The sequence below is a fragment of the Dromiciops gliroides genome, chromosome 3, assembly GCF_019393635.1.
Source record: "Dromiciops gliroides isolate mDroGli1 chromosome 3, mDroGli1.pri, whole genome shotgun sequence".
NCBI lineage: Eukaryota > Metazoa > Chordata > Mammalia > Microbiotheria > Microbiotheriidae > Dromiciops > Dromiciops gliroides.
In genome coordinates, this window is record NC_057863.1 from 340,810,327 (window position 1) to 340,878,050 (window position 67,724).

General features: G+C 41.9%; 1 protein-coding gene across 1 annotated transcript; it reads right to left on the bottom strand.

The window, feature by feature from the left end:
• Positions 1 to 41,622: 41,622 nt before the first annotated feature.
• LOC122747574 (serotransferrin-like) lies at positions 41,623 to 59,897 on the bottom strand. Its single transcript, XM_043993517.1, is given in 17 exon segments — positions 41,623 to 41,900; positions 42,999 to 43,182; positions 44,162 to 44,346; positions 46,103 to 46,170; positions 46,901 to 47,048; positions 47,518 to 47,670; positions 48,585 to 48,638; positions 49,175 to 49,265; positions 50,782 to 50,945; positions 53,014 to 53,182; positions 53,775 to 53,953; positions 54,708 to 54,763; positions 56,536 to 56,680; positions 57,376 to 57,564; positions 58,557 to 58,665; positions 59,624 to 59,787; positions 59,834 to 59,897. Coding segments are annotated over 17 exon segments (2,157 nt in total). The 3' UTR covers positions 41,623 to 41,865.
• Between the last annotated feature and the right edge of the window lie 7,827 nt (positions 59,898 to 67,724).

Here is a 67,724-nt window from a genome sequence, read left to right on the forward strand (position 1 = left end):
GATACTGAAGTGGTTTGCCATTTCCTTCTCCAACTCATTTTACAGATGAGGAAACTGAGGCAAACAGGGTGAAATTATTTATTGGCCTAGGGTTATATGGGTAGTAAATGTGTGAGACCAAATTTGAATTCAGGAAGATGAGTCTTCCTGACTCTAGGTCCTGGTACTCTATCCACTCAGCTGCTGGCTCCTGCAAAGAGGAGGAAAAATTTCACTGGGCTGTTCCCTTAGTTCCAAATGGAAATGCAAGGTTGGTAATAATGCAATGCTTTGCCAAGAAAAGAAACCACCGGTGTCCCTGGATCAGCTTTTTCTTTTGTAACTAGTACATATCTCAAAGCTCCAAGAAAGAGCCTCTAGAATTCCTTTGAGCCACCCATGGCATTGATACAAATGTTCTCTCTCTAATAATAAAGGCAGAGACTGGCTAAAAACTCAGTTATTTGGGGCTTACTAAGAAATATTGAGTCTTCTGTTGAAAGAGCCTATAGAAAAATAGGAGAGGGAGAAAAACAATAATGCAGTGTCTAAGGTAACATCAAGGAAGTACTACTTGTATTCAGTGTACAAAAAATTAAAAACCATTATCCACCCTCAGACACTTGACACTTAGTAGCTGTGTGACCCTGGGCAAGTCACTTAACCCTCATCGCCCTGCCAAAACAAAAACAAAAACAAACCAAAAAACCCCACTATCACTCTCTGCTAAATGCTAGGTGGCACAATGGATAGAGCATTGGCCCTGGAGTCAAGAGGACCTGAGTTCAAATCTGGCCTCAGACACCTACTAGCTGTGTGACCATGGGCAAGTTACTTAACCCTGTTTGCCTCAGTTTCCTCAATTGTAAAGTGAGTTGGAGAAGGAAATGTCAAACCACACCAGTATCTTTGCCAAGAAAACCCCAAATGGGGTCATGAAGTGTCAGGCATGACTGAAACAACTGAACAATAATAACAACAAATTACTCTCTGAGTACCCCCTATCAACTCAGACTGTTCCCCTAGAGATGGGTGGGGTAGCTCTGACTACAAGTGGACAAAGGACAGCTGGTGCTTTGTGATGTTCAGGGCCACCTCAGCACCTCTCCCTCCCTAGGTTAAATCCTCAAAGGCTCAGTCCTATTAGAGCAAATATCTGAGGAAGCATATACAGTTTTCTCAGCATCTTAGGATCCAGTCTTTACAGGAGAGAGTATGACACTATTTTTCTGAAAATATTGGTTTTACTTTGAGGTTGTTTTACCGGGGACCCCCAAACTCTTTATCCTCCCCTTATTGGCGGGGCGGGGGGACACTTGAACCTACCAAGAAGCAAAAGCAGGAAAGGGCCAACTAAGACATCAGACTCTTTGGAATATCTGATCCTCCTCTTCATAAAGTTCTTAACTGGTGAGAAACCTGGCGAGCTCTCACCAGAGATTTTTACATCCCTCTGATAACCTCGTTTTCTCAAAGAAATCCTTGAAAATTGGAAAGAAAAAATGGAGAAAAAACCCAGAATACTTCCCAAAGGTGAGAATGTAGATTTTTTTGCAATCATCTTAAATGAGCCCTCCTCCCATTTCTTCAACCTTTTTTTTTTTTTTTTTGGTGGTGCTAATCCATCTGACCTCAATCCTGTTATAACTCTCAGAATGAACTTGGTGTAGTGGAAAGAATATTTATAGATATCCCTTCCACATCTCAACTTTCCCCATCGTGGTCTCCATATATAACAGGTTGGTGTAGGAAATTAAATAGGAATTTGGGGGGAGTTTTGGGGAAGCCACAGATGATGATGACGCACAAAGGCCAGCAGATGACACAGAAAAAGTTTAGAAACTAAAAAATTGCATAAAATACATACTTATTATTGTATAATATGAACATATTTTATCTTTTGATGTCATAAACAAAATTTCTTTTTTAAAATTAAAATAAGTAAAAAGTTGAAGTTTGCTAAAGAACACAAAAGCCAGCAGACAGCTCACAAAGGCTAGTATTTTTACTTAACATTGACCTACGTATAACCTACAACTCAATTACTTAACCCACATTTTACAATAAGATACTATAAATATACCATTAAAAAAAATTCAGACTTTTTCTCTGGTATCAAAGGAGGGCCAAAAAAATTTACATGGATTTTCCAGATTGCAGGAGTAGTATGCCCCTAAACCCCACGATATGGAAGGGATAAGTCTAATCTTCAAGTCAGAAGACCTGAGTTCTAATTCTGTTCTGACATTTAAATAACTCTATGGCCCTGGTCAAGCTGCTCGAGTTTCCTGAATGTTTAGTTTCCTAGTTTTGAACCTTTGACCATTTTATCAACCGTGTAACTTAAAGCAAGTCACTTAATATCTCTCTCTACCTCAGTTTTCCTCATTTACGAAATGGCAATAAAACTACTTGCATACCTTGCCTCTGAGAGTTGCTGGCAGGAATGCAAGTGCTTTGGAAAGATTAAAGCAAGCATTATTATGGAAGTATGATTTCTTCCTGGCATCTACATCCTGCCAGTGAGGTGATGGACTTAAAATACAGAATGAGACACACAGTTTTGAACATGACTAATTGGGAATTTGCTTTTCTGGAATATGCATATTTTTCTGAGGGTTTTCTTTTTCTTTTTTACTGTCCAATTGGATGAAGGGGACAGTGGGAGAAAGAGATAATAAATGTTTTTAGAAGCAGATGAATGGGAGCAGCTAGGTGGTGCAGTGGATCTATCCTGGCCCTGGTGTCAGAAGGACATGAGTTCAATTCCAACTTCAGACACTTACTTATGTATGACCTTGGGCAAGTCACTTAATCCTGAGTGCCTCCCCCCCCCTGCCCCCCACCAAAATAGAGAAATAATGATAATACCCCAAAAAATTAATTCTGAAAAAATGGAGACTCAGGAAAAAAAAAATATATATATATATATATCTTTTTAAAATGTGATTTCTTTCCTCACCTGTCAAATGAGGAGAATGATATTTGCTGAAAGTACTATAAATGGGTTTCCTGCATGGATCCAATAAGTATTGATATACATGTGAAAGTGCTTTGAAAACTCAAATTTTTATAATAAATGTTATCTCTTTTGCTGCTTACCAATCCACAAATGCCTTTCACATATATGATATATACAGATACTGTCTTTGGTTACACTTACTCACTAAATGTCTTCTTCATCAGCAGAATTGGTCCAGTGCCCTCGAAAAGGCCTCTATCAATGGACCTCATCAGTAGTGTTACCTCGTTCCCCACACCGGATTTCACCAAAATGGAAACAAGGCCAAAGGTCCATAGAGCAGATGCCCCACTTTAGCCACCAAGCTAGAACCACCCAATCATCACTTCATCCTTCCAAGTGGATTGAACCAAAACCTGAACCGTGGGTCAAACATCTGGTCAGAGCTGCACAGCATCCCCATACTGACCACAGGGCAGTGCCCGTACCATTACCCTATCTTCAACAACAGGCCAATGCCAAATCCACACTCTACCTTAAAAAGAGTGCAGGCACCTCAGTCATGTTCTTACCTAGGCCCAAAATCAGGACCAAGAAAACCGAGGTATCATTAACAGCCACCAAACACAGTCTTAGGCTTCCACTCAGCCCCAAACATCAACCAGAGTCACCGTTGAACCCTGACTCACTGAACCCAGTGGATTCCTTAGGTCCTGACCACCTTCCTAAGATTTTTCCAGACTCTGACCATCCAATGGAGGATCCTATACACCTCCATCAGAAGCCTCCATCTCCATTAAGCCCCAATCTCCGGACTGAAATTATACCAAGTGAGGGCCACAGGCCCAAGGCTGATGCTGAATCCAAAACATGTCCTGACTCCCAGGCTGCAGCCACATCCGTGCCAGTGAGCCCCCGTCAACAAGCTAAAGCTTCACCAAGGTCCAGATGCCAAGTCAGGGTGACAAGTTCCCTAGCAAGAATATACAACCAGGAGCCCAAGGCCACAGCTGCACCATCATCATCTTTTCCTGATGACTATCAGCCCAGGACTTTGAAGTCACCAGGCCCCCTGGGCAAAGCCTCAAAGGAATCCAGACCCAACTTCAGATCCACAGTAGTGATGTCCTTCCTTAGATTCCCTGACCGCCATTCCCGGGCCACAGCTGCATCTTCATCCCATCTAAATCAGAGAACAAGAGCCAGAACTGCAAGTCAAGCTGAGAAGAGGTGGAGATCCATTTCCCAAGTCTCATTTCGAGCAGAAAAAACACACAGGGAAATAATGTCAGTAGTAAAAGACTACCACACCGCAATTCTGTTAGACTCAGAAGCTGCTATGTCTCCCATGGACTTAGACTCCAAGGACATGATTCTACCTGGCTCTGACAGCTCAGCCCTGACTCCATTCGTCCCTAACCTGAACCAAACTAAAACAAAGCATATTCCAAATCCGAACATCCAGACACTTCCAGGAGGAGGAAACCATGGGGGGAAAATGACACATACAACCAATAACCAGGCCATTACTTTAGCTGGCCAGGATTATGGGTCAACACTTCCACTGAGATTAGACAAGCGGGGAAAAACTCCAAGTGGCCTGTATTGTGGGTCTGCATCACCACCTGGATCTGACCAGAAAGCTGAGTATACACAAGACCTTATACAGCAAGAGCCCTGGGAAGCAAAGTCACCAAAAATAGACCACCAGACCATAATTTTAACAGACCAGGACCCTGAGGCAAGATCTTTTCTAGGCTTAGACCAGGAGGACAAAACTCAAACTGGCTCTGAGCTCCTGGCCACATTTCCACTCAGAACAGACCATGAGGCTGAGGAAATACCACCAGGCTCTACCACCCATTTCTCAATTCAAACAGACCAAGAAAAATTGGAAACAATGCCACCCAAACCAGACAGCTTAGACATAATTTTGACAATCTGGGATGATGAGGCGATGTCTACAGAGGGCTTAGACAAGCGAGACAACATTGCCTCTACCTCTAAAAACCAGTGCCCAACTCCGATAAGTCCTGGCCACCAGGATAAAAATGTGCTAGATCACAGTGCCCATGTTCCATTTCCAGTAGGTCTAAACCACTGGGAAACAATATCAAAGGGAATAGACCAGCAGCTTATGGAGCCAATCGATTGGGATTTCTGGGAATCACCTCTTTCCCTGAGCATGGGCAACCAAGAGACAACTCTAACTGACCCTGACCACTGGGACACACCTCCACCCCACCTTGATCACCAGGCGGTAAATAGACCACATTCTAATAATACTCTAACCTCTCCTAAAACAGAAAAAGACTGTTGGGAAACAATACCACAGGGAAGTGACCAGCAGGCTGCAACTTTGTCAGACCAGGATCATGGGGCAGCCACGTGTTCACTGACCTCAGGCCCACAAGATAAAACCCTACCTCCCCCTGACCACCAGACTAGACTCCAAATCAGCCTGGAACACTGGGCTAAGAATATATCAGACCCTATTGGCCACATGTCACTTCAAATGGAACATGAGCCTTGGAAAGTGAAACCACTCAGAATTGACCAGCAGGACACAACTCTGTCAAACCAAGGTTGTGCAAGGCCTCCAGTGGACTTAGACCAGAAGGTCCATACTTTATCTGGCCTCAACCCCAACAGCATATCTCCCACCAGACCTGATAAAGAGCTTGAGGACCCACCAGGTACTATTGCCCATGCTTTGCTTCAAACTAAACATCAGCATCCAGAAATGATGGCTACTCACCTGGGCGTAGCACCAACAGTCCAGAATCACCAATTAATACCCCCATTGTCTTTAGACCCCCAGTACTCAATCCTATTTGACCCTGTGCCTGAGAGCACACTTCCATGCAGCCCCAACAAGCAGAAGGAAGACACACAAGTCCTCATTACCCATCCTTTAATTCCATCTGAACCAGAGCATTGGGCAACAAGGAAACCAAGAACTCATCAGGATACAACTCCAACAGGCCAGAATAAAGGGGCAGCAATTCTGCTGAGTTCAGATCCCCATGACACAAATCCAGAAGTCCTCATACACCCTGACATATCTTTATCCAGTCTTGACAATAAATTGGAGAATGTTCCAGACTCCCAAACCCAAGCCACACCTCTTTCAGGCCAATACCACTTCCAAATGTTATCGGTGGATTTAGAACATAAAGTTACTCCTCTATCCACACCCAAGCACCAAGTCTTTCTTCCATGTAGCTCTGAAAAACAAACTGAAACCACATCCCATTCTACAAAGGTCCAGAATACATTTCCAAGAAGTCTGTTTCATACCCATAGGGCTTCACCAAGCCCCAGCTACAGGGTCACAACTCCACTGGGTGCTGGCCACCAGGTTGAGCCTTCAAAAGGCAGAAGCCATCAGAGTAAGGTCGAATTGAGCTCCAAGCACCAAGATCAGATTCAGACTAGGTTTCAACCCCAGACCCAGACTGTGAGAAACAGAAGAATTCCATGGTGCTTACATTACATCAAACCATACAACGTAGAGGGAGGATTTGTCCCTACCAGAACCATTCAAACTATCATCAATTCTATCCCTCAGCAGAAAATTAAAAATGACATCTGTAAGCAGATCCTCCTGCGGAGGATGAGAGTGTCTCCCATTTTTCGGAAAGGCCGACGACTTTTAACAGTTTATAAGGTCTGTTTAATCTGTACCTCCTGGATACCAAATGGCTGTTCACACACTCAGGAGATGAAACGCCCCTGTGAGGCACAACTTCTGGCCATCCCAACCCCCCTGCCTGGTCCCAAGGAGGAACTGGGTGTGAAATTTATCCTCCAAGTGCCCAAGGCCAAATTCTATATTTATAAACAACAAAACGCTCCTTGCAAATCCCATAGGCCCTTGTACTATCCATCAGGCTATCCACCACATTCTTCCTCACCATCTGTGCCACCCCTTTCACCAGGAAGGGAAAAATGGCTTCAGTATATGCTTAGTAAAGATCAACAACCAATGGGGAGAAACTCTTCTAGAGGCCAATCACCTTCCGTAGGGGAAACATCAGTGAGGAGGAATAACAGTAGAGGAGAGGGGCTGAGGACCCCTAGGACACTTTTCAAATCTCTTCTACAGATATTTCAAATGAAGTAGAAGGGACATTAAATTACCATCTTTTTCTCTTTGAAAGCAATCAACTGCCTGAGTATACTCGGAACCTGTGTCTTATTTCTTATCATGTTTTGTTTTGTTTTAATGTAACAGGACAGAGAGATAGTGTAAAGAATTGTTATTTGAGGTTTTTATGCCTCGGGCGAGCACTGGCCTGGGGCTCTGCAAACCGCACAGCGCTCCACCCACTGGTTGTAGCTGTTGCCAGGGCTCTGGCACTTCTTGTCATCACCACTCGCCAACGCCTACGTGGGCCTGGCAAAATTATAATGATTGGAAGCCTAGTGAGGGCAGTCATATGACTGTCAGAGCGGCCATCCCATTGGCTGGGACTGTGTGGGGTGTTTCTAGGTTTAGGGGAGGAGAATTGGGCATTCTAGGTGCAAGCTGGAAAGCGACAGGCGGTTTGCTGCGTATTTTCAGCTGATTCTTGGGCGGTGGTATTTTTCAGGTATTATAATTTCCCTTTCCCCATTTTTATTTCCTTTCCCTTGATCCTACTGATCCTATTTGTGTTTTTTTTTTTTAAGTTCGTTCTTGTTGAAATAAATCTTGTTCTGTTTTGAGGGAAGCTGCCGGTTTCCTTCCTTGCCCTAATATTGCGGCGAGCTGCTTAGCTAGCACTCCCCAATTAAAAATTGGTCCCCACAATAGGAAGCCTGTCTTTTGTTTTCAGTTCATGGCAAGGGCCAATGAAAGATACTGTTAGGTATGCCAAGAGAAAGGTCTCCATGCTCTCCCCTCCCTCTCATGCCCTTGGTTCTGCAATTCTATATTTTGAAAGGTCCACGATCTCATCAGTTACTAAGAGACAAAGGCTTCAAGGAGTAAATCATGGCCACCAGTGTAAGGTCCAACTGAGCCACATGCTGAGATCAGTCAGGTTCAAGGTAGGGTCCAACAACAGAGTCGGCCTGTGGGGGGGGTGGGGGTGAGGATGGGGAGACAGAAAAGTTCCATGGTGTTTAAATAACAAAACTTTATACCACTGAGGGGGAAATAAAGGTAAGCTTTATTGTTAGAGCCTAGATAGAACCTGATTAAAGCTCAGTTTGATCTTATTACTGATGATCAGAGCCTCCTGGAGCCTCAGTCTGACAGCCAGGACCATTTCTGTAAGTGGGACTTAGTGAAAACCTTTGGGGAACAAAATAGACTTTGGTCAGTCAACGGCATTTTTAAAGCATTCACTGTGCCAGGCACTGTGCTAAGTAAGCAATGAAATATGAACCACCTTCTGGGATCAGCACACACAGTTTTTAAAATTTGTAAAACCTTAATTAGCTGATCATCCTTACCTTCTATTAAGGTAAAAAAAAATCGGTTGTCTGATTTTTTTCCTTGTGGTGATGTCCCTCTAACCACTGATGAACATTAACTTACTTCTCTAAGTGTTTCCAGGTTAGTTTAATAGTTTATTCAGGTGTGTCTGATTCTTCATGACCCCATTTGGGTTTTCTTGGCAGAGATACTGGAGTACTTTGCTATTTCTTTCTCCAGCTCATTTTACAGATGAGGAAACTGAGGCAAACTGGCATAAGTGACTTGCCCAGGATCACACAGGAAGTGTCCAAGGCCAGATTTGAACTCATGAAGATGAGTCTTCCTAACTCTCAGCCTGGTGCTCTATCTACTGCACTACCTAGCTAGCTGCCCCTTCCAGTTTGATAGGACTTGCCAAATCTAGTGTAGCTTTCCAAAATCTATACTCAACTCCATGATGTGATATTGTAGAGGTTTTGTCATCTGGGAGACAGAAAATATGAAATCCTTATAGCTTCATGGGTTTAAATTAACATATTGAGAGTACCTACTATCCTCTCAGTCTTCGTGCCATAAGTATCATTTGTAGAAAAATCATCTGCTACAATGTGATTATGATTGTAAAAGTCAAGGAGAGGGGCAGCTAGGTGGCACAGTGGATAGAGAACCGGCCCTGGAGTCAGGAGGACCTGAGTTAAAATCTGGCCTCAGACACTTAACACTTAACTAGCTGTGTGATCCTGGGCAAGTCACTTAACCCCACTTGCCTTACAAAAAAAAAAAAAAGTCAAGGAGAATGAGTCCACAGCTCTTTGTGGACCCAATCTACCTTTTCAGTCTCGACTATCCCTTTTGTTTACTCTGTAGTCCAGCAAAACTGACTGCCTTACTGTCCCTCACACTTGGCATTCCGTCTGACTTCTCAGCACCTTTGCACAGGCTTGTATTACCCTTCCACCCCACCTCTGCCTCTCAAGCTCAAGCACAGCCTTCTCCATGAAGCCTCTCTCATCCATCCTCTCCCTCCACCCGAATTGGAGTGCCTTCCCCAACAAAATTTACCTTTTCTTTAGTCTGTATATACTTTGTGTTTATTTTTATATTGTTTCACCCAGTTTATGTAAGCTTTTGTTTTTGTATCCCTTAGCCCATAGCACAGTGTTCAGCATAAGGTAGGCACTACCGTGTGTGTGTGTGTGTGTGTGTATAATATTATATATTATTATAATATGTATACTTAATATTATTAGCCAGAAGTATATCAACATGCTCTATCTACCTATCATTTAACTGTCTAGCTATCTATCTACCTATCTATCATCTATCTACTTATATCTATTTATCTACCTATATCTATCATCTATCTCTATCATCTATCTATCTATCTCTGTCAGAAGTATATCAGCATTATTAGATAGATAGATAGTGCTAATATACTTCTAATTTTTTTTTTTTAGTGAGGCAATTGGGGTTAAGTGACTTGCCCAGGGTCACACAGCTAGTAAGTGTTAAGTGTCTGAGGCCGGATTTGAACCCAGGTACTCCTGAATCCAGGGCCAGCGCTTTATCCACTTCGCCACCTAGCTGCCCCCATCATAGACATTTCTAAGTCCCCCTGCCTGTAGCAACAACTGGTCTTCTGGACATCGGGTGGGGCAACTTGAATGAAGGAGGACAAGGGGGAAATTGGTGCTTTATGATGTCAGGGCCCCCTCAGATCCTCTATCTGGGATAAATGTACCAAAGTTCAGTCTTACTTTGGGTGTCTAAGGAAGCACACATCTAGTTTTCTCTGAATTCCATGACACAGTCCTCTTGGGAGAGAGTGCTTATCTTTCTGAAAAAAAAAAAAAAACAACCTAGATTTTGCTTTTAGTTCCTTGATATTTGTTGTGTATCCTGTGTCTGAAGCCTTTTTGGAAAAGTTTTCTTTTTTTTCTTTTTTACTGTGGGGAAGCTTGTAATCAACAAGAATCACAAGCAAGAATTGGGCTGGCAAAAATTGCTGAGTTAATTAGAACATTTGAAATACCCTGCTCATCTTTGAAGCTCTTACTGGTAAGATCTTGGTCCTATGGTACTTCCTCTGAGTATATGTAGTAAAGTGCTTTGCACATCTTTGCAGTATTATATAAATGCCAGCTATTATTATGACAAGCTTATATTGGAACTATTTAGACTAGGTGGTAGATTTCCTTCACTAAAATCTTGGTTCAGCTTAGAGAGAGAAATTTTTATTTTGAATCAGACCCTCAAGGTCTGACTTTTGTGTCACACTGAACCAAGGATATATTCTATTTCTAAACAGAAAGGGAAACAAGTATTTTAGTCATTTGTTCACATAAAATATAATCAAATACTTTAAGGCACTGAGTTAGTGTGGCAGGCAAAATAATGGAAAAAAAAACCCACCCTCTTGCCTGATCTCACAGAGCCTACTATAGTAGCTGTGATAACAAAAGGAACAGGATTATTCATACTATTTGTTCTTATTGAAAGAAAGATTAGGGGCAGCTAGGTGGCGCAGTGGATAGAACACCAGCCCTGGAGTCAGGAGGACCTGAGTTCAAATCCAGCCTCAGACACTTAACACTTACTAGCTGTGTGACCCTGGGCAAGTCACTTAACCCCAATTGCCTCACTGGAAAAAAAAAAGAAAGAAAGATTGGCTTTTAGTGAATGGACATTGCTGGGCAGCCAAAGACAAAACATTTTGATTTTTCCATGAATCTGGAAGGGCAAGCTCTTTGTGTTTTGTGTCCCTGGAGGAGCCGAATGGAAAGGTATCTTCAATCCCCCTGACCTGAGAATATCCATGTGGACAATAGAAACTTACTACCTCTTCTGTCATATCAGGACTTCAGCTCCTAAGAACAGTTGGGACCATACTACTCAATCCTCCTATAGGGACCCAAGAACATTGTACATCTAGTCTTCTCTGCCTCTTGGGATCCAACCTTCTCAGAAGGAAGGTTTGTTTGAAGAGCTTGTTTTTATTTTCTCCATTACTTGTGTTTTACATATTTGTTTTTAAGTCTCAATAAATTAGAGAAGCTTTGAATCCTCAAGGGTCCCTTGGAATTATAGGATTCTTGAGTCTATTGGTATTAGAGCATTTGAAATCTCCTGCTTCCTGTTCTCCTTGAAATTCTCTTGGTGAAGAATGCTGAGGTAGGGAGAGAAGCAACTTGTGGAGGGAGGAATGCAGTGTGGGATCACTGGGATGATTAAGAGAAGAGGGGTTTTAGGGTAGCTAGATGGCATAGTGGATAAAGCACCAGCCCTGGACTCAGGAGTACCTGAGTTCAAATCCGGCCTCAGACACTTGATACTTAACTAGCTGTGTGACCCTGGGCAAGTCACTTAACTTAAAGAGAAGAGAGGTTTTGAAGAGGATTAGTTAACCCAGTCCTGCCCATCTTAGTTGTACTTATTAAAAAAATAGTCAAAATAGTTTCTGATTTCTTGAGGGAAGCATCCCCAAATTCTTAAAACTTCAAAATAAAATGTATTAATCACTGTGGGAAATACAAATACTTACAAGAAAACTCCTTTAGGAGGGGTGACATGAGGGATTGCAGGAGTTCTTGGGGTATGAGCTTGAGCTAGAAACTTGGGCAATTTGTGATTTCCCCTAACTCTGGGGAACCTAATTTCTCTGAAGCTGGGAAAAGATTTAGTGAATTAAGAAAATGCCACCTGACATCACAGGGAGTTAAACAGGAAATCTCTGCCCTGAAACTTTGTCCTTTTAACCTGCTAAAAATGCACGCGTGCGTGTGCACACACACACACACACACACATATACACATACACATCACCCCTCCTCCCCTCCCCAAAAAGTGGTTGCTTACAAAAACAAACAAACAAACAAGGGGTAGCTCTCTTCTCTTTTCTTGGATCTTTTCCTTAGAGGAACTATTACTGGGAAGGGGCCAACCTTGGTTGAGGAGGGAGGGAATGGAGTGGGATGGGGTTTGACTCTTGGAGAAGGTTCAGAAAGCCTAGAAAGGAGAGAGAGAGACAGACAGACAGACAGACAGACAGACACAGAGAAACACAGAGACAGACAGAAAGAGACAGAGAGACAGAGAAAACTGCATAGCCAGTTTTCCCCTTTCTATTGCTGTTAGTGGTAAGATAAGTCTAGAACAATGCTATCCCAAAATAGGGACCACAATGATGCCAGGCAGACAGGGGTAGGGCTAAAGGCAAAGGTGAAGTGAGTGAGTCATCACTCCAGCCAACCTTTTAAGTGAATGATCTTTTGAAAAGTCCACTGGATTCAGAGCTCTTTACACTTTTCATTAACATATTGTTTTCTCAAGGAGAACCTTTGGAAGAAGAATGGAGAGAAGACCCAGAATTTTTCCCAAAGGTAAGAACTTCCCAACTGGATCCCTATCAAATCTCTCCTTCACTACTTTTTTATTTGTATTTTTAATTTTTTTTCACTACTTTTTTTTTTTTTTGAGGAAGAGGGATGCTTATCCATCTATCTGACCCTGATCCTATCAGAACGCTTAGAATAAAACTCTGGGAAGACCGCTGACCTAAAAAAACAGAAGACTTGAACATAATGCTCCAGCCTTGTTCTGACATATTAGCCATAATATGGCCTTGGGCCATATTATGTCACTTGAAATGCTCTGAATTTCTATTTCCCAAGTCTGAGTCCTGACTTCCTAGCATTTGTTGTCCATAGAAATTTGGGTGAGAGTAAGTTCTTATAAAATTGACAACAAAAATACCAGAACTTCCTGTGGGGAGATAGGGCAAGGAATGTATGGGGCAAAAGGGCTTTTAAGGCAGAATATGATATAATAAAGTATAGTCATATTATGTGACATAATAAAGCATTACTATAATAAAGTATAAAATAAAGCACTCAAATGCCTTTTCTTTCCTCATCTGTTATTTGAGAATAATAATTTATGCTTTCTCCCATGGTCTTTCTTTCCTAAATGGTTCAAAGAAAAGGAATACAGAGAGAGTGCTTTGAAAATGGAAAAGTATATTGAAAATCTTTCAGGTATTAAGATGGTTTTATAGATATAGATATATATGTTCGTATGTATGTATATATGTATATATACATATATATGTATATATACACACATATATATTTCAGTTAATTTCAACTTACTAAGTACTTCTTCTTCTTCTTTTTTGCTGGGAAATTGAGGTTAAGTGACGTGCCCTGGTTCACACAGCTAGTAAGTGTCAAATGTCTGAGACCGGATTTGAACTCAGGTCTTCCTGATTCCAAGGCTGGTGCTTTATCCACTGCACCACCTAGCTGCCCCTAAGTACTTCTTTAAAAAGCCTACTACTAGCTGGCTGTTTGGGTTATACAAAGACAAAAATGAAAACGATCCACACCTTCCATTGGGAGGAAACATACAGTTAAAGAAATAAAAAATATATGTAAGGGGAAAACAATGGAATTTCCAAAAGACTGGGTTGGGGTGAGGAGGGGAGGGGAGAGAAAGGAGAAACAATAACAAATGGGAGAATCTGGCCCATGTAGAAAGCAGTAGATGAGCTAAGCCTTGAATGGGCTCAGGGACTGCAATAGCTGGAGATCCAAAGGGAGGGCATTGCATTTGGAGGGTATTGCATTTGCAGGGCACAGACTGCCAAGAGGCACAAGAGTCCTGGGTGATGTGCACCAGGAACTGTGAGCTGATCTTCTTGGCTGGGAAGTAGACTATGATGAGGGTGGAGGACAGGGAGGAATAATAAGAAATCAGCCAGGTTATAAAGTACTTTTTTTTTTGGTGAGGCAATTGGGGTTAAGTGACTTGCCCAGAGTCACACAGCTAGTAAGTGTTACGTGTCTGAGACTGGATTTGAACTCAGGTCCTCCTGAATCCAGGACTGGTGCTCTATCCACTGCACCACCTAGCTGCTCCTATAAAGTACTTTAAATACAAAAGAAAAAAAAGCATTTGTATACTATCTTAGGACAGTAAGGAAGTTACTGGAGCTTCCGGAGCAGAGGAATTATTTTGGAGAAATTTGTACTTTATTTGGAAATAATTAATTTGGCAGCTACTTACTACTGGACACTTACCTGCTTTTCCCAAACAACATAGTGTGTTTAGAGGATTGCTCTCACAGCTGCTATTTTTTTTTTTTTTTGACTAACAGAACTGGTCCATTTCCCTCGGAAAGGCCTCCAAAACAAGATGCCGTCAGTGCTGTTACCATGCCCCCCCCACCGGATTTCCCCTCTGTGGGAACAAAGCTGTAAGTCCAGGGCTGAGCAGGTGCCCCACCTCAGCCACCAGGCCAGAGTCACTGAAATCTCATCAGCTTCCACCTTCTTCAGGAATACTGAGAAAGAATCCTCAACCCAAGTGCTCAGACGTCTGGCTATATCTTCTCACCTGTCCCATAATGATCACAAGACAATGACTGTCCTATTACCCTGTCTTCACCACCGAGGTCTCGCTAAACCATCCCCCCGCCATAAACACCGTGCGTTGGCCTCACTCATGCCTTTTCCTAGGTCTAACTTTAGGGCCAAGAAAACCGCTCTGAAGTTAACAGCTGATGAACAATGGCTGATGCCTCCAGCTGGCCACAAAAACCAGCCTAGTTGTCTACTGGACCTTGACCACCAGTCTTTGGATCACTCAGGTCCTGATCACCTTCCTAAAATTTTTCCAGGCTACAAAAATAGGGCTGAGGCTGTCACACACCTTGATGAAAAGGTTTCATCTCCACCAACTCCTGTCCAAAAGATTGAAGTTCCCTTATGTGAGGGTGACAAGACTAAGCCAGGACCCATATGCAGACCCAACCAAGACGCCCAGACAGGAGCCACCCCTGGACCACTGACCAGTAGTACACAACAGACTAAAGCTTCCCTGAGGCACAGACGAAACCAAGTTAGGACTGCGACTATGTTGTTAGGATTTACCAAGAAGGGAGATAGACCTACAACTTCAACCTCTTCCCATTGTCTTAAAGACTGGTCCAGGGCCAAAGCTTTGGAACCACCAGACCTGGCCAAAGTGTTGAAAAAATCACATTCTGACCTCTGCCCCAGGAATATGGTGTCACTGATAGGATGCGCTAACCCTGAGTCCAGATCCCTGACTCCATCTTCAACACATCATGATCAGAAGACCACGGTTACAACAGAAGCCAGTCCTGACCATCAGGCTGAGGATATACAAGCCTCCACTGCTCAAGTCACACCTCCAGTGGAGGTAGAGTCATGCAAAGAAGCAACACCACAAAGGAAAGATGACCAGGCCACAGCCGTAGCAGATCAATATCATGAAGCAACACCTCTACTGAATCAAGACAGCCCAGAACACTGGAGCACACCAGCATCTGTCTCTGAGGCTCAAGATTCACCAGACACAAATATCCATTCCACACTTCAAGCAGAACAGGACCACCAGGAAAAAATGACATATGAAATAGAACACCATGCATTAATCCCAGCAGACAAACATCAAGAGACAACACATCCACCCTTAGTACCACAAGATACTTCACCTGACCAGTGGGTCAAAGTTACACCAAGCCTTCCTTACCAGACTGAAGCTACGCAATGCTTCTATACCCATGTCTCAGTTCAAACAGACCAAAGCCCTATCACCCATGCCTCAGTTCAGACAGAACAAGAGATTTGGCAAACAGTGTCATCAACAGACCATCAGGTCACAACACTCATAGGCTCAGATCATGGAACAACACCTCCACTGGGCTTAAATCTCAAGCTGACTCTCTCTGGCCTCAACCACCATCCTACACCCACCCAGAGCCCAGACCATCAGATGACTGGAAATAGAGTAGACATTAATCCTCCTGTCACACCTCAAGCAGGGCAAGACCACGTGGGGGAAGTGGAACAAGAAATAGAACTAGACCAAGATACAATTTTCACAGGTCAGGATTATAGGCCATTGAATTTAGATTCTCAGGACAAAATTCCACCTGGCTCTGACTACCAGGCTGTAACACGCACTGGCCAGGATCCTGGGATAATACCTCCACTGGCTTTAGGTCCACAGAAAACAATACCATCCAAACCTGGCCAACCAGCTACATCTCTAATAAATCCTCACCACTTGGCCAAACAGACACAAAACCACCTTGCCTGTGTTTCAGTTCAAAAAGAACATGAGCCCCAGGAAATAATTACAAAATTAGATGAGCAGGCTATAGCTCTAATAGGCCAGGATCATGGATCAGAATCTTTGCTAGACTTAGACTCCAAGGGCACCCTTCAACCTGGTCTTGACCACTGGACTACATCTCCATCTAGCCCTGACCATCAGGCTGAGGATTTATCAGTACTAGATATTCAACTCATGTTTCAAGAGAATCAGACCCCTGGGAAAAAACGACATTGGAAACACACCACTGTACTACATTATTAACACACCAGGGTCTTGGGGCAGCAACTCCTCCTTTCAACTTAGACCTCAAGAATGAATTTTTACCTGCTTCTGAGCTCTGGGTGGCAAGTCCATCAGGTGAGGACCATGAGATAACACTTCCTCTAGCCTTAGGCCCACAGGACAAAACCTTGCCTGAGCCTGATCAATGGTCTGTGGTTTTAACAAGTCCTCCTCACCAGAACCAAGCTTTTCAAGACCAAATTCTTGAAATCTCAGTTCAAACAAATCAAGAATGCTGGCAAAAAAAGGCCACCAAGAACAGACCAGGAGGCCACAACTCCAACAGGCCAGGATCATGGGGGGAATGCCTCCATTGGTCTTAGACATCAAAGACCACACTTTCACCTGGTCCTGACCGCACAGGCCACATCTCCACCAGTTCTGATAGCCAAGTTGAGAATATACCAGGTCCAAATGTCCAGTTCACAGTTGAAGGAGGAACAGGAATCTAGGAAGAAATAACACGGCAAACACACCAGGAAACCGTAATGTTAGCAAACCAGAGTCCTCCATGGAACTTAGTCTTCCAGGACAAAACTTCATCTGCCTCTGACCCCCAGACCACAACTCTAAGAGGCCAGGATCATGAGACTACTCTTCCACTCACCTTCAGACCACAGAACAAAAGCCTGTTTGAGTTTGACCAACAGATCAAGAATACACAAAGTCATATTGCCAAAGTTGTCACTCTAACAGAACAAAAGCCTTGGGAAACAATGCCACCAAGAACAGACCACCAGGCTGTGGCACTTACAGACCAGGATCTTGGGGTAATACTTCCAATGCATTTAGACGCCCCAGAAAAATCCATCCCTGGCTCTGACCAACAGGCTTCAACTCTTACAGGTCAAAATTATGAAACAACACCTTCACTGGACTTAGGCCCACAGGATAAAATCCAAAATTGCATCAGACCTCTACCACACCCTTGCCATCTAGCTGGGGATACTCAAGGCCAGACTCCCCAGGCCTCATTGCAAACAGACCAAGAGCCACAAGAAACAATAACTGCAGGAACAAATAACCAGACCACAATATTAAAAGGCCAAGATTATGCGAATATACCATCCACGTGCTTTTGGGACCACAGAACAAAACCCTATGGGAGACTGATCAGCAACCGTCCACACCACCACCACCATTTTACCTCCAGGCCAAGGATGCACCAAACCACATTGATGAAATCTTAATTCAAACAGAACAAGAGAAAACACAGCAAAAAATAATGCCACCAAGAACAGACCACCAGGCCACAGCCTTGGTAGTCCAAGATTACGGAACAACAAGTCCCATGGTTTAGACCCCAAGGACATGAAACCTACAGGCTTTTACTGGGCCACATATCGACATAGCCCTAACAAGAGGATAAGATGTTCATAGACCACAATGCCCATGTCACACTTCACCAGATCTTAACCACATGGGGAAACAATATCACAGGAAAAGGACCTGAGTCTTATAAATCTAACAGTTGAAGATTTCTCAGATTCACCTCCCTCCTTGGGGCCTAGATAAATGAAGAGACAACTCAAGCTGGCCTTGATCATGGGACATATGTCCCACCCCAATCCTTCCTTCCAAGTGAGGATAGGCAATACCCTAAAGTAACGGTCTCACCTCAATCAGAAGACTACCACTGGAAGACAATACCACAAGGAATACCCAAGAACATAACTCTCACAGGCCAGGCAATACCTCTATTGGCCTTAGGCCTACAGGATCAAATTCTACCTCTCCCAGACCATCAGGCCATACCTCAAACCAACCCTCAACACTCAGCTGAGGATACCCCAGACTCTCTTATTTGTGTCTGTCCTCAAAAGGTGCAAGAGCCCTTGGATGCACCACCAACAGGAAAAGGCCAATGGGCTACAACTCCAACAGACCAGGCTCCTGGGTTAAACACTATCCACTGGGCTTAGAGAAGGACAAAATACAATCTGGTCTCTATCATCTCCCATGTTTACCTGGATCTGACTATCACTCTGAGGATACACCAGCATCTAATGTCCATGCCTCAACTCAAACAGAGCAAGACCATCGTCAAATGATACCCAAAAGAAAAGATCCCCAGGCCAAAGCACAGACAAACCCGGATCATCAAGAGGCAAGACCTCTTGTGGATTTAGACCAGAATGAATTTCTTACTGGCCCCAGGCTCCAGACCATATCTTCACCCAGCCCCTATGAGCAGGCAGAGCATATACAAAGCCCCGTTGCCCATATCTCATTTCCAACTGACCCAGAACCCTGGGAAACAATTCCACCTAAAATGGATAATCAGAACACAACTCTCAAAGCTCAGAATAATAGGCAATACTTACAGTAAGCTTAGATCCCAGAATGCAACTCTACCTGACTCCAATTACAAGACACAAATGTGATCACTCCTGACCAGCAGGCAGGGGATATACAAAGGCCCACTGCCCATGATGTCTTACTTGAAACTGAGCAAGAGTATTGGGAAACAATGCCACCGAGGATAGACTACCACCAAGATACAATTCTTGAAGGCCAAGATAATGGGAGAGCAATACCTTTACTAAGTTTAGACACCCAGGACAAAACTCTATTTGGCCCCAATCTCCAGGACATAAGCAAATTCATCCCAGACAAGCAAATGGAGTCTACGCAAAGCTCCAGTGCCCATGTCTCACCTCAAACTAAAGCAAAATTCAGGGAAACAATTCCACCAAGAATAGCCCATCAGGCCACAAGTGGCAAGGGTCAGGTTAATGGGTCAGCATCTCTACTGAGCTCAGTTCCCTGTGACTTGAATCAATCTGGCTCTGCTCACTACCAGGCTGTCATACCTCTGGCCAACCCTAACCACAAGCCAGAGGTTGCTGTAGACCTCCAAACCCGTGCCACAGTTCCCTCAAACAACCATGCCTTGCCAAAATTATCACTGGATTTAAATCATAAGGTCACGCCTAAATCCATTACCAACCTCAAGCCTAGGCAAAGTGAACAGAATCCATGGTGTTTCAAGTATATAGAACCATGCACTGTTAATGGAACAACTATCCCTACTGAAATTATGCAGACTATCATTAGTTCCATCCCTCAAGAAAGAATAAAAAGTGATATCTCAAAACAGATTCTTCTAAGGAGGATGAAGGTCTCTTCTGCTCTTCAGGGTGGTCATCAAATCTTCTCAGTTATCCAGTCTGTTTAATTTGTGGCCTCCTGGATCCCGGATAATTGTCCCCATGTTCAAAAATGAAATACCCTTGTGAGGCAACAACTGCTGGCCATACCAACCCCTCTGCCTAGTCATAAGGAGGATATGGCTGTGAAGTTTGTCCTTCAAGCACCCCCAGACCAAAACGCTTTACATTTATTCTCCCAGAAATGCGTTACATTTCACAAAGGCCCACACACCATTCAGCACACTCTTCACCATCTTCATATGCAGAATCTGTGAGGACCTCTTTGCTCCTGAAACGCCGAACCCAGGTGCCTTCCCCTGTCCCTGAAAGGATAAAAGGGCTCAGCTTTTATTTGACAGGTATCATCAGCCAGGGGGGAGAGCCACATTTAGAAGTCAACAGTCACCCACAGGCACAAAGTCCATGAAAAAGTACAACAGCAGAGAAGATGAGCTAAGGAAACATCCAATGTTTTTCAGGTCTCTGCTAGAGAGATTTCAGTTGAGGCAAAAAGTAAATTAAATGGCTAACTTTTCCTCTTTGAAAGATATTGACTCTCTGTATATTTGAAATATGTAGGGGCAGCTAGGTGGCGCAGTGGATAAAGCACCGGCCCTGGATTCAGGAGGACCTGAGTTCAAATCCAGCCTCAGACACTTGACACTTACTAGCTGCGTGATCCTGGGCAAGTCACTTAACCCTCATTGCCCTGCAAAAAGACAAAAAAAAGCCAAAAAAACCCCAAAACAAACAAACAAAAAGAAATATGTAGTTGGAGAAGTTGAGGATCAAAGGCTCCTTTTAATTCAGGAGGGAGCCAACTGAGGACTCTCTTAGGCAGACAGTGAGAAAAACTACATGTTCTTCTCTACCTCTCATGCTACTGTCTACTCTCTAGTCAAACAAACTGTACTCAAGATGAATGTATCTCAAAGAAGAAACCTGGTTTCATTAGCTGGCTCCCCATATTATCTGGGTGTGCTAGAAAATGTTTAACAACCAATTGTCAAAAAAAAGTATGCATGATATACTTTTAAGTTTAATTCATATTATAATTTTTCCATCATTTTTAAATGTCTAGACAATCAACAAAAACAATAAAGACTTGATTTGTAGCATTTGCCAATTTCTGAGGGGTAAATATTCACAAAGAAAGTTTTACAATCAGCTTGCAAGCCGATTTGAGCTGCCTCCAGCACACCTCTGCCTCCTCCCTATAAACATCTCCCCCCCCCCAAACCTTGATAAAATACCAAGTCTTAGGATGTGGTATTATTCATATGCAAATACTAAAATGGATCTATGATTTCATCAATTCAGGAATTCCCTTCCTTGATACAGAATATAACCCATTTATACCCATCCATCCTTTATCCCAGTACTTCCAAAAGTTCCCTGCAAGAAATTTGGAGGCCTTCATTTATTTCTTCCAACACTGAGAAAACACCAGCAGATGTCTATCTCTCCATCCCTTGCTCTTGCCATGTGACTTGCTTGCCAACTTTTCTTGCTGCCATGTAATTTCTTAATCATGTCCTTTACTCCTGTTCTTCACAGTTCCTCTAGGGTAGTATGTTGCAGCCCCCTCACATCCACCATGTGCTTCTCAATTTCCCCTCTATGTGATAATCATTTTTAGTTCTTTGGAGGAAGTGGTGATCTATATACCATTATCTAATAGTAATACTGGTAAAACTTTTCTTGTGAAGATTGGGGTCAGCAAAAGAGTTTTGCTATTTCCTAAAAGCAATCCAGTCTCTGCTTTTTCTCCTATCAAACTCTGGGCACAATTCATTGTCCATCTACACTGTTCCATATAGACATATTGTTGGATATGCTCTATAGGGAATCCATTCACATACAAGTTGAAATCTGAATAACAGGTATTATTCATCCACTTGGTCTTTCTTGAGTGGATAGATAGGCCAATCTCCTTTGAGTGATTATAAATCTCTTTCAAGAGGTTGTACAATATTCTATAGCTTGTTGAGATTAGTACAATGTCATCCACAAATGAGCATCTAGAGAACCCCATCCACACGGAATTCTTTGATCTGGTCTCTTTGATAAATCTCTTCCTTCACCGTGTTAGAATCAGCAGCAACCCAGAAGATCACACAGTTTTTTACTAACAGTGACTATACATTATTATCCACAAACCTCTTTTCTTTCCCCCTTTCATCATCTTAACCCAACCTCAAAAGAAATCATGCTCATAGTTTCACTCATCATTTTAAAACTTCAAAAGATCCACAACAGTCTCAATTCAAACACTTCACCAACCGACATCTATAAAAGGAATCTATGGAACCAGTAGAGCTTTTGTTAATTACCTTTTATTAAGGTGAAAAAATTCCATCTGCTTAGTGATGGTTACCCAACCATATGAGTCTCATCTATGGTATGACACATTTTTCTAGGTCAATAACTAACAAATTTGGCAAAACTTTCAAAAACTCCCACTCACTTATGTCCTGTGAAGTTGGCACCAGAGTAGGACTTCATGGAGAACAAGGGTCTATGGAACATAGAAAGCCACTAGGTGATACAGTGGCTAGAGCACTGGACCTGGAATCAGGAGGATCTAAATTCAAATCCAGCCTCAGATACTTACTAGCTGTAAGACCCTGAGCAAGTGACTTAATCCTGTTTGCCTCCCCCCAAAATCCAAAAAGCATTTATGTTATGTGCCAGACACTGGGCTAGGTGGTGGGAATAATAAAAAAAAGAATGCTGAAAATGCTAGACATAAGTTCAATAGTTCATTGAAAGATTCTTCCCCAGGAACCTTCTGGTTATATCTCCAATTATAAAAAGAGACTCAAACCCTTGATTATATCACCAGTGTTGAGAAGCCTAAATAACGATAGTGGTTGGGAGGAGAGAACTGTACTAGCTCCAAAATCTGGCTAATACTATTTTTTTTTTTTTTGGTGAGGCAATTGTGGTTAAGTGACTTGCCCAGGGTCACACAGCTAGTAAGTGTCAAGTGTCTGGTGCCAGATTTGAACTCAGGTCCTCGTGACTCCAGGGCTGGTGCTCTATCTACTGTACCACCTAGTTGCCCTACTATTTTCATTACTTCAATATTTGTGTATTTGTTTTAGTCTCAGTTTTTTTCCTGGAACATAGTGCCTGGCATATAACACGTACTTGTTGTTTGTTTATTTTGATTAACATAAGAAGCAACTGGAAATCTGGGCCTAAATTAACTTCGGAAATTACTGGTTTCCAGACAGTGTTGGGGCAAACAAACAAGGATAGGTGAATTACCAATAAAAATCTCCTCTTTTGAAATTCAGTCCATTCAGGTCCACAGAGAGGATGAAAACATAAGCGACATAGTGATCCTGACTGATGATTCTAGGTCCAGCTGAGATTGCCTGCTATGAGAATTAATGGAGCTATTCCTTCACTTGTGACTCTAGGTCCAAAAGTTTCACAAACGTACAGACAGTTGAGCTCAGGATGCAAGAGTAGAGTCCTCTGAATAGGTTGTTCCCCTTGCAGTGTTCTGGTGTTTTTGTCACTGGCTTATAAGCTTGGGGTGGGTTGGCTTCAGATACTGTCAAACTGGCGATTTTCTAGTGAGGCTGAGTCAGGCACAAGATGATGGATGCTATATGGTAGTGTTCAGGTGGTCCAGTTGGCAGAAACAGAGGGTGCTTCCATCCTTTGAAATCCTTATCTTCCTTCAAAATTCAACTCAAGAGCCAATTCTGACAATCCCAGTTGATGGTGCCAATTCTGAAATAACTCTGTAAGTAAACTTCCTACGTATTTTTCATTTAATAGTAAGAGTCCATGTCATTTCTTCCAATAGAATTTATTTATTTATTTATTTTTGTTTGTTTGTTTTTTAAGTGAGGCAATGGGGGTTAAGTGACTTGCCCAGGGTCACACAGCTAGTAAGTGTTAAGTGTCTGAGGCTGGATTTGAACTCAGGTACTCCTGACTCCAGGGACAGTGCTCTATCCACTGCGCCACCTAGCTGCCCCTCTTCCAATAGAATTTAATAAGGTCCTTGAGGGCAGACTGTTTCATTTTTGTCTCTGTCTCCCCAGAAGTTAGCACAGTCCCTGGTGTTTAGTTGGAACTATATAAATAGTTGTTGTTGTTCAGTTGTTTCAGTAGCGTCTGACTCTTTGTGATCCTATTTGGAGTTTTCTCTGCAAAGATACTGGAGTGGTTTGCCATTTCCTTCTCTAGCTCATTTTACACAAGAGGAAACTGAGGCAAACAGGGTTAAGTGACTTGCCCAGGGTCACACAACTAGTGAGTGTCTGAGGCTGGGTTTGAATTCAGGTCCTCCTGACTCCAGACCTGGCCCTCTATCCACTGTGCTACCTGGCTGCAAGATAAATGATTGTTGAATAAATGAATATTGGTAGAAATGGACATGGGAAATTTTTTATTGAGCTGTTTACATTTGTGCCCCATTCTATGGTCATGAAAAGGGATGTCTGGATCCCATGTCTTACTAAAAAAGGGAGCCATATATTCATGCATGGACAAATTTTCCCCTCTTCTATCTTGTGTATGTCTCAATGCTTCAGGAAATAGCCAACTTTTGACTTTCTTTGTATCCCCAGCATTTAACATAGTGCCTGGTACACAGTGGGCACTCAATAAATGCTTATTGATTGCTGAAAGGGACAAGAACAAAGAGGTGGACAACTATCTGTCGAGATCCACAGGAAATTGAGTGTTTGATACAGAACCAAGACAGAGAATTGCTTGCATCTAATGCCTTCTCATAGCTCCATGGGACACCTTCACGTAGCTCTGAGGGCCCCTGACCTGCCTGCAATGACTGGTTTCCCAAACGTGAGCAGGGCAGCAGCTTTGCCTGCAGGAGGACAAAGGACAAGGGGTGTTTTATGATGTCAGGGCCACTTCAGGTCCTCTGTCTGGGATAAGAGACCAAAGGCTTCAGTACTGCACTAAGTATGTAAGGAAAAAACATCTACTTTTCTCTGTATCCCAGCACACAGTCCTCTCCGGAGAGAGTGCTTACTCTTCTGAAATGACTGGATTTTTCTTTTAGTTACTTCATATTTATTTCTACAGACCCAGTCCGTAACTAAGTAAGCCTTTCCCTACTGGAAAATCTTGTAACCACATAGAACCACAAGCAAGAATCTGGCTGGCTGAGACTGCTGATAATTAGAACATTTGAAATATCCTGCTCTCCTTGGAAGTTCCTAATGGTAAGGTCTTGGTCCCCTGGGACCGACTCTGATTATAGAGGAACATTTTCCCCAGGGTCAAATGTGATAGATATTCTTGTGGGACAATAGGAAAGCGAAGGAAATCCGTGCTCAACCGTGAGAGCACAACATCAGTAGACAGTCAGCCCAGGGGCAGGCCTCAGCTTCCAGTTCCTGGACCCTGCAGTATAGCTTGCTTCTGACTTATGGACAGTCCAGAACCAGGGCAACCTCTGAATGGATTCTGATGATGGGAGAAGAGGGAGACTGGAATGGAATTAGGAAGACTGTGTGAGGAGAATTTAGAGCAGGAGTTGTTAACTTGTTTTGTTGTGTACCTCCTTTTCCAGTCTCGTGAAGCCCACAGATCCCTTCCCAGAATAATGCTTTTAGATGCATACAATAAAATATGTAGGATTACAGAGGACACCAGTTATATTGAAATATACGTATTAATTTTTTTTTAATTCCCTGACCTCAATTTAAGAAGCTCAGATTTAAAGGGAAGGACAAGATGACCTAGGCCAGAGATCCAAACTGTGTGTGTAATATTCCAAAATAAGTTCAGTTTACTATCTTAGGGAGTCTCCAAAATATTCTCAAAATGAGGATTTTAATTTCAAGGTAATAGAGTCAGAATAATTTCAGGTAATTTCTGAGTTAATTCAGGCCAAGTTTTCCAGTTGCTCACTATGTATTTAAATGCTAGCTATGGGTCAGATACCATGCTAACTGCTAGGAGTGAGGATGAGGATAGGGAGATGCCTTGAAAGCATGATTAAATTCTTCTGATTTTTTAAAAAATTAATTTTAATTTTTTATTTGATTTTTTTGAAAGCATGATTAAATTCTTCTGATTTAAAAAAATTAATTTTAATTTTTTATTTGATTTTTTTTGAAAGCATGATTAAATTCTTCTGATTTTTAAAAAAAATTTCATTTTCATTTTTTATTTATTTTTATTTTTTTGAAAGCATGATTAAATTCAACTCTTTTCTCCATACTATTGAAGGTAGCCCTAAATAAACTCTAAAGTCAGGTATGAACAAGCTCTAAACCTATTAAGGGAAGGCCCCCCCCCCCCAAAAAAAAAAAAAAAACCACTGAAAAGAATTGTCCCAGGCAGAGTTGAGTTACTCTGTAAGGGCCATTTTGAGAACCAGAGAGAGAACATTATACCCCTTCATTAATATGTTGTTTTCTCAAGGAGACTCTTTAGAGGAAGAATGGAGGTCAGAAGGCCCAGGATATCTCCTAAAGGTGAGAACTTTGATTTTCAGTCATCTCAGCTGGGCTCCCATCACACAAAGAAGACAGCAAAGTGCAGTGCAAAGAGTATTACAAATGGAATCAAAGGATCTGGATTCACCTCTCATCTCTCTCATTTTACTTCTGTGAGCAAACTGTTTAGCCTCTCAGGGCCTTGGTTTACTCAGCTGTAAAATGGGGAGAGGTGGACAAGATGGTTTCCAAGATCGCTTCCCACTCAAGATGGAATGTCTCAACCATTTCTTGTGGTGCTCATCCAATTGTTCTTGATGCTTTAAATTTCAGTTATACCATAGTATAGTGGGAAAAAAATAGTGATTCAAACAACTAAAGACCTGAATTCTAATGCTGCCGCTGCCTCTTATTAGCCATATGGACTTTAGTCAAATCAGGTAAGAGGCAGCTGATAGCACAGTGGTTTGGGTGCTGGGCCTGAAGTCAGGAAAACTTAAGTTCATTTACTGTGTGGTCCTGGACAAGTCATTTAACTAACCTTTCTGTGTGCACATTTCCTCATCTCTAAAATGGGGATAATAAAACTCCTATCTCCTAGGATTGTTGTGAGGACCAAATAAGATATTTGTGTGGTAAGATAAAATAAGATATTTGCAAACCTAAAATTGCTATATAAATGCTAGTTATTAGTATGGTACTTAAATTCTCTGAAACTCAATTTTCTAGGTTTCCATTCCTGTCTCTGCACCATTTACTAAGCACATAAGTAACTTAGACCAAATGACATAAGCCTTTTGGGCCTCAGTTTTCTTCATCTGCAAAATGGCAAAGAAAAATACTTGCACTTCCTGACTCGCAGAGTTGTAGGAAAACAAGTAGATTTTTTTTTTTTGAGTTTTTTTTGGCGGGGGGCGGTGTGGAAACAGCATGTGAGAATATGATTTCTTTCTTTGTCTGATATTTTTCCTAGGTACAATGAACCTCCTGTATGGAAAAAAAAAATGAGTATATGTGAAAGTACTCTGAATATTATAACGTTTCTATAACAAATATGTTATTAAGAAGATTATGTCAGGGGCGGCTAGGTGGCTCAGTGGATAGAGCACTGGCCCTGGATTCAGGAGTACCTGAATTCAAATCTGGCCTCAGACACTTGTCACTTACTAGCTGTGTGACCCTGGGCAAGTCATTTAACCCCCATTGCCCTCCCCCCCAAAAAAGATTATGTCCCAGCCATTGCTTCTATTGCCTAATGTCCCCCACTTGCCTTTCCCATAGACTATATTTGTGTATGTGTAAGTGCATATAAATATATAAAACATATACATATATGCATGTATGTATAAATATATGTATAAATGTATAACACATACCTATATAAACATTAAAATAGATACACATGGGTATATATAAATTTTATGCATATATGTTCACAGATACATAAAATTATAGTGTATATATGAAAAACACACATAAATATATGTGTGTATAAATAAATAAAACATACATATTTATATATAAATACATACACAGTGCACAAATATATACATGTGCACAAACAAAACTTATATTATATGTTCATAAATATAGAAAATATACATATACACATAAATGTAAAATATATACACAGGTGTGTACATGTATAAAATATACAATATGTATATAAATATATACACATGTATACAAATATATAAATCTATACATATGTGTATATGCATATATACACGCATGTGTGTCTATAAAACATCTACATGTACATACACAAATATGTAACATAGATACATGTGTATAAATATATAACATGTGCAAATGTGTATATAAATATAGAAAATCTATACATGTGCATAGTGAATATATAAACACACATATATAAATACATAAAATATATACATATGTATATATAGAAATGTGTGTATATACATATATACACATGTATAAATACATAAAACATCTACACGTGTGTATACAAATATATAAAACACATACATATGTGTATAAATACATAAATTATAAACATGCATGCATACACGTGTATGTAATATTTTCTCTCCCTCACTGTCATTGTTTCTTCTTCATCAACAGAACTGGTCCCTTTCTCTAGAGAAAGCCTCTATTACCAGGCTCCACCGATGATGCTCTTACCGTGTCCCCCACACCGTGTTTCACCACTGTGGAAACAAAATGGCAGGTCCGCGATGAAGCAGATGTCCCGCCTCAACCATTGGACCAGAATCATCAAGCAATCGTCCCCTCCCTGTTCCTGGACCAAAACGTCACCCTCCCCATGGCTCCAACGGCTTGTTACATCTCCACAGCTGCCTCACACCTATCAGAAAACAATGGGGGTACCATTAGCCCACCTTCATCAACAGGCTACAGCTAAAGCATCCGCCTTCCACAGAGGGCGACCACTGGCCTCAGCCAAGCCTTTTCCTAGGCCCAGGAAAACTGATGTGTCATTAAAAACTGATCAACAACATCTTTTACTTAGCTCCAAACCTCAGTCTGAGTCTCCATTGTACCCTGATCACCAGACAGGGGATTCTTCAGTCCCTGACTGTCATTTTCCTAAGATTTATCGACATTGTGATCAACCAAATTTCAACAAGAAACCCCTAATTCCACCATTCTCCAACTGCCGAATCTCTGAGGTTCCACTCTATGAGGATCACAGGTCCAAGGCTGAAGCTATCCCCAGTCCACTCCTTGACTCCCAGGACCCTGCCACTTCTGCCACAATGAGCTCTGGGCACCAGGATGAAAATTTGTTGAAGTCTAGGCAGAGTTTTGTCAACCTGAAGCATGTTATAATCATACCATCCTGTGATAACCAGGGTTATTCTTGGGCCACAGCTTTTGAATCACCAAGTGAAGTCCGACATTCTAAGACATCACATCCTAACCTGTGCCCTAGGGAAACGGCATCACTGTTAAGATGTGCTGACCATCAGATATCCAGGGCCCTGGGTGTAAATCCATCACATTTGGATCAAAGAATTAGAGGTACACCAGCACCCATACCTGAAGAGCAGGCTGAGAATATACCAACCCCCACAGCCCAAACCCTATTTCCAATGGAGGTAGAATGTTGGGAAATAACTCCACCAAGGACAGACCACCAAGCTGCAGTTATAACAGTCCAGGATCATGGAACAACATCTCCAATAGCCTTAGATCCCCAGGATAAAACTCTACCTGGACTTGACTACTTGGACACCTCTCATCTGAACCTTAATCAGCTGGTTAAGGAACCTGAGCATTGGAAGTTGATGCCACTAAGAACAGTCCACCAAGATTCCACACAAACAGGTCCAAATTTTGGAAAAGCACCTCTGTTAGATACAGAGGATCAAATTCTACCTGAGCCCAACCATGAGGCCACATCGCAAGCCAGCCCTGACCAGCAGACTAAGGATATAGCAAACCTGATTTCTCAAGGCAAAATCAATGTCTCAACTCAAGAAGAAGAGCACAGGGAAGCAATGTCACTAGAAACAGACCACCAGAGCACAATTCTAGACCAGGAGGATGAGGCAACACCTCTTATGAGCTCTGTCTCCCAGGATGCAACTGTCCCCGACTTCTACCAGTCACCATATCCGCCCAGCTGTGACCACTCCTTGGAGACTGCTCCAGACCCCAACACTCAGGCTTCATTTCTATCAGACTGCATAAAATCACCAGAGGGCCCAGAACAGCAGTTTGCACCTAACCCCAACCCTCTATCCAACCATGAAAACCAGGATAAGGCTATATCAGACTCCAATGATCACCAGCAGAATCACACACCTTCAATGAGTTTGAATGATCAGGAAACAGTTCAACCAGTATCCAATTATACAACTAGATCTCTACCAGGTCCTAGCCATCAGACTGAGATTCTAAGAAGACCCTCACTTGTGGCACTAAATTCTAACCATCAAGACCAGGTTCAAAATGGGCTCCGACATCAAGCCCATGCTGTACCAAAAAGACAAGGTCCACGTGGTTTTAACTATATCAAACCCTATGTTATTGAGGGGGGCTCTGTGCCTGCTAAAATTGTTCATGCCATCATCAATTCCATCCCTCAGGAGAAAATTAAAAATGACATCAACAAGCATATTCTCTTGGAGAAGACTGGGGAATCTCCAGCTCGTTGGCCTGATCAATTCTTTTCCAGCAATTACATTGTCTGTTTAGTTTGTGCCTCCTGGATCCCATACGGTTGTCCCCATGTTCAAAAAACAAAATATCCATGTGTAACACAATTGTTGGCTATACCAATGCTGCTGCCCAGTTCTAAGCAAAAGCTAAATGTGAAGTTTGTCTTCCAAGTGCCCCAGATAACAGCATGCAACATTTTCAGCCTCCCATATACCCATTATTGTTTGCAAAGGTCTTTACACCGCCCAACAGCTTTTCCCACGTGTTATCATTCAGACCCTGTGCTCTCTGAGTCTGCAAAGAAAAAGTGGCTTCACTTCATCCTGAGCAAGAATCACCAGTCAGGGGGAAAAGCCACAATCAGAAGCCGACAGCCATGCATGAAAGAAATACCCAGGAAGAAAAGAAGGAGCACCAGAGGGGGGTCAAGAGGATTAAAACAAAGAGGAAATTAAATAACCATTTTTCTCTCTGAAAAGAAATGAATTGAAAACCTCTACCCTGTATATATTTGAAACCTGTGTTTCCCTCCCTCCTTCTCTCTCTCTCTCTCTCTCTCTCTCTCTCTCTCTCTCTCTCTCTCTCTCTCTGGCTCTGGCTCTCTCTGTCTTTGTCTCTTTCTCTGGCTCTGGCTCTGGCTCTGGCTCTCTCTGGCTCTGGCTCTCTATCTCTGTCTGTCTGTCTCTGTCTCTGTCTGTCTATCTCTGGCTCTCTCTCTCTCTCTCTAAATATAACAGACAGTGAGAATATTTCACTTAGAGACTCTCTTGGGAGTTTAGGGAGAAAAAGTCTCATGTCTTCTTCCTCTCATGCCATAAACTAGCCTCTGGTAAGATAGACTGGACCCTGAACAAAAGAGCTTTTTTCTCTGTCTCTAGTACACCTGTTATCCACCAGCCTCTTTATTCTATCCCTCTTCTTCACCCACATGTTCCATATTTCCATATTTCAAAAAATTCAAACTGGAAATATGGCTCTTTTCTGGAGTCAAATTGCTGTTATGTCTCATCTCACCAAATATCATCAATGTATGTCCAATTTGTTTTCCTTGTTAGCTGTACTTTGAGTTCATGGGTATTATTACACCTGGCTGATATCCTGGATTTTGTCTTCTGTGACCTCCTAAGTGCTGTAATTCCCATTCTTCCAAATCTGTATCTACTCTGTATTGTATTTAATGTGGTGGAAATGTATAAACAGTTTTCCCCTTTCTCTGGTCTTTTCATGGTTAAAATAGTTTTGGTCAGATTTACAAGAATACAGGTAAATCATTTTACTAGCCCTGGTTAGGTATACTCCATCCTTACCCAGGAGCCTGCTATTCCTATATTTTAGCCATAGCCCAGACATCAAAACTGCATTCTCAGACACCATTTCTTTTTTTCTTTAATAGTATTTTATTTTCCCAATTACAGGTAATGAAAATTTTCAACATTCATTTTTAATAAAATTTTCAGTTCCAAAATATTCCCCTCCCACTATGCCTTTCTCCTTCCCTTTCCCCCTCCCTGAGACAGCAAGCAATCTGATATAGGTTATACATGTGCAATCATGTAAACCATTTTCACATGTCATGTTGTGAAAGAATAGATAAGACAAAAGAGAAAAACGTGAGGGAAAAAACCAAAAAACAACCGAAAAAGTGAAAATAGCACGCTTTGATCTGCAATCAGACTTCATCAAGTTCTTTTTCTTGATGTGAATAGCATTTTCCATCATGAATCTTTTGTAATTTTCTTGGATCATTGTGTTTTTGAGAAGACCTAAGTCAATCACAGTTGATCATGGAACAATATTACTATTACTGTGTACAAAGTTCTCTTGGGTCTGCTCACTTCACTCAGCATCAGTTCATGTAATTCCAGGTTTTTCTGAAATCTACCTGCTCATTTTTTGGGGGGGGGGGGTGGGTAGCAATGAGGATTAAGTGACTTAGCCAGGGTCAAACAGCTAGGAAGTGTCAAATGTCTGAGGCTGAATTTTAACTCAGGTTCTCCTGAATCTAGGGCTGGGGCTTTATCCACTGTGTCACCTAGCTGCCCCTTGCTCATCATTTCTTACTACACAATACTATTCCATGACATTCATATACTATGTCTTGTTCAGCCATTCCCCAATTGATGGACATCCCCTCAATTTCCAATCAGACACCATATCTTAACCAGCTGTTCATCTCCCCATGTGTCTTTTCCTTCTCAATCATTTACCTTTCATAAGCAAAAGTAAGAAAAACACCACCTGTGCTTTAAATTTTTGGTTGAAGGTCAAAGACTGCAATTTTTTTTTGTATTCTTAATGTCCTTTTTATTTATTTTTTATTTTGCTTTGTGAATATCTTTTGTTTTTCTTTGCAACAAACATTTATTTTATTTTTTCCAGTTACATGTAAGGATAGCTTTCTACATTCATTTTCATAAGATTTAGAGTTCCAGATTTTTCTCCCTCCCTCCATTTCCTCCCCTCTCCACAAGACATCAACCAGGTTATATATGTACAATCCACAAGTGCTCTTTTTACCAGTTGTTTCTATGGGAGTGGATAATATGCTTCATCATTAGTCCCTTGGGATTGTTTTGCTGAAAGTAGTTAAGTTATTCACAATTGCTCATCAAACAATTCTGCTGTCACTAGGCACAATGTTTTCCCAGTTCTGCTCACTTCACTATACATCAGTTCATATGAGTCTTTCCATGTTTTTTTGGTATCATTCTGTTTGTCATTTCCTATAGCACAATACCATTCCACTACAATCATATACCACAGCTTCTTCAGTCATTCCTCAATTGATGGACATTCCCTGGATTCCCAATTTTTAGCCACCACGAGTTGCTATAAATATTTTTTGTACAATTTCCCCCCTTTTCTCTTTTTCATGATTACTATTGTTAACTGTTTCCCTCCGTCCTATTCTCTTTCCCATGATATTTACTCTATTATCTATCCTCTTTCACCATATCCCTCTTCATAAGGGATTTGCTTATGTCTGTCCCCTCCCCCAATCTGCCCTCCCCTTCTTTTGCCCCTTTTACTTTATCCCCTTCCCCTCCTATTTTCCTGCAGGGTTAGAGAGATTACTCCACCCAATTGAGTGTGTATGTTATTCCCTCCTTGAGCCCATTCTAATGAGATTGAGGCCTTTGAGCCAATTCTGATGAGTGTTAGGCTCATTTACTGCCCAGATTAAATAGATTAGCCTACCCAATTGGGTGTGTGTGTTAATCCCTCATTGAAGAAACTCTGATGAGTTTAAGGACTTTGAGCCTATTCTGATGAGTGTAAAATTAATTTACTGCCCTGCTCCTCCCCCATCTCTTCCTCTACTCCATAAGCCCTTTCCTGTTTCTTTTATGCGGGATTTTACCCCATGCTACATCTGCCCTTCCCCCTCCCCCAGTGAATTCCAGTCACTCCCCCAATTTAACCCTAAAGATGTCATCATGGGGCAGCTAGGTGACACAGTGGACAAAGCATCACCCCCGGACCCAGAAGGATCCGAGCCAAAACTCAGCCTCAGACATAAGACAGTCACCCACTGCATGACCCCAGGTATGTTCCCCAGCTCCAATTTTTTATGGTTCTCTAGGGCCTTGTATTTTAAAGTCAAATTTGCCATTCAGTTCAGGTCTTTTCATCATGAATACCTGATAGTCCTCTTTTTCACTGAAGTCTCATTTTTCCTCTGAAATATTATGCGCATTTTTGCTGGATATGTGATCCTTGGTTGTAATCCCAATTCCTTTGCCTTCTGGAATATCATATTCCATGCCCTCCAATCCTTTGATGTAGAAGCTGCTAGATCTTGTGCTATCCTGATTGGGGCTCCACAGTACTTGAATTCTTTCTTTTTGGCAGCTTGCAATATTTTCTCCTTGACCTGAGAGCTCTGGAATTTGGCTATAATATTCCTAGGAGTTTTCCTTTTGGGATCTCTTTCTGGAGGTAATCAGGGGATTCTTTCAATTTCTATTTTACCTTCTCCTAATCCAGACCAGAGTCCAGAATCTAGTTTTCCAGACCAGAATCCAGTTTCCTCCTGATGACATCTTACCACTTCAAGAAGACAAGAGAACTCAGAGACTTTATATGTTTTGTTAGTTTTTACTATCTCCTTTCTGTTATAATATACATCATCTGTAACATGTACCCTCTGCAGAGGCTCTCCCTTTGCAAGACTAATGTCAAAGCGTCGGTTCTTAAGGACAAAAAAAAATCGCCCCTCTGGACAAAACTTTCCTCTCTTCCTTTTCTATATTGTTGTTCACATATTATTAGTTAGCAATAGTTATTATATTCTTTTTACTGTTCCGTCAAGGAAACATTTTGTTTCTTGAGGAACAAAAGGGGGGACTGTAATGATTGGAATGATGCCACCTACTGGAGACTTGCTGTGGGAAAGCTCCACCATGAGGAAATGCCTCAGAGACATTGTGACTTTTCCTTGGCGTCAGGAAATGACATTTGCTCATGGGTGCTGTCTATCAAGGCTACCAGCCAATCAACTTGAGGAGCCTCCTATGGTCTGGGAGGAGACAGGAAGGAGGAAAGGGAGCCCGCGCAGAGAGCTCTGGGGCTTTTTGGGTTCCTGACTTGATGGTGGTGGCGGCAGAGGACTTCACAGGAAATTTGAGGAAAGATAGGAATGCCAGGCTGTTGGAATTCTGTTCTCAATCTTTTTCTTTCTATTTTCCAATAAACACTTAAAAACCTAAACTCGTTTTATCAGTGATTTTAGTCAGTTTCCCCCAAAACTGGGGGAACAGATTAGAATCCACATTTAGAATCTTAAATTACACACTTCTAGAATGTCGGGGGCAATTTTCCCTGACAATATCTTGGAAGAAGATGACTAAGCTCTTTCCTTGATCATGGTTTTCAGGTAGACCAATAATTTTCAAATTATCTCTCCTGGAACTATTTTCCAGGTCAAGTTTTTTCCAGAAGATATTTCACATTGCCTTCTATTTTTCTATTCATTTGGATTTGCTTTAATGTGTCTTGGTTTCTCATGAAGTACTAGCTTCTATTTGTTCAATCCTAATTCTTAGGCAATTATCTTCATCAGAGAGCTTTTGTACCTCCTTTTCCATTTGGCCAATTTGACTTTTTAAGCTGTTGACTTTTTTCTCATGTCTTTCCTGCATCACCTCTCTAACTTTATCTTCAAAGTCCTTTTTGAGCACCTCTATGGCCTGAGACCAATTCATATTTTTCTTGGAAGCTTTAGATATAGGGACCCTGACATTGACATCTTCCTCTGAGGGTGCACCTCAATATTCCTTGTCACTGAAGAAACTTTCTATGGTCTTCACCTTTCTCTGTCTGCTCATCTTGCCTTTCTTTTACTTGACTTTTAGCTCTTTAAAATGGGGCACTGTGGGGGCAGCTAGGTGGCGCAGTGGATAAAGCACTGGCCCTGGATTCAGGAGTACCTGGGTTCAAGTCTGGCCTCAGACACTTGACACTTACTAGCTGTGTGATCCTGGGCAAGTCACTTAACCCCCATTGCCCTGCAAAAGAAAAAAAATGGGGCACTGTTTCCAGGCTGCACTATCCCAAGCTTCAGAAGGTCCCAGGTGGTATGATTTAAGAAGGATCAGGTTCTTCACTGGCCTTGCCTGTTCCCTGGCCTGTAGATGACCCCAGACCAACTTGCTAATCAACCAGCTTCGTGTGTTGTGGTTATCAGCTCCAACAAGCTTGTGCCCCTCCCCCACCTGGGCCACTGCTACTCAAGCCTACCTCCTGGTTCCCAGCAGGGGTGAAAAACCCAAGTTCTGCCTCAGCACCAGAAGAGACCCCTGTAATATTCCCCCCGCCAAGGGCTCAGCCCTCTCACCAGACTGTGAGCTTAGTTCCAGACAACACTGGCACTTCAGTTAATTCAGAGGCTCTGGGGGTCTCTTTCTCTGGCGAGACCTTCCTGGGACTAGATATGTCTCAGAGTGACTGTGGGGTTGGGCTCCACTCCTGTCTCACCACAGCAGCTCCCTCCTTCTGACCTTCCAAGCCATTCTTGGTTGGAAGATGATTTCAGCACTTTTGCTGCTCTAGGAATTGTCCTCTGGCATTATTTGGATGTTTTTTGGAACAATTGTGTCATGAGTTCGAGAGCTCACTGCCTTTCCTCTGCCATCTTGGCTCTGCCCAAGAAGTGCCAACTCTTAATTTTTGTTAGTTTTCTACCTTTCTTCTGGCAATACCGTTTATAGGCATAAATGTAAATTCATAAATTCATGTAGGCACATGAATCATAAGAATTGGTAGTAGTCATCTGATTTGGCAAGACTTGGGAGGTTCTCTGTGGAATCTTGGATACATTCTCCAAGAATACATGCCTCTATTAGGACGATGCAGCACCCCAAGTCCCTCAAACCAGCACTATCCATCTCTTCTTCCTCTGACCCTCAGTGGATGATCTGTTCCCTGACAGCACATGTGGGTAGATTCACATAATCATCCCATGGAGTAAAAAGCAGCTGCTTCCTCTTCCTAATCTACAACTCCCTCCTCTTTAGAAAGAGCCTCCTTTTTGTTTCTTAGCCTCAATTGTTCCCAGGTCCTTCTCTTTATGCTCCGTATGAGAGTCTTCCAGACTACAACATCAAATAAGGGTTTCTCATTGTTTCTCCCAGGCATGCATCTCATGCCTTTTGAATCCTTCACACCTGAAGGCTGAAGAACTTTTCTCTCTGAACAACAGTTCCCTTCATTCTTCCATTACAGCAAATGATATCAGTTGGAGATATAGTCCTATGAACCCTTATAAATTCATTGTACCGTGCTACTTCTGGCTGACTATTAAAGGTGTTCACATTGGGGTGGGATTCATGATTTATTTTTTCTCCATAAAAGTATTTTATTATTTTCCAGTTACATATAAAGGTAGTTTAGTATTTGTTTTTATAGCAATTCTAGTTTCAAAATTTTTCCCTTCCTTCCCTCCCCACTCCAAGACAGCAAGTAATTAATCTAAGTTATATATGTACAACCACATTAAACATATTTCTGCATTAGTCATGTAATGAGAGAAGAATCAGAGCAAAAAGGAAAAACCTCAAAATAGAAAAACAACAACAAAAACAATAGAAATAGTATGGTTTGATCTACATATAGATTCCACAGTTCTTTTTTTTTCTGGATCTGGAGAGCATTTTCCATCATGAGTCCTTTGGAACTATCTTGGACCAATGTATTGCTGAGAAGAATCAAGTCTATCATAGTTGATCAGCACATAACAACACCTGCCTCCCAAGGTTATTGTAAAGAAGATGTTATTATGCTGTTAGCAAATTCCTGGAACATAGAATGTGCTTAATAGTGGGACATAAAATACCAAGGCAGAATTTTACCTGAACTTCACCATGGAGCCACACCTCCATCCTGCTGTGAGGACCAGGCTTCAGATGTAACAGACCTCAGTGCACCTTCTATGTTCCAGATTCTAGTGCACACATCACATGGAAACAAGAACCAGATAACTTTGGCACATTTTGGACAAAAGAACTAGACCACCGGGCTATGTCTTCACCTGGCAAAAATCAGGAGGCCCAGGATATACCAGACTCCAATTCTGAGACCTTGGTACAACCAAAAAAAAAAAACCTCCACACAGATATAGTGACCAAGCTTCAGATGTAACAGAACTCAGTGCCCAGGCCACACTCCAACAAGATCTAGGCAAAAGAGAAACATCTTTGGGCAGCTAGGTGGCACAGTAGATAAAGCACAGGCCCTGGATTCAGAAGTATCTGAGTTCAAATCTGGTCTCAGACACTGGACACTTACTAGCTGTGTGACCCTGGGCAAGTCACTTAACCCCCATACCCCTGCAAAAAACCCCAAAACAAACAAAAAAAGAGAGAAAGAGAAAAACATCTTGCCCAACAGAATTAGAGAAGTCAGTAAGAACTCTAAAAGACAATGTTTATTGGGTAACACCATGGGACATAAAACACCAAGACAGAACTTCACCTGACCCTCCTCGTGGGGTCACACCTCCACCCAGACATGAGGACCAGGATTCTGGTATATCAGACCTCAGTGCCCAGGCCACACTCCAACAAAATCTAGAGAAAAGTGAAACATCTTGTCCAACAGAACTAGACAAGCAGGCCACAACTCTATCAGATAAGGTTTCCTGTTCTACATTCCCCTGGGATCTAAAACACCCAGACAGAAATTCACCCGATCCTCAACATGAGGATGCACCTCCACCCAGCCATGATGACCAGGCTTCAGATTTATTAGACCTCTATGCCCAGGAAACACTCCAACTAGATATAGATAAATGGAAACATTTCTGGCCAATACAACTGAACCAGCATGCTACAACTCTATCAGACCAGGTTCCTAGGCAAATTGCCCAAGTGACATAAAACACCAAGATAGAACTTCAGCGGATGCTGACCACACAGTCTCAACATCATCCAGCCATGAAAATCAGGATGTTCATGAAAATCAGGCCACACTCCAGCCAAAACTAAATCTATGGGAAATAATGCCATCAGTACTAGACCAAGAGGTAACAAATCCCACAATTCAGCACTCCCAGACAATACTTTCAATGAACATAACAGAGCCCCAGAATATAGCTCTATCTGATCCTGAGCACCTAATTATACTCCCATCCAGCAATGCCCACCAGGTAGGAGATATACCAGAGCCCAGTTCCAAGGTCACACTCCAACAAAGACAAGATGACGGGGACATATTTTGGACAAGACTAGATTCCCAGGACATACCTTCACTCAACAGTCTCTACCAGATGCAGGATATTCCAGTCCCTAAAGCCCACATGATTCAAAAAGAAAAAAAAAGACTTGGATATATTTAGGACAAGAACACTAAAATATCAGGCCATAACTCCAACAAACCAGGATCATTGGACTGCACTTCCTTTACTGGGCATAGAACATCACAATATGATGCAACCCGGCCCTTACCAACAAGCCACATATACAGCCAGCCCTGACCATCAGGCTAATGATACAACAGATCCCGATGCCCAAGGCATACTTCAAACAGAACAAAACCCATGGGAAACAATGCCACAGGAAATAGAGCACCAGAATCTAGTTCTCACAGCCCACAATCAGGAAGCAACCCTTCCACTGGGCAAAAACAAGGACAAAACTCTACGTGGCCCTAATAACCAAGACTTGGTTCCAGCCATCCCCGACTCTCAGGATACTGATGTACCAGGCCCCAGTACCCCAGTCACAATCAAACCAAAACAAGGACATTGGGATTTGATGCTCCCTGAAACAGACCACATGGTCATAAAAGGTCTCACAGTCCAGCAACAGGAAGAAACACCTTCCCTGGCTTTAAACCATGAGGATCTAACTCCATTTAATTCTATCCATTGGGCCAATTCTTTACTGATCACTTAGCACACAGCTAGACCAACTCTTCTTAGTTAAACTATGAATAGGCCACTGGAAAACAATGTCACCAACCCAGAATTTCAACAACACAAGACTATGAGGCAACTACTATACTGAGCATTGACTTAGAGAACCAAACTTTGCCTGATCCCAACAATCATGACATACCTCCATACGACTCTAAGGATAAAACATCAGATCCCAACAAAACACTAGGAAACAATACCCCCAATAATAAATAACCAGACCATAGTTCCTATGGATCATGTGTCTGAGGGAACATCTCTCCTCAACTTGGATCCCAAGCACACAGTTCTACTTGGACCCAATGATTAGACTCCAACTCCACCATGCCCTGCCCAGCAGCCTAGGGATGCATCAGGCAGTGATGCCCAAATCTCATTTCATACACAAATCCTCTTAAAAGCAATTTAACCTTCCCAAAGAGATCATGGAAAAGGGAAAAGGACCCACATGTACAAAAATATTTATAGCTGCTCTTTATGTGGTGGCAAGGAATTGGAAGTTGAGGGGATGCCCATCAATTGGGGAATGGCTGGACAAGTTGTGGTATATGAATGTAATGGAATACTATTGTGCTGTAAGAAACGATGAGCAGGAGGAGTTCAGAGAAACCTGGAGGGTCTTGCGTGGGTTGATCAGTGAGATGAGCAGAACTAGAAGAACATTGTACACAGTATTATCAACATCGTGTGTTGATCTACTGTGATGGACTATATTCTTCTCACCAATGCAATGGTACAGAAGAGTTCCAGGGGACTCATGATAGAAGAGGATCTCCAAATCCAGGAGTATAGATGCTGATTGAACCATACTATCTCTTTTTTTTTTTTTTTTTGGTGCTGTTTTTCTATTTTGAGGTTTTACCTCATTGCTCTGATTTTTCTCTTATAACATGACTAATGCAGAAATATGTTTAATGCTATTATGTATCAGATTACCTGCTGTCTAGGGAAGGGGGGAGGGAAGGGAGGGAGAAAAATCATGAAAGAACACATCTAGTGGGTTTAGACAACCAGGACAAAATCCCACCTTGACTTGGCCACCAGATCTCTCCTTCACTGAGCATTGACTATAAGGCTAGTGACATTCCAGACACCAATGCTCAGATCTTTGTTCAACCAGAATTAGATCACTGGGAAACTGCCACTGGCAACAAACCACCAGTACATACCAGAAGGCTGGGATTAAGGGCAACACCACTAATGGGCATCAGTCCTGAGGATACAAGTCTCTCTAGCTCCAACTGTCACAGTATACCTCAGAAATCAGTGCTGGATTTGTTATTTTTTTATTTTGAGACTTAAGAAAGTGATGGTGAAAATGTTAATACAGATGAAACTTAAAAGTGTATTGTGTTTTCAGAGAGCCAGTTGTTAAAACAATGAGCAGCACCCCCTACACCCTGCCACACACGCACCTGTGGGAACTAATTGTAAAGAACATTTCATTCAAACCTGGGTGTTTCAAGTGACAGCAAGTTATAGTGAATGAATTCTGGCCTCAGCCCAGAAGAGCTAGGGAACCCCAGGAGCCAAGCCCCTGGTGTCCCCAGGCTACTCTTAGACTGGAGCTGACTCATCAGGAGCTGGTCTACACTGGTAGTCAGTCTCCTCAGTGAGAGTTCTTTGTACCAATGAAATCACATGTCTAGTCTAAAATAAAAATGGGAATACAACATGGCAGTGCAGTCTAGACATAGGAAAAGGCATGAGATGTGAAGGAAGTTTAATATGAAAACACAGAGAATCAGTGACATTCTTCCACTTTATTGTTCAGATGACATCAGGGAAGTATGAAGGTTGAAGACATTATTCCTCTCTAGGATCATCTGTTAAAAGGAAGTGAGAAGGCCGTCCCCACCATTCTTGGAGATCAGGAAAGAGCAGCAAAAAGCAGTGTAGCCATCTGGTGGTTAGTCCCTCATGGGAGAATGTCTCAAGTTCCTGGCTTTCTAGAATTTGTGAAATTCACAGACAGGCAGGAGATCTGTGGGGAAAGAATAGGACAGATTCAGCTATGATTCAGTTTCTTCCAGATATTTCCTAAAAATGATTTAGCCCCCAACCTCCTGCAATATGTAAAATGGCAGTTCTATACTAGAAATTAGAGTCAAGTAATAAACTATAGACAATATTTGTAAAGGGCCTGGTACAAGAGGGAAACTTCCTTCTCTTCCCCACTCCCTTCCTCACCAGTTTTGTCAATAGGAAAAAAATTGTGCCCTTCCACTCTTCTTTTTATTATTATTCTTATTTATTAAGTGACTACTATGTACCAGGCCCTTTTCAAATATCTCATTTGATCCTCATAAGCACGCTGGGAGGGAGGTACTATTATGATCCCTTGTTAAGGAAACTGAGTCAGACAGAGGTTAAATGAATTGTCCAGGGTCAAATAGCTAGTGTTTGAGGCCAGATTTGAACTCAGGTATTCCTTTGTTGTCCAGCAATCTGTTCACTGCATCACCTAGACTGATTTTGTCTATAAGAAAAGACAGTCTCATACTTAGGTACTAATGATAGTTCTTTGAGGACAGACATCTGAATTTTAAAGTAAAGGCATTCTCAGACTCCTTTTTGTACTTTTGGGGGGAGAGGAAGTAGGAGGAGTTGAGGAATGGGATCTTAGATGCCCACCAAGGGTTATGATGAATAAAGAGTTGGATTTTTCTGGTTGGTTCTTGGCTTTCTTTGTATCCATAGCTCTCAGTAGGTGTCTTATAATAGTAGGTGTTTAATAAATGCTTGTTGACATGACTGGACTGAAGTCATTATCTTCTATCCTCCTGTTTACCACCAGCCCTCTTTCAACAAGGTTATATCCAAGACCAACCTAAGGCTGAGAAAGGAAGAAAAGGGCCAACAGCAAGCTGGAGGGAAGTCACTGTGCTCACCAGCCACTGCCCCACATGGCAGTTTATTAGAGACAGGCATAAGTAAGTTGAGACTGATAGCTTTCTGTCTCCTCGGCACCTAGAACCATAGCATGTACTCACTATTTCTCACACTTTCTCATTCCTGTGTTCCTAAGGAATCCATTTGATAGTTAGCTACCTGTTTCCCGGTGACGTTTCCTTCTACTTACTGGAAGTTGAGCATTTCTTCAGAGAGCCAACAGCTGTGACATACTCTTGTCCTAAGAATGTCTCATAGGTGATGTCATCTGAGAGTTTTGCCAGGCACTCAGTGTTGTCCTTGAACAGGAGGTTTTTGGTTTGGGGGAGGATAGTAAAAATGTCTCGATTGTCCCCATAAGTTCCAAAACGGCTCTGAGTCAAAGAGACAGACACATTATCAGCAGGCATCCATAGGAAAATGGTTTGCACAGGATCAGCCTTAGAGGAAGCTTCAAAGCAATACAAGTTGACTACTGGTGTCTTTCTTTTCACATTGTCAACTCTCTCCCTTCCTAATATTACCACCACCACCAGCTCTACAATCCATCAAAACTTACTCATCTTCTGTCTACTTAGAGCCTTATTTTGACATCTATGATACTATCTTTTCAGATGCTGAAGGATTTCCACTTAATGCATTACCCTACCTAAGGGAAATTTAAAATGGCATTCCCAGAGATAAAATACCTTTAACTTGGCAGACTCTGGGGCAGTGTGCCATCCAAGATGTCTTTTGAGAGTAGAGGGGTTTTATGGATTTTCCTTCAATCATACAATTAGGCAACTACCTGCTCTACCAATATACAAGTAAAGGCCTTCCCTGGTTTATTCATTTCTTTTGTCAGTCTTGTGATATTTTGAATTCAGAGACATGTCTTTTTCTCAGTGCCCAGCTCTGTGCCAAGCTCTACAAGTGCTATTTCTGACTATTTTCCTTTTTAAAAGCAGATCAGCAAGGACAAAAACCAAATATATTTTATCCCAACCTGTATCCAGGCCATCACTTTCACCTCTAGAAATGAGAAAACTTAAGTGAAATAGGCAAGTAAAGGCAAGTATCCCAAAGTCTCCCAATAAGCTCAAGAAAGAACAGATTGAAAAACTGCATTTTCCTCTGTTCTTGAATCAGAAAGCCCTCGAGTCAAAGGGTCACACAGGATTCCTGCATGTTCTCCCTTTCTTTCCACATAGACACTAAGGACAGAGCAAAAGCGTTAACATGGTTACAACCAATGATCTACATTCAGATTTAAGTAGAAGCAAGATCAAGTGACTGGGTTCTGGACCCAGTGAACTGATTCAAGTCTAATTAAGTTAGGGAAAGGAATGGCAGGCCCTGATTTATACAGACCTGTTGGTCCAATAGCACCTGGCGGACTAACTGTGCCTTATCTTTCCGTGAGATCACAGCATGGTTTGGTGTCTTAGCCAAGTGACATGTAGCAGGATTGGTCACTTCCCTCTGGATTCCATCTAAACATAAGAACCTAAAGTCTCCACTCTTCAGGTTTTCTGCCCAAGAGTCCGTATTCTTTCCTGAAAAGAGAATGAAAGTGACCATTAACAGCAACCACTTTGACTTCAGTTAGTTAATTCATTGGCCATCACTCATAATTATGAGTACCTAGGGATTTCATTTACTGCTTTTTTTTTTTTTTTTAGTGAGGCAATTGGGGTTAAGTGACTTGCCCAGGGTCACACAGCTAGTAAGTGTTAAGTGTCTGAGGCCGGATTTGAACTCAGGTACTGCTGACTCCAGGGCTGGTGCTCTATCCACTGCACCACCTAGCTGCCCCCTGCTTTTCTATAATACTTTATAGAATTAATTAATAATTTATAGACAATAATAATTTCTATAATCTATATATCTGTGCCATAGTAATGTAGGGAAAGAAAAAAGGGTCAACTGCCTCCCAGGAGGAGAGTTCAACTTCAGATTTCATGACCAATTCATCCTCTCTTGAACACCTCCAACCTACCACACTTTTTCTTAAGGATCAAACCAAACCTCTGGGTTTGAGACCAAGGAGAAAGTAATTTGTTCTTCTGTTTCCAAATACCTCTTAGCAGTATTAGAGAGAAAAAACCCTGAATCTTCTGTTGCCCAGACATTGACCACTAGTGTCTATACCTCATCTGCCAGGTTCCTCTTGGGGACAAAATTCTTTGGGGAGTCACTTATGAAAGCCTCCTTGAGTCTGTAATTCCCATGTCTGCACAATAGCACACTCATGTGAATACATATAACATACACACACACACACACACACACACACACACACACTCCATAAACTTCAGTGCCTCCCTGTCTCCTCCAGGATCAAAGATAAAAACTCTGATTGGCGTCCAAAGCCTTTAGTAACCTGTCTCTGTGCCTCCTCCTCACCCTTTCCAATCTTACATTTTACATCCCTGTGACACTATGGAATTTTTACTGGTTGCCCCCCATATCTGAAATGCACTCTTTCCTCATTTCTTCAAATCCTAGCTAAAATTCCATCTTTTACAAAAAGGCTCCCCATCCCCCATAATTCTAGTGCTTTCCTTCTATTAGTTATTTCCTATTTATGCAGCATACCACGTGCAAGGCAGGGACTGCCTTTTGCCTTTCTTTGTATTCTCAGGACTTAGCACGGTGCCTGGCACATAGTAGGCATTTAACAGATGTTGATTGACTAACACTACTTCTTATAGTGAGTAATAGAGGTGGCATCAGCTGTTTGAAGTCCAAGGGGATGCTACTGATTGTGTCCCCCTCTGGGTCCTGATTATTGAATGCCTCAGGTTAAACTATCATACTGTGAACTCCAAGAGGTCTGGTTCTGAATTTTATTTATGCTTTATATATAATCGAATAATAGAGCTCAAAGGAACCTAAGAAAGCAACTAGTATCTAGCTCTTTCATTTTACATGTGAGGGAACTAAGACCTTGAGAGGAGAACTGATTTGCCAAAAGCCACATAAGTAACACCAAGATTTGAACCCGGGTTTAAATTGGTTGATTAATCCTAAATCCAGTGCTCTTTTCATGACAATCCACTCCTCCCCTTGGCACCCAGCACAGAGCTCTTCATAACCATACATACTCAATTACTCTCTTGAACTGAATTGGGCAGGTTTGGTAGAGGCCCATGTGCCACCCTTGGTCCTCCCTACAAATGTGGAAGATTTCATGGTTCCCTGGAATAGAACTGTAACTGGATCCCAGAGGAGGTCATGGATTTCCCCACATGTCTAACCCACCACAGAACATGACTATACAGGTAGTCAAAAATAGAGGTGATCACGTACCATCTGTATTCTCCAGGACAGTGGTGTGTTTCACGAAGGCAACATCTCCTTTTCTCTCAGCCAGGCATCTTTAAAAGATGAGACAGAATCAGATGAAAAGCAAGTCAGCATTAAGATGCTCTTTCTTGAAGAAAATCTCTTTCAGAGTCATACATTTTTCTTTTATAGAATCATGGGATGACCTGAAAGGGACCTCAGAGGTCTTCAAGTCTAATCTCCTTATTTTACAGATAAGGAAACTGAGCTCCAAGAAAGTGGCAGAGGCAGGATTTGAACCCAAATCCTGACTACAGAAGCAGTGCTCTTTCTACCATGCCATGCTGAAACCACTATATTCATATAATTCTTCCCATGTTCTCATCAATAATACATTTCCATTTTGTCTTGTCGGTGTCCTCACATTATTTTAGCAGTGATAGAACCCTTTACTTCCTATAAAATTTTAGTGGCATCCGTGTAATCAAATTTCTAAAACAAAAATTTAATGCCAACTACTAATAATCCCAAATAACAGAAGGCAAATTTAAAATTTGAAATTTCTATTATCAGAACACTTCCCCCCGCCAAATATAGCAGCACTACAAACTAATGAGAAGGATGGAATTGTTCAGGAACACCTGGGTCCCTATATGCCACTATATGCATCTTTCAGTTTCTTCGAAGGTCTGTTTCCTAAGGCTGGTGCCCTTCTAAGTATATCCCAGAGCTGAACGTATTGAAAATGTGTCAAGAAAAAAAAGGGGAAGAGACTGCTGGTGGGGGTGGTATCATTAATAGGGTTAGAGTTCATACACTTACCTAAAAGCCCCGGTGTAGCCATAATAGGTTTCTTTGGAACTAGAAGCACATTTATGCAAAACTGGTGAGTCTTTATTGCCAATACATAAGGCACAGAGATTGGAAGCAGGATCAGCACCAGGTGCACAGGATTCACTGAAGTATTGATCTGCATAGAGGAAAGACAGCTGTTTCTACTTGAATCAATACAAGAGTACTTCCCTTTCCCTTCCATGTTAAAAAGCTTCTATTTTAAACTATGAAATTGCCTCAATTAAGTAAAATTGTAAAATGATCTGATCATAAGCCCAGAACCTAAAATAAATTGGAGGCTCAGAGATTAGGCTACAGCCAGGTATGCTGCCCATTGCAGGGATAGAAGGTGATGGGAAAAAAACACCTCAAAGCTCATATACAGAAAGTCAATTCATTTACCCCCCACCAACACCCACGTCCTTTGGTGACTACTATTCTTCTAATCTGTCTTTGATAGCTGATTTACCCTGATTCCACCAATATAGAAATGTTTAGGACTCCCTTCCCCCCAAGGTAGTGAGCTATCTCACAATGTCACTTTCCCCAAGTCTCTAACCACTAGAGTAAGTCAGACAAATAACTGCCTCAAAGAACCAGCTTACCAAAATCACAGGAATGGGTTTGGTTGTATATCAGGCCCATGGGTATGTTCCAGCCAGCAGTTCTTCCAGCGGCTGTGTGGCAGGATTTCTTGCCTTTTAGAGTAGCCCAAATGCGATCAGTACCTGATCTAACAACAGCCACGGCATAATAGCCTGGAAGAAAACAGATGCAGAAAAACAAAAGTTAGCATCATGAGGCCTTCCTGAAGGTGCCACTTGGTGCCGCCAGACCAAGCCTTCTTCATGCCTTGGGAAAAACATATAAATGTCCCCAGAATTATGCAACTGAAGAGTTGGAAGGACCTCAGCAGGCATCCACTTCATTTCTCATTACCAGAAAGGTATCTCCACTGTAATATACCCAACACACAGCCTGTACTCAGAAAAATTCCAATTGGAGAGAATACATTATATCAGAAGGAAACCTTTTCCATTGATTTGGTTTTGTTCAGTCATTTTTCAGTCACATCTTACTCTGTGACCCCATTTGGAGTTTTCTTGACAAAGACACTGGAGTGGTTTGCCATTTCCTTCTCCAGCTCATTTTACTGATGAGGAAACTAAAGCCAACAGGGCACATGCATATAGATGTGTATCTGTGTCTGTGGGTCTGTGTATATAATCAGAAATTTGTCTTTGTTTCCTTCCTACCTCTGTTTGGGAGTTGAGAAAGTCACTTTGCATTTAATCCCTGACTGCTTGAAAGTGCAAGGATTGGTTTTTACCATTTTCTAAGCAAAATATGTATGAGTTTGATCCCCTTCTTGGCCTGCCACAGGGCTAATAAGGATGAACCCCGACCAGGGACTGTTCCATATCTTGAAATCTATAGGAACATATGCAATCCCCTAATGAGTCTTTGGAACTAACGTTAGGATTTTGTTTTTCTCCCTCTCTTTTTAAGTGGGAGAATAAGTGAATTTTTGTTCATTTAAAAACATTTAATTTTTTTAAAAAATCTGATCTTGGCTTCCTACCATTTCATCTTCTTCAGCTCTTTTGTAGCTCTGCTTTTTATAACAATAGAAATGTTCCTTCCACCCCTGGAATTACCAATTCAGACTCACCCTCAGCAGGTTTATTCACACAGTCAGGCCCATGCCTCTCTGCATCCTTAGGTGCTGAAATAAAGAAGACAGAGGAATGAGCCATCTTTCATCTGCAGTCACTAAATATCAGGTCTCCTTAAGGATAAGTGTTTATCCCATTCCAAAGTTATCCCATTAAGGAGAATCTTTGATTTTTCACCAGTTTAGAATAAAGTGAAAAGTGAAAATTCATTCCCTTTCAGCTACCTACCCTTCCATTTTGGTCCCACCCTTAGAGTATGTGGATAAAATCAGGCCCATATTTTGTCTTTCCTCTTGCCCTTTGACAATTTAGAACCTCTCTCCACCAGAAGTAGAGCAAGAAGACATGGAATTTGACCTTGTATGTAGCAAAGGGATAAAAGGCTAAGGGGCTAACCTGAGCTGTCTGTTATCTCAGAGCTTTAAATGTTTGAATGATTATTGGTCATACTACTGTTTTATCCCTTTGATATTTCCCACCCTTCTTCTGCCTAAAGGGAACAAATCCTAGTGAGAGTTATGTGCACAATCTTTTGTCTGGAGTCCAGAGGGAGTCAAGCACAAGGAGAAATGCTCTCTCTACTTACTATAGTTCTCTACTAGGACAGGCACCAGACCACACTTTCCAGCAAGATAGACATATCCTCCATCAGTGCTCATGGCATCAGCTTCCCCTTTCTGTGGGGGCAAAGCAAATAAATCATTACCAAAACACCTGGGATGTTACCTGTTCCATGTAGCCTAGTAGCGGTCCATCAGGACTGATGCAGTACACACTTGGTGACAGGGCTGACTGATTAGGGAAAGAGAAGAGTGGGATGGGAAGTAAGGAAATTAAGTGGAGATTGACACCAGAAGACTACCTTGAATATCAGCTTCACACAGCAGACAATTGGAGGGGGAAATAGTCTCACCTTTTATAAAGCACTTTATGGTTTACAAGGCATTTTCCTGAAAACAATCCCACGAACTAGGCAATTTTTACAATCATTATCCCCGTCTTATAGACTAGAGAAGTAAGCTGATCACAAAAACAACTCAAGTCAAGGTCTCTGTCCTACCTTCCACCATCTCAGTTGCTCTGGTTGCTTGACACCTCACAACTTTCTTTTGCTTACCACGGACACTAAGCTACCTGTCCTTCCTCTCTCACCCAGTTCTCCTCTGACCATCTGTACTTACTGATACATGAACTTCAGCATTAAGGAAGGCAGTCTTTGTTGATGGAATATTTATCCCCAATAGAAAGCTAATTTGGCCAGTATGGGGATGAAATCCACAAAGACCTTGATCTGAAATAAAAAAGAACTGAGTTTCTGCCAGCTGTGTGACCTGCTGATAGAGAATCAGAAGTGGTAATACCAAAGATAGGCCATTTTCTGTGTTCTAAATCACACCTATGTTACAGAATTGTTGTGAAACTCACAACATGTAAAAAGCTTTCCACACTTCATAATTGACATTTATATATATTTATATAATTTTTCAGATATACTTAATTTTTTTTACACAAGTCAAGCCACACATGCTGCAGGAAAGGCTACAACTCTCTAGTAGGCAATAGCACACCCTTGGGTGCACAGGACAATGAAAGAAAACACACATTCATTGAATTGGGGAGTTTTCAGACACTGTCTACACAGTACAAATTCTTTGGCTCATCTCTGTCCATGTCATGAAATTAACAGTACGCCAGCAGTGCCCAGAGAGAGCCAGGTTTTCTTCTCAAGAAGCTTTCTATGAGCACCAAAAGGCATCCACATATTAGTCTGCTTGATGGCTCCATTGAATTTCCTGGGCATGGGGGAAGGGGCTCAGTTGAGTGGCAACAGAATGGATTGTCTGAATAATGGCAGCAATACACTTGGCTCCTAAGAAGTTGGTGTTCCATGTAATGCCCTGACAGAGTAGCCCAGACTTAGCAGAAGTATTGTTATTATTAATATTGATCATCATCTTCCTTCTCCATTAGGAAATCCCTACTTTGGATGATAGTTTAGATTTAGACAGGACTATCAATATCATCTAGGCCAAGTCCTTCATGTTACAAGCAAAGAAACTTGAGTCCTAGTGAGCCAAGCAACTTCTTCAGGGTCACACAACTGGTAAACAGTAGAGCCCTAACCAGAACCCAGGTTCTCTAGGCTGAAGAACCCCTAAACAATGATGCTGTACCAAAATGGAAGCTATCTACCATTATCTTGACAATGCAGTCTTCAGCATTTTCTCCCACCTCACATGCAATGACTCCATTACTGAACACGCTCCATTCATCACATTTTTTCTTTTCATCATCATTTACTGTGCACCACTTCACCTTCTTGTCCCCTAAGGAATGCATCTTGTCTAGGGATTGACCTGGGAAGAGAAGTAAGAGTTTGGCCTCCTAATCAATCCTGAAAATGAACCATGCAAGTGTTTGGAGGTGTGGCCAGTGAAAGATGAAATGACTGAGGAAACAAGGTTTGATCTTGAGCTTATTGATTTATTTTTTTCTTTGTGTGTGAGACAATTGGGGTTAACTGACTTGCCCAGGGTCACACAGCTAGTAAGTGTCTGAGGTCAGATTTGAACTCAGATCCTCCTGAATCCAGAGTTGGTGCTCTGAGTGGCAAGGAGAGGTGGTCCAGCTTCCCAGCCACACAGGGCTCAGTTCAAATAATACAATGAAGTTTTCTCCCAATTCCCACAATTGAATAAACTTTTTTTCACAAGACAGAAGTTGGACTAGACCCATAACTGAATAGAAAGGGAACTGAGCTAGATCTAGCATTGAGTCACAAGATGGACACAATGTGGGTCACTCAATTCCCACAATTAACCATAGGGTGTCCTCATCCCCTCAGTTCCCTCAATTTCCTTAAATTTGGGGTTTCTGGCATGAAAAGAAGGTTATCATTCACCTAGTAACCAGAAGAGCTCTTTCATTTGCTTGAACACCCAGGAACTCAAGGTCTTATGCTGATCTCATTACCTCCCCCTTTTCACACTTTACACTCCTAGAAGAATCCCCCTAGCCTCCATCTTCTCTTTAAAACAAAGAGGACTAGAAAAAATTATCTGCAAGGTTCCATCTGACCCAAAGCATATGGCCCTATGGTCTTTAGAAAGGAAAATTCTCTTAATTTCCAAGGGAGGCTGGGAGGGAAGAGAGGCAAAGTCGGATCTCTGTGGCTCTCTCCTAGGCCAACAGTAAGACCATATTTGTTTTCTGAATTTGGTAGCTCATCCCACTGGAGGGCTATGTTCCCATGGTACATCAGCAGCAATAGAATTTTACCACTAGAGGGGCTGGCCTATGGACCACTCTAAATGAGCAAGTCAAGACACCCTCATGATGTCATCAGAGAACAAAGGAAGAACAACTTTAAATAATTGAAGGTAATGTTGAATTTCAGGTAGATCTTAGTTAAAATAAAGATGTAATTTTTTTGTCCCTATCCAAGTCACAGACCCCCTGAAATGTATCCATAGATCCCTTAGTAGTGCACGAAGCCTAGGTTAAGAAACTTTGAACAAAAGCTTCCAGGATACAATTTCATTGACCTGTGACTTGTCCAAAGATCTAGACCTGGGAGAGACCTCAAAAGCCATCTAACCCCAAACCCTTCATTTTGCAAGATGAAGAAATGGCAGAGAGTGGTTATGGGACCTGACCTGAGGTTGGGCAGGTAGTAACCATTGGTTTTAACCTAGATCCTGAGCCCCAGAATGGCCCATTTTCCACTTCCATTTCCACTCTGATTCTAACCCTAGTGTGCTGTTCCACATCATGCTAGAGACTGTGGGTATTTATTTATTTTATCAGATTCTCAAATATCTTTGATTAAGTGTATATATTCATATATCATATGTATTATATCCTGTATATTCATCATATGATATATTCACATCTATATGATTTCCAAAGTCCCTTCTATCCCTGACATCCTGATTCTGTACTTCACCAGTGATGTCAACTTAGAACTGTGATGGTTAGGAGGATTTCCTGAGTAGTTGTACTGAGGATCATAGGTAAGATTGGGGAGGGACATTCTGAAATTTCCCCCTGTGCCAAGTAAAATAACACTGTGTGGACAGCAGAGCCTCAGGATGTAGTCCTTGAAATGTTTGTCACTGTCCCTAATCAGAACTAAATCTTCCAAAAGGCTACCAGATTCAGGTGACAAACACTGAGAGCCATCTGGCCTAATAATCTGTGGGAGACCAGGAGGAGAAAGTCATTTAACCCCTCTGAGTCTTGGTTTCTCCATCTTATCAGTTGCCATGGATTTTTATAAAGTGTTTTGGAATTCTCAAAGGGCCAAATGCCTGGAAGTGTTATGATGTCTTACAGTGCCTGCAACTGAGTTAGAATCATGAACTGCCCTATATGCTGACATCACACTGCTTGGGGTCTCCCCAGTGTGGACCAGTCTCTGCTTACCTTTCATAGGCTTAATAGCCCGGATGAATTGGTATCCCAGGTACAGTTCATAGTCCATCTTTGGAGGAATCCTCAAAAGTCTGTTGGCGGTATCCTTAAACAGCAAGTTTTTTCCATGTGGAGAACTAAATAGATTGAATTTCTCTGATTTGCCCTTGCCAAAATGTTCCTATTCAAGGAAAAAAAGAACCATGAATGAAAACTACTAACAAGGGAGGAGATAACCCAGTGTTTGGGTTCTTTTCTCTCTATTCTCTCATTTGGTGACCCAATCTGCTCCCATGCTTTTAATTATCATCTCTTAGGCATTGGTGTTCACCAATCTCTATATCCAGCCCTAGCCTCTCTTGAGTTCCCGTCTATTTCCATCATCACTAGCTGCCTCCTGAATAGTTCCATAAGCATTTCAGACCCCAAAAGAACTCATGATCTTGTCCCAAATGCCCATTTCTCTGCTGAATTTCCCTATTTCGATCCAGGGCTCCACCATCCTTCTAGTCACCCAGGTTCACTGCTTTGGAGTTTTCCTCAATGCCTCACTCCCTCCACTCCCAACTTTTACAATCCCTGCTTATCATTGCTGTTGTTTCCCCTCTTCCTTCCTTTTTCTGTCTCTCCCCAGAACATGCCTAATGCAGAGATGCATTTTGTATGACTTCGTATTTATAATGAACTTTACATTTCTTGCCTTCTCAATCAGTGGAGGAGGGGAAAGACAGAAGGACAGATTTGGGAACTGAAAATAAAATGAAAAGCAATACCTGTGCTGTGGAGAGGAGATCCCAGATCAGGTCCTCCTTGCCATTCACATTTTGGGTCACGACAGCATGGGCTGGGATCCTGGCCAGGTTGCAGTCCAGGTACTGACTCATAGGTTTCCTTGTGTTATCAGGACACAGTAGCTCATATTTTTCTCCTTCAGTCTTGTTTTGAAGGTTCTCTGCAAGAAGGAGCAAAAACCTCAAATGAGCAGAGTTCCAAGGATTAATCTAGGCCCCATGTGAGTCAGTCTCAGCATCTCCAGAAGATTGAGCCTGGCAAGACTAGTGAGGCCAGATCTTCTACAGTACAATCTCAAATGGAATAAGCCCATGTTAAGCTACTGTATGCAAAGCACTATGATAGGCACTCCATGAGATACATATTTCTCTGACCAACATCTATAGTGGAATCAGAATTTTAGGCCAAATAGATATTAGCCCTATTATTTTGTTGTGTTTTTGGAATCTTGGCAATATAACCATACAAAGGCCTAAGAACAAATTGGATATTGCTGAAGGACCAGACTTTCCCATGAGAAATCTTGCATGTTGTCAATGATCCAACATGTTACCTCTACCCCAGCCCCACCCCACCACTTCCCTTGGTTGTGGAGTCTCAATGATTTCCACTTTTATGTCTAATATTTTTGTCTTTGTGTGGTCCTCACTCTGAAGGACATTACAATCTGGCAGGGTGAACTGATACCAAGGTGGGTAACTTTAATCTACAAGTATTGGGGTATGGGTAGAGATGTAGATAGAAAGGTTAATAATCAATGAAAAAAAGGCCCAGCAGAGGCCAGTGCAGGAAATTCCACCTATCTTCCATCAGATGTTAAATGGTGAACTATCTTTGTTATTATTCTCTTCAGAAGAGGGTTGTAAGAACACAAGGGACAGCAGGAAGGGGGGCTTCTCTACACTGGTACTTACCTAACACGGTTGTGTGCTTGACAAAACTCACATCACCCGCATTGTCCTTCAGGCATCTGGGGAAAAGGGAAGCCACAAGCCCATCATTAATAGTTTATCCTCTGCTTTCCTACAGTCCTCACAGACATAGAAGCCTATGTGGGATTTCCAAAGCAAGAAAATCCAGAGCACATCTGGTCCATAGAGGCTCATAAGGTCACGAAGTAGGAAGTGTTAGAGGCAAGATTCAAACCCCAATTCAGCACTCAGTGATACTTATCCTATTGATGCATGAAGCTTAACTGCAATTAAAGGGGAAGGTCCCACTTACTCATAGATTTATTTAGAACTGAAAAGGACCAAAGTTAGGTGAGAATTGACTTTCCTCAGTCTCATGGGTAGTAAAAGTAGGATTCAGGATTCAGACTAGTGTCTTCTGACTATAAATCCAGTTCTCCTTTTTTGGGGGAGGGGGAGTGTGAGGCAATTGGCATTAAGTGACTTGCACAGGGTCACACAGCCAGCAAGTGTCTGAGGCTGGATTTGAACTCAGGTCCTCCTGACTCCAGGGCTGGTGCTCTATCCACTGTGCCACCTAGCTGCCCCATTATAAACCCAGCTTCCACTGTGCCAATAAGACTTCTCATGGCCTGCCCTGTTGATAAACAGGCAACCAGTCTAATCTTCCCAAGGTAGCTAAGTGGTGCAGTGGATAGAGTGCCAGGCCTGGAATCAGGAAGACTCCTCTTCCTGAGTTCAGGTATAGCCTCAGATATTTACTAGCTAGTGTGACCCTGGTCAAGTCACTTAACCCTGTTTGACTCACTGAAACAACTGAACAACAACTAGTCTTCCCATCTCAATCCAGTGTTCTTTCTGTGGGCTCCTTGAGGTCAGAGACCACTTCTGGTACTTCTGTATTCTTATAGTCCCTAACTCAGGGTTGGGCATTCAGCATGTAACTAATGTCCAGGGTGATGTTAACTACAGAGGAGGTTCAGACACTGACCTAAGAATCTGCCAGCCCTCACGTTTTGATGGGATTTCAGGCAAAAAGGTGTGTGTGTGTGTTTAAGTAAAACAGTTTTAGAGACACTAACATGAAAGAGAATTACTTCAGGTTTTTAAAGGCTCCGGGCTGACGGACTAGAAAAAAAACACATGTTTTCCCTCTTTAAGAGTATAGGTAATTTGGCCGCACCTGTCATAGAGAAGGCACAGCTCTGCTCTGGAAATCTGCTGAACCAATGTAAAGAATAGGAGAGGAAACTAGTCAGAGGGAAATATCTATTTCAGAAATCTAATAGAGGTGGATAGGCAGGAGGGGGTCATTGGAAGGGAAATGAAAGATCAGGTCACATTGGCCCATAGGAAAAAGTGAGCCCAGAGGTCAGGCTGTGAGGCAGGGTGTGGGGGAAATTTTTCATAAGTAGCCAGCCCTTCTCTGACAACCAAGGCACTCTCTTGGCTGGACTCCTGTATACTAGATAACTTTCTCAGTCAGGCCCTTTGTCTTCCTCCAGTTCAGGCCTAGACTAGACCTAAGAAACTGAAAGAGCCAGCAATAACAGCAATGATAACAATAATAACCCCCTCTGTATATAATGCTGAAAGTTCTGCAAAGTGCCTTACATAAATTCACCTCGTTTGAACAAAAGTAGAGATGGCTGTGGAAGGACAGAACACTTGCCATCTTGCCCAACTGCTTTGGGAAACCAAGGGTCAGGATGGTTGAAGTCAAGGTGGCGCTGTTGATGGGACTCAAGAAAATCACAGGGGTTGGGGAAAATGTTCACAGACCTCTTGAGGCTTGAAGCATCACTACAGTTACAGGGAGGGTTCAACTTACTTGAAAGCTCCAGAGTAGCCAAAATAAGGTTCTCAGTCTGAGCAGGCACACTTGTCACCACCTTTTCCGGCACACAAAGAACACAGTTTTGGATTCTTCCCCAAAGCACAGGGAACACAGCTTCCAGAGAAAAACCTGGCCACAGCTACGGAGAGAAAGGAACGGTGGGCATGAGCAGTCCAGGTCATGTGGGAGGACCCACAGGAACATACCAGTCAATAGTGCTTTCTAGGCCTGCCCTCTCCCCAGAAGTCATCTCCCTAGCAATCTGCACTAAGGTAGTGATCTGAACCACTTGCTTTTCACTTTGGATGAATGAATCCACAAGAAGGTCAGCAATCTGCTTCCAAGCACAATAATCACCCACTTGTATTCCTCACTGACCATTAGTCCTGGGCCCATCTTTCAGGTGTGAATTCTGACCAATACCCTGGCCCAAGCATACATCTATCCTCCTGGTTCCTGGGAAAGTCCCAAAGCCAAGGAGATCAATTAGTTCCAGGAGCCACTAGTTCAGTACTTTTTAATCAGAAGGTCCATGAACAGCTTACATTTTGCTAGCCGTATTTCAATAAGATTAGCTTCCTTTGTGATCCTAGCTATTTTACTGTTTGCATTTAAAAACAGTGTTCTGAGAAGGGATTTATGGGATTCACCAGGCTACTGAAAGGGCTCCATCACAAACAAAAAAGTCAAGTCCCTTAAACTCTCAGTGCCCTAGGCACCTTGGGTCTAAGCCTATAAGCTACATTTCACTCCTGAAATCACAGATCTGATTGGGAGAAACCACTGATAATGACAACACTGCATCTAGAAGCCACACTGAACTTGACAGCTTACCATCCTCTATGGGCTCTAGAGGTCCTTCCCAGTCCAACAAGCCAAGTGCATAAAGTGTCCCCACGGGCATGATCCACCCAGCTGACCTGCCCAGGCCAGTGTGGCAGGCCCTCTTGCCTCTGAGGTCTTTGATTTGGAAATTGGATCCCTTCTTCACAACAGCTACAGCAAAGTACTGAGACAGAGGATCTATCAGAGATGGAAGAAACAGGAATTCTCAGCTTGGAGCCAAAGACAAGAAGGTAGCATTCTCTGCTAATCTCCTAAGGGGCGGGGAGATCCAGGAAATCTCTGATCCTGGTCTTGGATCTGTTTATCAGGAGCAGAATTTGAAAACTCTGAAATGCCTCTGTAGTCATTCTGACTACAATATTACTGCTATAAAGGACATATGAAGGCACTATCTACATCCAGAAAAAGAATCAGTTCTTTTTTCTAAATAGAAGTATGTATAGAATAATTTTACGTGTGTGTGTGTGTGTGTGTGTGTGTGTGTGTGTGTGTGTACTTAATGGTTGCTGTCTAGGGTGGGAGGGATATAGTGAAAGCAAATTTACATAACTTGGTTGCATATTTAAAAGGAATGGCAAGTTGTAAATAGATTTGTAGTTTCATATTTAATCATATTTTTTATTATCCTATGTATGTTACAGAAACACATTTTATTCCATAAACTAAAGAAATTAAAAGAAAAAAAAAGAAATCTGACTGGTATAGGAGAAGATAATCAAAGCATTTCAAAGCATTAGATGTTGGGCAAATGAGTGACTAAGAAAAGCCCCTGCTTTACATTTACCTACTCTGCAGTCTCTTCTCCTGACAATGTCCCAGCTAAAATATTGTTTTGGTGACCAGAATGATGTCCCTTATTGATTGTTCCTTTGTTCCTTGCACAAATTTTTTGAATTCTCCAGCCCCAGAAGTGCATAGAGAAAATAAGATCAGAAGGCAGAAATGTAATGGGGTTGTTTACATAAGGGCCTCTGTGATAGGGAATTTCTGGAAGTTTTGGCCCCCAACAAAAGCCCTATTCTCTCACTCTCATCAATGGCCTCTCTTGAAAATAACAAAACCCTCCTCACATTCTGCAGTTGGGGTTTAGTCTGGTCAACATGCCAAGAGTTGTCAGCATCCGATCTCCTGCCCTAGGAGCCAACATGTGCAAGTCCAGGAGAACTCACCTGTTTCGGTACCATAGTCTTCAGCAACAATGGGTTTCAGATTGTAGGGGACCAGACCTGCTTCATAGATCAAACCACCATCGATAGTCACAGCATCAGCATCATTGTCCTGAAAGGGATGAGTTAAAACAGCATCCAAGTCCTTTGTCTCTCAATAAGAACAATATGAACACGTTTAAGGGATAGGTTTGGCAGGAAATCATAGGCCAGGAGCTAAACTAGTTGACCTCAGAGGTCCTTTTCAGATCCAAATAGATGATTCTACGATCTTTTCCCATTTGTACTTGAATACTTTATTCACCAGGGTTCTCCTCCACCCCTAGAAGATAGTCTGGAGGAATTCCTGTGGCCAACAAATAAATAAATAAATAAATAATAGTGCCTGGTAGCAGAGTTCCAGGTAATGAGCATCACTGATCCGGGCTGAGTCTCAGCTGGCAGGCATCTAGTCACTGGGCCCTTACTCGGCTAAAAGCTTTCCAGCTTGGTAGACTTTGACAAAGCTTGCCCTTTGCTGGCATAACCTTTTTTTTTGGTAAGGCAATGGGGGTTAAGTGACTTGCCAAGGTCACATTCTTTCCTCTTCTATTTTCCATACAGCTGCTTTCTCAGCATTGCAAGTAATCCAGGCTCCCTTTGGGGAAAGCACTCTTCCAGAATTACTCTGGGGCAACTAGATGGTACCATTGATAGTGTGCTGGGTCTGGAGTCAAGAACACTCCTCTTCCTGAGTTCAAATACAGCCTCAGACACTCGTGGGCTGTGTAACACTGGGCAAGTCATTTAACCCTGTTTACCCCAGTTTCCTCATGGGAAATGGGAAACCACTCCAGTATCTCTGCCAAGAAAACCCCAGATGGGGTCATAAAGAGTGACATGACTGAAACAACTGAACAGTTAACAAGAATTTCTTAGAGACCCTCATAGAAGGGAAGTACCAGTGTAATAAAACAAAACAAATTAAAAAAACAAAGTGTTGGGGGAGAGAAGAGAAAATTCTTCCATTTTCCCTCAGGAAGACAATCATACACCCCTAACCATACCACTAGAAGGGCTTTTTGACCTACTGAGATGGCCTTGACACAATCCATGGTGGAAGTTTTCTTTATACAGGCCAGACTGCCATGTTGATACTCTTCCAGGGCCTCTTTAAAGTCATTACATTTCTTCAGCTCATTTTCTGATATGACACACCATCTTACTTGTTGTTCTGAAGAAGCCAGGCACAGCCCTAAAGGAGAGAAACCAGAGGGGAATGAGTTCATAATCACACTCACCTCTCTCAACCAGGAATAGAGAAGGTGCCCCCTGTCCCAAGTCCTGCTCCCTTGCCGCAGTCATCTTCCAGGAAGGAGCTCAGAGGGACAGGACCTCCAGTGCTTGTGCAACCCAGCCTGGGCTAGTCATCAGCTCTCAATTAACCAGGGCACAGGATCTCAAACACCAAGATGCCTTCCCTTTCTTCCCTACCACCTCAGAATCTAGTAGGGAAGAACTCCACAGATAGAAAAAAAAGATAATTCCCCCCTCCCTCTCCCAGTCAAGTAAAAGAAAGGCAAGATGAGCAAACAGAGAAAGGTGAGGACCATAGAAAGTTTCTTCAGTAACAAGGAAGACCGAGGTGCACCCTCAGAGGAAGATGTCAACCTCAGGGCCCCTATATCTAAAGCTTCCAAGAAAAATATGAATTGGTCTCAGGCCATAGAGGTGCTCAAAAAGGACTTTGAAGATAAAGTTAGAGGGGGCAGCTAGGTAGCGCAATGGATAGAGCACCAGCCCTGGATTCAGGAAGACCTGAGTTCAAATCCAGCCTCAGATGCTTGATACTTACTAGCTGTGTGACCCTGGGCAAGTCACTTAACCCTCATTGCCCCTGCAAAAAAAAAAAAAGATAAAGTTAGAGAGGTAAAGGAAAAAATGGAAAGAGAAATGAGGGTGATGCAGGAAAGACATGAGAAAAAAGTCAACAGCTTGAAAAGTCAAATTGGCCAAATGGAAAAGGAGGTACAAAAGCTCTTTGATGAAAATAATTGCCTAAGAATTAGGATTGGACAAATGGAAGCCAGTGACTTTATGAGAAACCAAGACACAATAAAGCAAATCCAAAATGAATAAAAAAGTAGAGGGCAATGTGAAATATCTTCTGGGAAAAACTGCTGACCTGGAAAATAGGTCTAGTAGAGATCATTTGAAAATTTATTGGTCTACACTGAAAACATGATCAAGAAAGAGCTTAGACATCATCTTCCAAGATATTCTCAGGAAAATTGCCCTGAAATTCTAGAAGAAGAAGCTAAAATAGAATTGAAAGAATCCCCTGATCACCTCCAGAAAGAGATACAAAAGGAAACTCCTAGGAATATTATAGCAAATCCAGAGCTCCCAGGTCAAGGAGAAAATATTGTAAGCTGCCAAAAGAAAGAATTCAAGTATTGTGGAGCCCAAGTCAGGATAACACAAAATCTAGCAGCTTCTACATTAAAGGACTGGAGGGCATGGAATATGATATTCCAGAGGGCAAAGGAATTGGGATTACAACCAAGAATCACCTACCCAGCAAAACTGAGATTCTGCTTCTGAATTTAATAAAAAGCTGAACAGATCCCTGAGTTTCTTTTCCGATGGTTCTACTCAGGACACATGGAGATGTTGACCACTCTGGATAAAATCATAAATATAGAGCCAAAAGAAGCTTTGGAAGCTATTTAGTATAATTTCTGCATTTTATAGATAAGGAAACTGAGGCCACCACACTTAGTGACTTCCTTAAAGTCACACAGGTAGTATCAGAAGCAAGATTTCCACCTAGGTCCTTTCTTTGATTCCAGAGACAGAGCTTTCCCTACTATATCACATCAGGAAAAACCTTTTAAATCATGGTATGAAGCAGGGAATGGGACTTGGGGAGGGGCAAAGAACACAGGACAAGAAGTCCTACCATTATATCCATATCCAAGTCATTTAATCTCTTTGTGCCTTGACTTCCTCATCTATAAAATGGGAATAGTATTTGTTTTGCATATATTTTTCATATAACGGTACAGCATAAATGTATGAATGAGTGTGTGTGTGTTATCTGCTCCAATAGAATGTAAGCTTCTTGAGGACAGGTATTATTTTACTTTTGTCTTTATATCACAAAGGATGCACAAACTCCCACACCTTTGGTAGAGAAATCAGTTAAAAAGAAAAATGTGTACAGCAGTAACCAGACCTGTCCTTTCATTGATATTGTGTGAATCATGTGGATTATTTGTTATGTGAATCATTTACTGTGTAAATCTGATGGTTTGGGAGTGTTGTAAGGAAGTTAGAATCTCTACGGAATCTAATCTACATTGTGTATGTCACTTTCTAGACAGAAAAAATTCACAGGTCCATCTGAAAAGGGAATGATAGTTTTCCTGATAGCTGAGTAGCTGAGGGTTAATAAATTTAGGGCTGAGAGAAATCTTAGAGGCCATAGAATACAACACCTTTATTGTACAGATGGAGAAACTGAGTCAGCTCTAGAGAAGTTGTGACTTATTCAGTCCCACAGTTGACAAAAGTCTGAGGTGGGATTTGTTTGTTTGTTTTGGTGAGGCAATTGGGGTTAAGTGACTTGCCCAGGGTCACACAGCTAGTAAGTGTTAAGTGTCTGAGGCCGGATTTGAACTCAGGTACTCCTGAATCCAGGGACAGTGCTTTATCCACTGCACCACCTAGCTGCCCCTGAGGTGGATTTGAACTCAGATATTCCTGACTCCAAAGCAACATTCTGTCCACTAAATCAGGGCTTCTTAAACTTTTTCCATTTGCAACCCCTTTTTACCCAAGAATTTTTATGTGACTCTGGGCATATAGTTATATAAAATAGGTATGTGTAACCTTTTACTATTGCCAAATTTTTCATGAACCCCACATTCAGTTATGCCACCTCTTATGAGGTAGTAATCCACAGTTTAAGAAGCTTTTCACTAAACCACCTAGCTATCCAGTATAACCCAATTCTGTTCTTTGGTCAAGTTAAATAAAAGCTATCCTATATTTAATGTCTTGTTAGCCTGAGTGCTTGCAAGGGAGGGTCCCTATAGGAAGCACAGAACCAAGAAAGTAATCTCTCTAGAATTTTCCCTAGGGCACAAGCTAGAGGGATTATATGTAAGAGGTTTTTCAAAATTGTAATCATGTCCTCATGTGAGGATTGGGGAATACCCTGACATCAGGGTTACATCAATGTCAGTCCTTCCTACATTGTAGGATTGTTTTAAAGGTCATATGAGACAATGTGATTTGTGATTTGAAGAATTAAGGATAATGTAAAAATGTGTATTATTATTATTACTTCCTTTATCAAGATGGAGATGGAAGCATGAGGTAGTAAATAGAGAGCTTGTCTCAGAAGATCTGGGTTCAGGTCCTGCCTCCCACACATACTATGTGACTTGAAGCGAACTAAGGGAAGAATGAGATCATTTCATTGACCACCGTTGCAAGAAAATAATCCCACTGCAGACTAAGAAAAGGCATTTATCTGGAGGCTATGGGCAGCTGGGTAGCACAGTAGATAGAGTACTGGTCTTGGAATCAGAAAGACTCATCTTCATGAGTTCAAATCTGACTTCAGACACTTATTAGCTGGATGACCCTGGGCAAGTCACTTCACCCTGCTTGCCTCAGTTTCTCATCTGTAAAAAATGAGCTGGAGAAGGAAATGGCAAAGCACCCTAGTATCTTTACCAAGAGAACCCCAAATGGGATCACAAAGAGTTGTCCAAGACTGAAAAATGAAGTTAGACTGTAGCCTATCCTAAGGTACCATGGGACAGGGCATCCCTTTTTCTGTGTATATCTTGTATGTGCCTAGACATTTACATACTCTCTCCCTGCATTTGAATGTGAGCTTCTAGAAGGCAGAGACTGATGTTTCCCTTTTTTGTATCCCAGGGAGTAGCAGTGTGTCACACAGAGTAATGCTTCCACATCCCCGAACTACTCTTTGTGCCTGCAGCTCTCTTCTTCTTGGGGCTGCATGTAAAGCTAAAATGTAAAACAAGGCAATCCCAAGTTCCCAAGGCTGCAGGTAGACAGCTGAATTCGAATTGCCATAAACCACAGCTGTCCTGTTGCCTGGCATTCTTCTGCCTCCCACCACTTCTGCTTGGTTATTGGTGTGTGTGTGTTGTTGTTTTTTTTTAATGTCACATGTCTTTAAGTCATGACTAGCTCTTGCTAGTAAACAAGCCAGCACAGGACACAAGACATGGGGAAAGCAGTTTATTCACTCAAGAGTGTGACATACATGTGTGTCTGATTATTCAGCAGATGACATATATATGTTTGTATGTGTGTGTATAATATATATGAGGGAGACAGGGAGAGAGAAATGGAGAAAGAGAAAGGGGGAGAGAAACAAAGAGAGAAAGACAGAGACAGAGAGAGAGGGGAAGAGAGAGAGAAGGAGGGAGAGAGAAAGAGAGAGAGAGAGAGAGAGAGAGAGAGAGAGAAGGAGGGCAGGGATTGTCAGAAGTCAGAGTAGGTACAACACATGCTGGAAAAATAATAATAGCTAATAACAATAGCTAACATTTCTAAACCATTTACCATGTGTCAGACACTGTGGTAAGCATGTTACAAATATTATCTCATTTTCATCCCTTACAACAACCATGGGAACTAGGTGTTCTTATTATTCCCATTTTTTCAGATGTGGAAACTGAGACAAAGGTTGTGACTTGTCCAGAGTCATACAGCTAGTAGTATCTGAGGCAAGATTTGAACTCAGGGAAAAAGAGGATGATTTAACTCCTGCTAGGAAAGAAAAAAATATGTCCTTGTTAGCATAGCTATTTATATTAGACCAAAAACACCCTCAGTACCTTAAAAAAAAAAAGATCAGCCAGTCAATAAGCATTTAAGTACCTAGTACCCTTACACTTTTGCCATTTGTGACCCCTTTTCACCTGAGAAATTTTTATGTGACCCCAGGTCTATAGTTATATAAAATAGGTATACAAATCTAACATCTACTACCAAATTTTTTTCACCCCTACATTCAGTTACACAAACACATATGATAGAGTCTCAACCCACAGTTTAAGAAGCTATACTTTAGCAAATAAGTAAAGAGGAGACAACTTCCTTGAACTATCAAAATCCTCTTGAGCCCTCTTTTGTAAAATAATTAGAAGGAATGGAGATACAGTATTGAAGGAGACATTTTGCTTTCAGCTGTAGCTGTAGTCAGTGCCGAGACATTTCAGAGCAAAAATGGCAAATCTGGAAGGAAATGGAATTAGTTATGACAAAGTTTAATAGATCACTTCTAGCTCTTAGAAACAACTTCTCTTTCAACAAAAACAAATAAAAACCAAACCAACACCTTCCCCTTCCCCCCAGAGTTCTATGGAAATTCTCTGTGATCAAACATTCTGACCTGTTACTCTGAACATATGGGTGTACAGATAAGAAGGCTTCCCTGGGCAGAATGGGTGGATGAGAACATTAGACTTGGATAACTCTGGAAGAGGGAGTGAAGATAATGACTGTGCAACTCTGCCTCACTTAAATCCAGTTACACAAGTCAAGACATCACCTCAAGCTGTCATTGGTCCTCTTTGAGAACGAAGGACAAATAACAATAGATGTCCGTGCACTATCTGCTATAGCTGCTTTCCTTCTCACTGGGCAGAAGTTCTGTCTTTGCTGGCAGGAAGTCAGTCTGAGGTGGAAATTCAGACAGGGAGGGAACAGGTAAATTTTCACTTGCTCCATAGTTCACTGTCTAAGCGACCACATCTTTAGTAACTTCAAGGATGAATTTCAAGGTGTGTGACATGTGTGATGAGTGGTAGCTTGTGTAATGGGAGATGTGCTTCATTTGTGGAACCTAGGTTGGCCTGGGCATCCCCAGGTTACTTAATAAGGAGGCACTCCTCAGGGGGCTTTGCTGGAGGCATGTGCAGGTCTTCTAAGATAGGGACACTCTTGATCCCCTACCAAATGAGTGGGTGTATGCAGCCTCCTTGGATTGGCTGCATAACCTGAAAGGAAGAGTTTTTGTTTTGTTTTTAAAATTGGTGAGACTGAGTCATACTCTTTCCTTCAAGTTCCTTCCTACTTTGTCCAGAGGGTGAAGATCCCAGGCCACCCACAGTGCCACTCCAGTGCTATGAACTGAACCAGTGAGGAAGGGAAGAAGTCCTATCTCCCTGCTCTTTTTCTTTCACCCCACTTGGAGAAATGGGCCAGGGGAGAGGGGTGTTGGCACCATTCTGTTCTCAGTTTCTCCATTTCATGTGCTGGGGATCATCCCCACTTGTCATAGGAGTTTGAGCCATAGTGACATTGGAGCCAGAATTTTAGGCAGGATGATGTGGCCAGAGAGCTCAGCAGGGAAGCCCAGAGTAGCCTGGGACCCTAGCACAGGGAGAGATTTGAACTTGGAACTGGGACTATTTGTTCTAAAGGAAGTACACTTGCCTATGAACCTAATCCCTTTCTCCTTCCCATAGACTGAGCTGGTATAGGGGTTTGGGGGAGAGGAGGGGAATTATCCCTCCCACAGGTTGGGGGGTAAATTTGTATATTTGTGATTATATATTCCTGTGAATATTTCCTTGTAAAAGTGAATCAGAGGGGCAGCTAGGTGGCACAGTGGATAAAACACCAGTCCTGGATTCAGGAGGACCTGAGTTCAAATCTGACCTCAGACACTTGACACTTACTAGCTCTGTGACCTTGGGCAAGTCAGTTAACCCTCATTGCCCCACAAAAACAAAACAAAAAAAGTGAATTAGACTAATAGAAGTAAAGTGATGGATACAGGGGACTCCTCCTATCTTGAGGAATATCAACTGGTTGGGCTAGAAGTCATTTTTGAACAGCCTAGATACTCCACCCCCCAATTCCTTTAATGGTATCAGAGGACCCTGGGATGGGTAGAATGTAATACACCTGGCCTTCAAGCAGTGGGGGCCAGGGTGATCGTGTTTACATGTGAATTCAGAATATCTGGGCGACCCAGATAATAGAAATACAGGAAAGGAAAAACAAATATTACACCAGGTAAAGCATCAGCAAAAGAACAATAGGGAAACTATTAAGAGATCTCTTTCATTTAAAAAAAATTGTATTTTATTTTTGCCAATTACAATGTAAAGATAATTTTTTACTTTCATTTAAAATTTTTTTTGAATTCCAAATTTTTATGTCCCTCCCTCCCCCCTCTCCAAAAAGGTAAGATTTTTTTTTTTTTGGTGGGGCAATGAGGGTTAAGTGATTTGCCCAGGGTCACACAGCTAGGAAGTGTCAAGTGTCTGAGGTCAAATTTGAACTCAGGTCCTCCTGAATCCAGGGCCAGTGCTCTATCCACTGTGCCACCTAGCTGCCCCCAAGGTAATAATGTTTAATAGGTGCATTCATGTAAAACATATTTCCATTATCGGTCATGTTGTGAAAGAAGAAACAGACCAAGAGGAAAAAGGGTTTTTTAAAAAGATAAGGAAAACTGAAAAAATAAAATATCTCATTAAAAAAAAAAACAATCCAATTCAGAAACAAGTTCTCCAAGCCCTCAAGAGAAAGACCTTCAATTACAAAGGAAAGGACATTCAAATGATGCAGGACTATTATGCACCCACTAAAAAAAAAAACCAAAGAAGGAAATGGAATAATGTGTCCTGAAGTGCACTGGATGTCAGAATAGAACCCAGGGTAACCTATCCTGCAAATCTGAACTTTACTCTAAATGGACAAAAATTGCACTTTAATAATAAAGAAAGGTTTGACACACACAAAAAAAAAAAGATAAGGAAAGTGAAAATAGTATGCTTTGATCTGCATTCAGACTCCATAGTTCTTTCTCTGGAGGTGGATAGTTTTTTCCATCATGAGTCTTTGATCATTGTATTGTATTACTGAGAGGAGCTAAGTCATAGCTGATCATCAACAACGTTACTGTTACTATATACAATGTTCTAAGAGACTTCTTTCTTAAAGTACATAAGAAAATCCGGGTGTAAGAGGAAAGGAAATAGAAGAAGAGATGGTGGACAAATAGGTCTAAAACATGATAAACTAAAGCTCACAACACGTTGCAGTAGGTGTATCCATGTTTGCATGTGGAGCAGGGGGAATTAAATTGCAGAATGAGATGGTTCATAAAAAGGGAGAAAGAAGATAGAG